This window comes from Theropithecus gelada, chromosome 1 (genome assembly GCF_003255815.1).
Source record: "Theropithecus gelada isolate Dixy chromosome 1, Tgel_1.0, whole genome shotgun sequence".
Taxonomy (NCBI): domain Eukaryota; kingdom Metazoa; phylum Chordata; class Mammalia; order Primates; family Cercopithecidae; genus Theropithecus; species Theropithecus gelada.
The window spans coordinates 119,089,277-119,161,365 of NC_037668.1; positions in this window are offsets into that span (position 1 = coordinate 119,089,277).

Here is a 72,089-nt window from a genome sequence, read left to right on the forward strand (position 1 = left end):
CATCAGGAGCCACTGACTACATAAGAACTTGGGAAATGGGAAAGCTTCCCTGGAAATGGGAAAGCTTCCCCTGTAAGACAGGAAAGCAGAGGTCTGCATCTGTAATGGAATAAACTAAGTGGGTAATTCTGGTGGACTGCTTCTAACTCTCTGGAACACGCTCGCATAGTACCCTGGCCTCTCTTTCATAACTTTTCACCATGGTTGTAGTCGATTATGTAATTATTGGGTTAATGTCTAAATTCCTGCTACATTTTAAGTTCCAAGAAGGCAGGCTTTTCCCCCTCTGAAAACTCAGCACCTACTACAGTGCCTTGCACATGGAAGATGTTTAGTAAAGATTAGATGAACATATGATATACCATCCAAGGGACTAGGTTTTTTATCTTGGAGCCACTAATGCCTAGCAGAATGCCTGGCAGGAACTCAGTCATCAGTTGTAAAAGCAAGGAAGGAAGGAAAGAAGAAGGAAAAAAGGGAGGGAGGGGTCGTCTCCATCCCATGGACTCAGTGTAGTTGGACTTGAGGTTTCCTGATTAATGTCATCAAAAGGCAAATCCCCTTCTGTTAGCAAAAGATATGAAAAATAAACAGAATGCCATCTAATTTAATTTGAGCACCAAAGAAAGTGACTAACGAGGCATTTTTGTATTTGGGTAGGAGGAGAATACTCTAAGTGCTATCTGGAAATGGCTTTAGTTACTTTGGTGACTGTTATAGTCTTGTGAGAATAATCTCCTCTTAATAAGGACAATTACTTAGATTTATTACTCCTCCGTGGTCTTGTTAAAGATCTAAGAAGAATCCTATTTAAATGAAAAGGACAATAGGAGCTTTTTAATAGAGAGCAAGGTTTAATTAAAACTCCAGCATAGGATTGGTACCTCTGTGGCTAAGCAGAAAAACTAGGTTAAAAAAGAAAAAGAGGAGTAAATAAACAATGGCACCTACTCTACCTGCTTTTCGGGGGAAAAAGTCCATTTTCAATGAAAAGTCTCAAAAGAGAATGTGTATTCAGGTTACACAAAACATCCCTTTTGTGAGGATGGCCTTTTGGAATCTAGTCCTCCTTCCTCATTCAATGAAAAATCCTTTAGACTTGAGATAATGAGCTTCCTGACCTGCTGGGAGCCCGATTCAAGAGGGAGAATTGGGATGACTGATGGGAATCGCTGGAACAGTATACAGTGGTACTTAAAAAGTACTTGATAATGTTCCTAGCAAGAAATAGGAACCCAGAATGCTCCCAAGGAAACGCATTACTCCGGAGAGTCCCAACCCACAAGTAGAAGTGCAGGATTCTTTCTGCTTAAGTAAAATAACAAGAGCTGTTTAGAAGTCCGAAAAGCTCTGGCCCTGGAGAACTGTCATTAAAAAGAATTAATATTACATAAACCCCCAAAACAACAATGCAGAATGAAAGCAAGCAAGTGGAATCACACGTCGGATGGATGGCTGCTAAGTGAAGGGTGTGCGCTGTGGCCAAGAGGCAGCGAGCGTCTTGGCTGCCTGATGGAGCTGGTGCTTCTAAGTTGGAGTGGTGCATATAAATACAGCTGTCTGTTTGTAGCATTTTTCTTTTCTAAATAAATAACCAACAACAGTCAGATGGATGCATTTTGGGTGACAGTGGCACATGGGAACTCATGTTATCTAAACTAAGCTAGAAATATTTCCACATTAAATTATATTATTGAAAACAATGCAGGAGCAACCATGGGGTGGGATAGGGCTAGAGGGGCTCTTGCTTGGCTTCTGGGGTATGTTCTGACTTTATGTCACCCTAGTGGTCAACAAATGTCATACCAAGAACAGATGAGCACTAAATGAATCTCTTCTTGTGATGATTATAACAAGGCTGTAAAATGGAAAATAGTAAATATAACTCATCCTTATTAAGACTCACTGGTATTTGTTTCCAGCTAGAGCTCCTAACAAGAGAGTAAACAATTCTTGGTCTCCCGTGATTGCTAATTAAAATGCAATAAATTATGGAATCAATTTAAATTCTGGATCAGCTCTACAGTGGGTTCAATAAACCTCCTAAATTTTATTTTCCCCATGGGGTTCCTTTTCCTTGAGGTAGGGAGGTGTGTGTGCATGGCCTCTCTTTTGTTTGATTTTTAATTGCTCCAGCAGCTTCTTTCAGGGCAAGATGGCTAATAGTGGGACAAATCCCAAAATCCTGGCATGCATTTTCCTGGCTCAGGTTACCTTGGACAAGACCAGGACAAGACTTGGAGTTGCTGCCCAAAGTTGTTCATGGTAGTGGCCTTGGCAACACACTTAGAACAACCAAATAGCATGGGGTCCCTACAGCCTTGTCAAGAACAATGGGGACCAGGTATTCCCTTTCATGCAGTCAGTGTATGAAGGAAGAGTGTTTGTCAGTGAGGCCTGTAGGAAGCCACTGACATACATGCATGTGTGTATTTGGAGGCTATTTTAGGTCTAGTAGGCTCTACAAGAAAAAAAAAAAAAAACACACATTCTAAGAAATATTCCCTGGGGAGGCCATTATATACACTAATTAAGGAAACTCAGAAAGCCAATACCCATTTAGTAAGATGGACACCTGAAGCAGAAGCAGCTTTCCAGGCCCTAAAGAAGGCCCTAACCCAAGCCCCAGTGTTAAGGTTGCCAACAGGGCAAGACTTTTCTTTATATGTCACAGAAAAAACAGGAATAACTCTAGGAGTCCTTACACAGGTCCAAGGGATGACGAGCTTGCAACCCATGGCATACCTAAGTCAGGAAATTGATGTGGTGGCAAAGGCTTAGCCTCATTGTTTACAGGTAGTGGTGGCAGTAGCAGTCTTAGTATCTGAAACAGTTAAAATGATACAGGGAAGAGATCTTACTGTGTGGACATCTAATGATATGAATGGCATACTCACTGCTAAAGAAGACTTGTGGCTGTCAGACAACCGTTTACTTAAATATCAGGCTCTATTACTTGAAGGGCCAGTGCTGCAACTGCATACTTGTGCAACTCTTAACACAGCCACATTTCTTCCAGACAATGAAGAAAAGATAGAACATAACTGTCAATAAGTAATTGCTCAAACCTACGCCGCTCGAGGGGACCTTCTAGAGGTTCCTTTGACTGATCCTGACCTCAACTTGTATACTGATAAAAGTTCCTTTGTAGAAAAAGGACTTCAGAAAGTAGGGTATGCAGTGGTCAGTGATAATGGAATACTTGGAAGTAATCCCCTCACTCCAGGAACTAGTGCTCAGCTGGCAGAACTAATAGCCCTCACTCGGGCACTAGAATTAGGATAAGGAAAAAGGGTAAATATATATACAGACTCTACGTATGCTTACCTAGTCCTCCATGCCCATGCAGCAATATGGAGGGAAAGGGAATTCCTAACTTCCGAGGGAACACCTATCACACATCAGGAAGCCATTAGGTGTTGCGGGAAGTCAGGGACCCCAAGCAGAGGGATCAGCTGAAGCCACGGCAGAAGAACATAAATTGTGAAGATTTCATGGACACTTATTTGTTCCCCAAATTAATACTTTCATAATTTCTTATGCCTGTCTTTACTGCAATCTCTGAACATAAATTGTGAAGATTTCATGGACACTTATCACTTCCCCAATCAATACCCTTGTGATTTCCTATGCCTATGTTTACTTTAATCTCTTAATCCCGTCATCTTCGTAAGCTGAGGAGGATGCATGTCCCCTCAGGACCCTTTGATGATTGTGTTAACTGCACAAATTGGTTTGTAGAGTATGTGTGATTGAACAATATGAAATCTGGGTGCCTTGAAAAAAGAACAGGATAACAGCAGTGTTCAGGGAACAAGGGAGATGGCCTTGGACTCTGATGCCGCTGAGGCAGATGGAACAGAGCCATATTTCTCTTCTTTCAAAAGCAAATAGGAGAAATATCACTGAATTCTTTTTCTCAGCAAGGAACATCGCTGAGAAAGAGAATGCGCCCCTGAGGGTAGGCCTATGAACGGCCCCCTTGGAGGCGGCTGTCTTTTACAGTAGAAGCTGAAGGAGTGAAATAAGCCCCAGTCTCCTGTAGCACTCCCAGGCTTATTAGGACAAGGAAATTCCTGCCTAATAAATTTTGGTCAGACAGGTTGTCTGCTCTCAAACCCTGTCTCCTGATAAGATGTTATCAATGACAATGCAAGCCCAAAACTTCATTAGCAATTTTAATTTCGCCCCATCCTGTGGTCCTGTGATCTTGCCCTGCCTCCATTTGCTTTGTGATACTTTAGTACCTTGTGAAGCATGTGATCTCTGTGACCCACACCCTATTCATACACTCCCTCCCCTTTTGAAAATCGCTAATAAAAACTTGCTGGTTTTACGGCTCAGGGAGCATCACGGAACCTGCCAACATGTGATGTCTCCCCCAGATACCCAGGTTTACAATTTATCTCTCTTGTACTCTTTCCCTTTATTTCTCAGACCAGCCAATGCTTAGGGAAATAAAAAAGAACCCACATTAAATATCGGGGGTGGGGTTTTCCCTGATAATTAGGAGATTATTATTGGCAGTACAGAAACTGAAAAAGGTGGCAGTCTTACGCTGCTGGGGTCATCAGAAAGGACACTTTGGGAGGCCGAGGTGGGCGGATCACGAAGTCAGGAGATCAAGACCATCCTGGCTAACATAGTGAAACCCCGTCTCTACTAAAAAACAAAAAACTAGCCAGACATGGTTGTGGGCATCTATAGTCCCAGCTACTTGGAAGGCTGAGGCAGGAGACTGGCGTGAACCCGGGAGGCAGAGCTTGCAGTGAGCCGAGATTGTGCAACTGCACTCCAGCCTGGGTGACAGAGCAAGACTCTGTCTCAAAAAAAAAAAAAAAAAAAAAAAGAAAGAAAGGAAAGGAAAGGGAAATAAAAGGGGACCGCCAAGTGGATATTAAAGCAAAAAGAACCACAAGACAGGACCCTCCATTAGAAATGCTTATAGAAAGACCCCTAGTGTGGGATAATCCCTTCTGAGAAACCAAGCCCCAATATTCAGCAGAAGAAATAAAATGGGGAACCTCATGAGGACATAGTTTCCTCCCCTCAGGATGGCTAGCCACCAAAGAAGGAAAAATACTTTCACCAGCAGTTACCCAATGAAAATTACTTAAAACCCTTCACCAAACCTTTCACTTAAGCATTGATAGCACCCATCAGATGGTCAAATCATTATTTACTGGACCAGGCCTTTTCAAAACTATCAAGCAGATAGTCAGGGCCTGTGAAGTTTCCCCCCCCCCCCCAAAAAAACTCCCCTGCACTTTAGGCCATACATTTCAATCCCTGTATCTTTAGCCTCCTTGTTAAGTTTGTCTCTTCCAGAATCAAAGCTGTAAAGCTACAAATCATTCTTCAAATGGAGCCCCAGATGCAGTACATGACTAAAATCTACCGCAGACCCCTGGATAGGCCTGCTAGCCCATGCTCCAATGTTGATGACATCAAAGGCACCCTCCCGAGGAAATTTCAACTACACAACCTCTACTACTCCTCAATTCAGCAGGAAGCAGTTAGAGTGGTCATCGGCTAACCTCCCCAACAGTGCTTGGGTTTTCCTGTTGGGAGGGGGTACTGAGAGATAGGACTAGCTGGATTTCCTAGGCCAACTAAGAATCCCTAAGCCTAGCTGGGAAGGCAAACACATCCACCTTTAAACACGGGGATTGCAACTTAGCTCACACCTGATCAATCAGGTAGTAAAGAGAGCTCACTAAAATGCTAATTAGGCAAAAACAGGAGGTAAAGAAATAGCCAATCGTCTATCGCCTGAGAGCACAGTGGGAGGGACAATGATTGGGATATAAACCCAGGCATTCAAGCCAGCAACAGCTACCCTCTTTGGGTCTCCACGCTTTGTATGGGAGCTCTGTTTTCACTCTATTAAATCTTGCAACCGCAAAAAAAAAAAAAAAAAAAGAAAGAAAGAAAAGAAAGAAAAGAAAAGAACTATTCCCTGAGGAGCTGGGTACAGTGGCTCACACCTGTAGTCCCAGCCCTTTGGGAGGCTGAGGTGGGTGGATCACCTGAGGTCAGGAATTTGAGACCAGGCTGACCAATGAGGTGAAACCCCATTTCTACTAAATACAAAAAATTAGCCAGGCGTGGTGCCTCATGCCTGTCATCGCAGCTACTTAGGAAGCTGAGGCGGGAGAATTGCTTGAACCTGGGAAGCGGAGGTTGTAGTGAGCTGAGATTGTGCCATTGCACTCCAGCCTGGGCAACAAAAGTGAAACTCCATCTTAAAAAAAAAAAATGGACTTGTATCAGCTGGGGGCAGGTAAAGTGTAGGCAGGAGTGTGTGTGTGTTCCAGCTGGAATATAGGCTGTTCTTGTCCTCTGAGCCAAGCCCGAGATGCAGTCCCAGGTAATACTATGACTTACGTCAGAGCTGAGGCACAACCGAAGACCATGTAGAATATGCCTAGTCCCTTGCTGCCTCCTTCAGACATCAATAGTTTCACTCTTTGCTACTTGGGAAGCAATGCTTAACATAGTAAAAATACATGCCACCCTCCCAGTTGTTAGCCAACTACAACTCACAAGAATTAGCTTCTGTCTCATCTGAATGTGGGAAGAGTTCTTAGCCCCGATCTCGGTGCTGCCCATCTAGTCAATATTTGATAAACACTTCTTGATTATTTGTGAGTATCTTAGTCCATTTGTGCTGCTATAAGAAAATATCATCAACTGGGTAACTTATAAATAATAGAAATTTGTTCTCATGGCTCTGGAGGCCAGGAGGTCTAAGCTCAAGGTGCCAGCAGGATTGGTGTCTGCTGAGGGCTCCTCTTTGCTTCCAAGATAGTCCCTAATTGCTGCATCTTCCAGAGGGGAGGAACACTGTGTTCTCACTTGGCAGAAGGGGCAGAAGGGCAAGAGAGAGCTTCCTTCAATTGTGAGCCCTCTTATAAGGTCACTAATCTCATTCATGAGAATGAAGCCCTTGTGACTTAATCACCTCCCAAAGGCCACACTTCCTAATACTGTTGCATTGAGGATTAAGTTTTAACATGAATTTTTGTGGGGACATCATCATTCAAACCATAATGGCCAGGCAAAAGACATTTTCACCTTATAGATGGGCCCTTTGGTTGCTTTTAAAGTCATCATGATGTAGTGGGCTAAGCATGGGTATTAGAGTAAGGCAGAGTTGCTTAAAAACCTCTGTTTTATCTCCTATTAATGGCATATTTTTTAAAAAGTTACTTTGCCTTATATATAAAGTAGAATTAATAATGCCTACTCAATTGGGGCTATTAGAGAGCTTAACCAAGTTCTTGTATATGAAATGCCTAGAATAGTAAACATACCCAATAAATATCTAGTAAAAACTATTTAAAATGCAGTTTTATCTATTCTATTAACTTTATTTTTATATTCATTTATCATTTTTTATTAAACAATCCATCAAGTATAATCTCCTCCATTGCCCACTGCCTCAGGCTGTTTCCTTAAAAGAATAGCATTACAAGATATATATACATATTTTTAAATTATACTTTAAGTTCTGGGATACATATCCAGAACATGCAGGTTTGTTTCATAGGTATACATGTGCCATGATGGTTTGTTGCACCCATCATCCCATCATCTACATTAGGTGTTTCTCCTAACACTATCCCTGCTCTAGCCCCCCACCCCCTGACAGGCCCCAGTGTGTGATGTTCCCCTCCCTGTTTCCATGTATTCTCATTGTTCAACTCCCACTTATGAGTGAGAACATGCAGTGCTTGGTTTTCTGTTCCTGTGTTAGTTTGCTGAGAATGATGGTTTCTAGCTTCATCCGTGTCCCTGCAAAAAACATGAACTCATCCGTTTTTAAGGCTGCATAGTATTCCATGGTGTACATGTGTCACATTTTCGTTATCCAGTCTGTCATTGATGGGCATTTGGGTTGGTTCCAAGTCATTGTTATTGTGAATAGTGCTGCAATAAACAAATGTGTGCATGTGTCTTTAAAGTAGAATGATTTATAATCCTTTGGGTATATACCCAGTAATGGGATTGATGGGCCAAATGGTATTTCTGGTTCTAGATCCTTGAGGAATTGCCACACTGTCTTCCACAATGGTTGAACTAATTTACACTCCCACCAACAGTGTAAAAGCATTCCTATTTCTCCACATCCTCTCCAGCATCTGTTGTTTCCTGGCTTTTTAAGGATCACCATTCTAACCAGCTTGAGATGGTATCTCATTGTGGTTTTGATTTGCAGTTCCCTAATGACCAGTGATGATGAGCTTTTTTCCATATGTCTGTTGGCCACATAAATGTCTTCTTTTGAGAAGTGTCTATTCATATCCTTTGCCCACTTTTTGATAGGGTTGTTTGTTTTTGTCTTGTAAATATGTTTAAGTTCCTTGTAGATTCTGGATATTAGCCTTTGTCAGATGGATAGATTGCAAAAATTTTCTCCCATTCTGTAGGTTGTCTGTTCACTCTGATGATAGGTTCTTTTGCTGTGCAGAAGCCCTTTAATTAGATCCCCTGTGTCAATTTTGGCTTTCATTATCATTGCATTTGGTGTTTTGGTCATGAAGTCTTTGCCCATGCCTATGTCCTGAATGGCATTGCCTGGTTTTCTTCTAGGGTTTTATGGTTTTTAGGTCTTATGTTTAAGTCTTTAATCCATCTTGAGTTAATTTTTGTATAAGGTGTAAGGAAGGGGTCCAGTTTCAGTTTTCTGCATATGGCTAGCCAGTTTTCCCAACACCGTTTATTAAATAGGGAATCCTTTCCCCATTGCTTGTTTTTGTCAGGTTTGTCAAAGATCAGATGGCTGTAGATGTGTGGTGTTATCTCCGAGGCCTCTGTTCTGTTTCATTGTTCTGTACATCTGTTTTGGTACCAGTACCATGCTATTTTGGTTACTGTAGCCTTGCAGTATAGTTTGAAGTCAGGTAGCATGATGCCTCCAATTTTGTTCTTTTTGCTTAGGATTTTCTCAGTTATACAGGCTCTTTTTTGGTGCTAAATGAAATTTAAAGTAGTTTTTTCTAATTCTGTGAAGAAAGTCAAGGGGGATAGCATTGAATCTGTAAATTACTTCAGGCAGTATGGCCATTTTCACAATATTGATTCTTCCTATTTATGAGCATGGAATGTTTCCCCATTGATTTGTGTCCTCTCTTATTTCATTGAGCAGTTGTTTATAGTTCTCCTTGAAGAGGTCCTTCACATCCCTTGTAAGTTGGATTCCTAGGTATTTTATTTTCTTTGTAGCAATTGTGAATGGGAGTTCACTCATGATTTGGCTCTCTGTTTGTCTATTATTGGTGTATAGGAATGCTTGTGATTTTTGCACATTGATTTTGTATCCTGACACTTTGCTGAAGTTGCTTATCAGCTTAAGGAGATTTTGGGCTGAGATGATGGGGTTTTCTAAATATACAATCATGTCATCTGCAAACAATTTGATATCCTCTCTTCCATTTGAATACTTTTCATTTCTTTCTCCTGCCTGATTGCCCTGATCAGAACTTCCAGTACTATGTTGAATAAGAGTGGTGAGAGAGGGCATCTTTGTCTTGTGCTGCTTTTCAAAGGCAATGCTTCCAGCTTTTGCCCATTTAGTATGATATTGGCTGTGGCTTTGTCATAAATAGCTCTTCTTGTTTTGAGATATGTTCTAGCAATATGTAGTTTATTGAGAATTATTAGCATGAAGTGGTGTTGGATTTGATCAAAGGCCTTTTCTGCATCTATTGAGATAATCATGCAGTTTTTGTCATTGGTTCTCTTTATGTGATGGATTATGTTTATTGATTTGTGTATGTTGAACCATCCTTGCATCCCAGGGATGAAGCAAACTTGATCATGGTGGATAAGTTTTTTGATATGCTGCTGGATTTGGTTTGCCAATATTTTATTGAGGATTTTCACATTGATGTTTATCAGGGATATTGGCCTGAAATTTTCTTTTTTTGTTGTATCTCTGCCAGGTTTTGGTAACAGAATGATGCTGGCCTCATAAAATGAGTTAGGGAGGAGTCGCTCTTTTTCTATTGTTTGGAATAGTTTCAGGAGGAATGTCACCAGGTCCTCTTTGTACCTCTGGTAAAATTCGACTGTGAATCTCTCTGGTCCTGGGCTTTTTTTTTGGTTTGTAGGCTATTAATTACTGCCATAACTTCAGAACTTGTTATTGGTCTATTCAAGGATTTGACTTCTTCCTGGTTTAGTCTTGGGAGGGTGTATGTGTCCAGGAATTATCCATTTCTTCTAGATTTTCTAGTCTATTTGCATAGAATTATTTATAGTATTCTCTGATGGTAGTTTGTATTTCTGTGGGATCAGTGGTGATATCCCCTTTATCAATTTTTATTGTCTCTATTTAATTCTTCTCTCTTTTCTTCTTTATGAGTCTGGCTAGCAGTCTGTCTATTTTATTGATCTTTTCAAAAAGCCAGCTCCTGTATTTATTGATTTTTTGAAGTGTTTTTTGTGTCTCTATCTCCTTCAGTTCTGCACTGATGTTAGTCATGTCTTGTCTTCTTTTGAATTCATTTGAATTTGTTTGCTCTTAGTTCTCTAGTTCTTTTAATTGCAATGTTAGGGTGTCGATTTTAGATCTTCCTGCTTTCTCCTTTAGGTATCTAGTGCTATAAATTTCCCTCTAAACACTGCTTTAGTTGTGTCCCAGAGATTCTGGTACATTGTGTCTTTGTTCTCATTGGTTTCAAAGAACTTATTTATTTCTGCCTTAATTTTGTTATTTACCCACTCGTCATTCAGGAGCAGGTTGTTCAGTTTCCATGTAATTGTGTGGTTTTGAGTGAGTTTCTTAATCCTGAGTTCTAATTTGATTGCACTGTGGTCTGAGAGACAGTTTGTTATGATTTCTGTTCTTTTACATTTGCTGACGAGTACTCTACTTCCAACTATGTGGTCAATTTTGGAATAAGTGTGATATGATGCTGACAAGAATGTATAATTCTGTTGACTTGGGGTGGAGAGTTCTGTAGATGTCTACTAGGTCTGCTTGGTGCAGAGCTGAGTTCAATTCCTGGGTATCCTTGTTAACCTTCTGTCTCATTGATCTGTCTAATATTGACAGTGGGGTGTTAAAGTCTCCCACTATTGTGGTGTGGGGGTGTAAGTCTCTCTTTAGGTCTCTAAAGGCTTGCTTTATGAATCTGGGTGCTCCTGTGTTGGGTGCATATATATTTAGGATAGTTAGCTCTTCTTGTTAAATTAATCCCTTTACCATTATGTAATGGCCTTCCTTGCCTCTTTTGATCTTTGTTGGTTTAAAGTCTGTTTTATCAGAGACTAGCATTGCAACCCCTGCTTTTTTTTGCTTTCCATTTGCTTGGTAGATCTTCCTCCATCCCTTTATTTTGAGCCTATGTGTGTCTCTGCACGTGAGATGAATCTCCTGAACACAGCACACTGATGGGTCTTGTCTCTTTATCCAGTTTGCCAGTCTGTGTCTTTTACTTGGGGCATTTAGCCCATTTACATTTAAGGCTAATATTGTTATGTTTGAATTTGATCCTGTCATTATGATGTGAGCTGGTTATTTTGCCTGTTAGTTGATGCAGTTTCTTCACAGTGTCAATGGTCTTTACAATTTGGTATGTGTTTTGCAGTGGCTGGGACTGTTTTTTCCTTTCCATATTTAGTGCTTCCTTTAGGAGTTCTTGTAAGGCAGGCCTGGTGGTACAAAATCTCTCAGCATTTGCTTGTCTGTGTAGGATTTTATTTCTCCTTCGCTTATGAAACTTAGTTTGGCTGGATGATATACTGGGTTGAAAATTCTTTTCTTTAAGAATGTTGAATATTGGCCCCCACTCTCTTCTGGCTTGTAGAGTTTCTGAAGAGAGATCTGCTATTAGTCTGATGGACTTCCCTTTGTGGGTAACCCAACCTTTCTCTCTGGCTGCCCTTAACATTTTTTCTTCATTTCAACCTTGGTGAATCTGACGATTATGTGTCTTGGGGTTGCTCTCCTCGAAGAGTATCTTTGTGGTGTTCTCTGTATTTCTTGAATTTAAATGTGGCCAGTCTTGCTAGGTTGAGGAAGTTCTCCTGGATAGTATCCTGAAGTGTGTTTTCCAACTTGGTTCCATTCTCCCCATCACTTTCAGATACACCAATCAAATGTAGGTTTGGTCTTTTCACATAGTCCCACATTTCTTGAAGGCTTTGTCATTCTTTTTTCTCTAATCTTGTCTTCACACGTTAATTCATTATTATTATTCAGAGATCTTCAATCTCTGATATCCTTTCTTCCACTTGATCAATTCGGTTATTGATACTTGTGTATGCTTCTCGAAGTTCTTGTGCTGTGTTTTTCATCTCCATCGGGTCATTTACATTCTTCTCTAAAGTGGTTATTCTAGTTAGCAATTCGTCCAACCTTTTTTCAAGGTTCTTAGCTTCCTTGCATTGGGTTAGAACATGCTCCTTTAGCTCGGAGGAGTTTGTTATTACCCACCTTCTGAAGCCTACTTCTGTCAATTCATTACACTCATTCTCCATCCAGTTTTGTTCCCTTGCTGGCGAGGAGTTGTGATCCTTTGGAGGAAGAGGCATTCTGGTTTTTGGAATTTTCAGGCTTTTTGCATTGATTTTTCCTCATCTTCATGGAGTTATCTACCTTTGGTCTTTGATGTTCATGATCTTTGGATGGGGTTTTGGCATGGACGTCCTTTTTGTTGATGTTGATGCTATTCATTTCTGTTTGTTAGTTTTCCTTCTAACAGTCAGGCCTGTCTGCTGCAGGTCCACTGAAGTTTGCTGGAGGTTCACTCCAGACCCTGTTTGCCTGGGTATCACCAGTGGAGGCTGCAGAACAGCAAAGATTGCTGCCTGTTCCTTCCTCTGGAAGCTTAATCCCAGAGGGGCACCTGCCTCATGCCAGCAAGAGTTCTCCTGTATGAGGTGGCTGTTGACCCCAGCTGGGAGGTGTCTCCCCATCAGGAGGCAGGGACCCACTTGAGGAGGCAGTCTGTCCCTTAGCAGAGCTCAAACGCTCTGCTGGGATATCCACTGCTTTCTTCAGAGGTGGCAGGCAGGAACATTTAAATCTGCTGAAGCAGTGCCCACAGCTGCCCCTTCTCCCAGGTGCTCTGTCTCAGGGAGATGGGAATTTTGTCTATAATCCCCTGACTGGGGTTGCTGCCTTTCTTTCAGAGATGCCCTGCCCAGTGAGGAAGAATCTAGAGAGGCAGTCTGGCTACACAGCTTTGTTGAGCTGCAGTGTGCTCCACACAGTTCAAACTTCCTGGCAGCTTTGCTTACACTGTGAGGGGAAAACTGCCTACTCAAACCTCAGTAAAGGTGGATGCCCCTCCCCCCACCAAGCTGAGTACCCAGGTTGACTTCACACTGCTGTGCTGGCAGGGAGAATTTCAAGCCAATAGATCTTAGCTTGCTGGTCTCTGTGGGTGTGGGATCCACTGAGCTAGACCACTTGGCTCCCTGGCTTCAGCCTCCTTTCCAGGGGAGCAAACTGTTCTGTCTTGCTGGTGCTCTAGGCACCACTGGGGTATGAAAAAAAACTCCTGCAGCTAGATTGTTGTCTGCCCAAATAGCTGCCCATTTTTGTGCTTGAAACCCAGGGCCCTGGTGGTGTAGGCACCCAAGGGAATCTCCTGGTCTGCAGGTTGCGAAGATCATGGGAAAAGTGTAGTATCTGGGCTGGAGTGCACCATTCCTCAGGGCACAGTCCCTCACAGCTTCACTTGGATAGGAGAGGGAGTTCCCTGACCCCTTGCATTCCCTGGGTGAAGTGATGCCCCACCCTGTCTAACCAGTGCCAATGAGATGAGCCGGGTACCTCAGTTGGAAATGCAGAAATCACCCAGCTTCTGCATTGATCTCACTGGGAGCTGCAGACTGGAGCTGTTCCTGTTTGGCCATCTTGCCAGCCACCTGTACCTTGACAAGGTATTTTAAACAGTGAAATATTTTTTTCTTGTCTAAGATGGCGCACATGCACACAGAGCACAAAGAACACACACATAGCACACACACATGCACACACACACACATGCACACACACACACACAGAGGCAGATGGATGACTTTCTAAAGCATCCAAGCTTGGGATTTTCATCATAATTAATAAGGGGACATGTTCAGGGTGAGAAAGCACATGGGAGCCGTTCATGCGCAGTGCGTCATGTGAGACAGATTCCTCCCTGACTTGTTTTTAAAAATCTGTTCCAACGAGCCCAGCAGGAGCAAGGGGCAGGCCCAGCTGCCCGCAAGTCAGGGCAACCAATGTCATGTGCTTGTGTTGGAAGAAAGAGGGGAAGCAGACCCAAGAACCCAGCCATCACTTGCTCTGATCCAACTCTGTGGTAGCTACTCATGAACATTTAATGGTGATTAGTTTGTTCTGCCCTGTAATCTCTGATAGGAAACCTGTTGGCAGAGCTGCAAACAATAGCTAAAAAAGACTACACCTCTAGAGAGAACAGCCTGGCCACTGAAGGGGTTTCTTCTCTCTGTCCTTCTGATTAGCCTTGTATTTTCCATCTGACAGTGTTGCGTACAATGTGCCTTTTCTGTTCCTGCTCATTCTTGGATGGTGTGTCAGTCTGTTTTCACACTGCTATAAAGAACTACCCGAGACTGGGTAACTTATAAAGAGGTTAAATTGACTCAAAATTCCACAGGCTATACAGGAAGTATGGTTGTGGAGACCTCAGGAAACTTACAATCATGGTGGAAGGGCAAAGGGGAATCACGCACCTTCTTCAAGCGTGACAGGTGAGAGAGAAGGGGGAACTGTCACACACTTTTAAGCCATCAGATCTCCTGAGAACTCACTCACTATCATGAGAACAGCAAGGGGGAAATCTACCTCCGTGATCCAATCACCTCCCACCAGGCCCCTCCGCCAGCACTGGGGATGATAATTCGACAAGAGATTTGGGTGGGGACACAAGAGCCAAACCATGTCAGATGAGTAGTCAGTCAAGCACCATCTTCCCGTTTGTTTCTTCTGCCAGGTGATGTTTCTGCTGTTAGTTTTGCTTGAAGACAGATGGGGTTCCTGGAGAGCCAGTGCCCAGTTGGTGGTCAGGAAGTGGGGCCCAGAGAATGTGGGCCAAAGGGTAGAAGCCCTGGGCTGGAGAAAGGCTATGGGTGACACTGTGCCCAGAGAGGAGAAGGCCCTCAGAAAAATTCTGTAGGAAATCCAATGCTTCAAAGGACTAGAGGAACACAAGGGAATCCTTTCATCACAGAAGGCTATCAATCTTATAGTTTTTTTTTGTTTGTTTGTTTGCTTGTTTTTTTAAAGGCCAGGTGTGGTGGCTCACATCTGTAATCCCAGCACTTTGGGAAGCCAGAGTGGGTGGATTGCTTGAGGGCAGGAATTTGAGAACCACCTGGGCAACACGGCAAAACCCCATTTCTACAAAAAATAAAAAAAATAGCTGGATGTGGTGGCGTGTGCCTGTAGTCTTGGCTACTCCAGAGGCTGAGGTGGAAGGATCTCTTGAGCCCAGGAGGTCAAGAATGCAGTGAGTTGTGATCACACCACTGCCCTCCAGCCTGGGCAACAGGAGACCCTGTCTCAAAATTAACTAATTAATTAATTAATCAATATATAAAAAAAAAAAAAGGTTGGAGGAGACCCCAGAAGGAGGGAGACAGTTGACTTTTATTTGTTTTAAATATTAAAAACAAAGAATACAAAATATTGGCTTTAAAAAGTCTAGTTTCATTTATGGCTGCTTCAGGAAGTGGCTGTGAGGAAAATGAAATAGACGTTAAGATGTTGGGAAAATGTGACAGCTTGTGAAGGATGAGCTCAGTTCGGGCACACATTGGGCAATCCCATGAGTCCCAAACACATCTTTACTTTCAGGACCTCGAAGAAGGCAAGTGCAGCACCTGCATGAAACAGAAGGAATCTTTGTAAGCTTTGGCGTTTTCAGAGCAGTGCAAAAGAACGAAGAGCCTGGCTCAGGACAGAGGCCTGGGAGCCTGCAGTCAACAGGTCAGAAGGAAAAGTGCCTGGGTAGAGGCTAAGATGGAATGGAGAAAAGCAGTGTAGCCCAGGGCCAAGGCTGGAAAGGTAACTATGTGAGGGTGGACTCTGAAGTCCAGTGGGAGTGCTCCCTGCCCCAGGCCCACACTTACCCCGTGCACCAGAACATTCACGCCCTCTTCACCTCCTTGGTCTTGGTCCCTAGAGGTCCAGCATCCTTATGCCTTTTTCTCTCTTTACCTCTGTCCCCATGACAGGCCCCAAACTCAGAGACCATTCCTCATCTTCTGTCCTCTTATGCACATTCTATTCAGAATGTCACATTTTCCAGCCCCACCTCCTCTTCTCCCCTGCTTCTCTTGAAACTTCTGTGCTCTCTGGAACTCACTGCCAGTCATCAGCAAAATCCCCAACTCTGCACTTCTTCCCTGAATGCTCCCTTTCCCTTGCTGAAACTTGCTCTGCTGAGGACAAGCAATGGCCTGTTCAGTTTCTCAGTATGGTAGTGACTCTCCCCACCCTCCACTCCCAAATCTAATAATTCTTTTCCCTTTTTACTGTCCCTTAAACCCCTCATCTTCTCCTTTCCCAGCCTAAAGTCCATGGTCAGTCATAATTACTCCCCAGTCTGCATCTCAAGCTTGGAATTCTCTCCTAAGCTAGAACCAAGTATCCAATTGCCTACTTGACATCTCCACTTGGACATCTGATAGGTTCTTCAGACATCAGCATGTCCAAAGTCAAGCTTATGCTCTTTCCCATCAGCTTTTCCTGCAGTCTCCCTGGTTTCAGTAATTGCTCAGGTCAAGACACTTGATGTCATCTAGGTCTTTTATATCTAACAATCTGTCAACAAATCCCATTGGCCCCACCTTAAAATATATCCTGGATTTGACCACATCTCTCACTCCACCGTCACACATTGGTCTAGGCTACCAATATCTCTTGCCTGGGTTCCATAGTAGCCTCCTGCTCTTTTATGCTATTCCCATAGCAGCCAGCCACCTGCTAAACTAAGACATGCCATGTTTCCCCACATCTCAAAACACACCCGTGGCTTCCTGCACCACTCAGAGGAAAAGCCAGGTTCTTCCTCTTCCTGCAAGGACCTACCTGGTCTGATTTCCAGCCCCACCCCACTCTGGGCTCACCTCCATCTCTTTCTCCCTGCACTCCACTGCAGCCACACTGCTCCCTCCTGCTCTTGCTCATGAGGTCAGGAGTGGACCTCCACCCCTGGCTTTTGCGCTTGCTTTTCCTGCTGCTGGGATCCTCTCTCCAGTTCTTCCTGTCTTAAACCTTCTGAAAGACTCCTGGCCTGGCTGGACCACCCCTCAGACTACCTCTCTTCTCCCCTGCTCTGTTGTTTCTCTTTGTCACTGCCCAACATGCTGTATCTGCTACACGCTGTATCTTGGCTGCATTTTATCCTAGTTACTGTTTTTCCATCTACTCTAAGAAGGCAGGGATTTTAATCGATTCTGTTTACTGCTGAGTCCCCATTGCCCTGAATAGTGCCTGGCACACAGTTGTTGAATAAATGAATGAATACCTGAGGCTCTGGGAGGGTCATTGGTGAAAGTGCAGAAGGAGGAAAGTGCAGAAGGTGGAGGGGTCATGTAAATGTGACAGGACTGGGCTTCAGAGGGAGTGGGGACACAGAGGAGAGCCGGGAATTCCGGCTGTTTGAGACCAGGACCAACTTTCTGGTTATCATTATATCCCCAGCACCTGGCACACAACTGGGCCCCCCCGCAGCTGCTCGGAAATATCTATTGAATAGAAGAATGTGTTTTGTTCAGATTGGAGATACCTGAACAAGGATGAAGGCAAAATTAATCACTGCTGTTGATTTCATAACCTTCCTATAACCTGAGGTTACACAGAAGTTTATCACCTGGGTGTCCCCTTGCTATGTCACCTTATTATTTACTATTTACTCCTGTATAAACTTCATTCATGTCTGCTGGGCACAGTGGCTCGTGCTTGTAATCCCCGCACTTTGGAAGATGGAGGCAGGAGGATCACTTGAGGCCAGGAGCTCGAGATCAGCCTGGGCAATGTAGTGAGACCCCCGTCTCCACAAAAAGTTAAAAAACGAGTTGCCCCTGGGGTGCATGACTGTAGTTCCAGCTACTCAGGAGGCTGAGGCTGAAGGGTTGCTTGAACCCAGGAGTTTGAGGCTGCAGGGAGTTCCAGCTCACCTACCCCCAAATCTCAGTAAATCCCTGAGGCCTAAGTTCTCTGAGTTACGTCTCTCACTAAGTTCTCAGGCCTGCTAACTCTGTGCCTGACATGCGTTGGAATGCTCTCGGTGCTGTTCTCATCCTGCGGAGACCACTGTACCCTATTGGTACAGAGTGGCATGCACAGCAGGCTCATCCTGAAGTTAGGGGTTTCATCACAGTTCAAGATGTTAACACATTTAAGTGGAAAATTCGGTATCCTTCTTCCTAAAAGTCCCTTGGTCACCCCTCCTCTACCCCTCAGGATTTCGCAGTGCCCACTTCTCTCCTCAGGCCACACATAGACACAGGCCTGGCCCACAGCTATAGCTCTCCTCTTTGGGTCTGGCGAGAAGTTCCCTGGGATGCCTTTATTTGCAGTGTCATTAAGGTAAAGGCATTGAATTAAAGGAGTTGAAATAAAAAAACAGCTTTCCGAGACCTGGACACTAAGACCAGGTCTCGGAAAGCTGTTTTTTTATTTCAGTTAACCAAGTGTGATTTGAATTGTGACAACATGGTTTGGGATTATCTCAATTAAATGTTTTATGAAAACAATTTCCAGTTAAAGTCATTAGAAAATTGCTTCCTTCTCAACCCAGATGTGTGATGGGAAACTGAGAAGAACAACAGAAATGGGCGTCACCTTACCCATCAGATAATAATCCAGACCACAAGCCCCACTCATCCCAGCTAATTCTGCCACTGCAGATTTAGGAGACAAAGTAAGAGCGGGCCGGGCACTGGACTGGGGGCTCAGCTATTTGCATTCACTAGGCAATGGGGAGTGGGAAGAAATTAAGGCTACAAGAAAATCTGCCTCACACCTCACCTCCATCGTACTCTTTTTAGGAATCAAGTTGCAAATAGCCATTGCCCCTAAGATCAGGCTTCGGTTAGTAGAACTAGCTAGAACTAGCAGGCCTCCCAGCCTGCCTCCAGGGAACCCCTAGCCTGGGGTGTAGCCGGTACATGAGGCTACTGCTTGCACATCAACAGCCGTTGTCCTCTAGAACACCTAAGGCAGTGGCTCTCACCAACAAGGTGGGCATCAGCAGCACCTGGGAACTTGTTAGATATGTAAATTCTCAAACCCCACCCCAGACCTACTAAATCAGAAACTCTAGGAATGGGGCTCGGGAATCTGCGCTTGAAGAAGCCCTACAGGGATGCTGATGCATGCTCAAATTTGAGAACCACGGAACTGAGGATCTGTTGGGTATTCTGTACAGCTTATATACAAAGTCAGGCCTGCATACACTGTATGGTGAAATCTGTTCAATCATTTTCACGTGATGGAAAAACAATTCAAAACCTTAATTGTGCTTATTTACAAAGACGAACAGAAAGGCACTGAGAAGATGCTGGATAGTACTGCTTTAAACCCCGTGGTGCTGGACCATTGTGGCAATGGTCTGTCCATGTCTTCAGGGGTGAGGTGCTGGCAAGGTTAGCCCTCTCATACCCAGAAAAGGACATGCAAGTAAATAAATAAGGGCCCTGAACGTGAAACGAGCCTTTGCAAAGCTCCAGGTTTTTTGCTTAGAACTATTTACTTTTAGTTGTACTTCACAGAAGTTGAGGAGTTGATGCCTCGGACCCCAGAAGTCTCCGTGCCTGATTCTCTGCTAACATCCCTGTGTCTCACAACCCTCCATTTTATAAACGAGAAAACTGACAACACTAACTTTTTCTATTTTTATTTATTTATTTTTTTGAGACAGAGTCTTGCTCTGTCATCCAGGCTGGAGTGCAGTGGTGCGATCTCAACTCACTGCAACCCTTGCCTCCCAAGTTCAAGCAATTCTCCTGCCTCAGCCTCTCGAGTAGCTGGGATTACAGGCACATGCCACCGCCCCTGGCTAATTTTTGTATTTTTGGTGGAGATGGGGTTTCACCATATTGGCCAGGCTGGTCTCAAACTCCTGACCTCTGGTGATCTGCCCACTTTGGCCTCCCAGAGTGCTGGGATTACAGGCATGAGCCACCATGCCCAGCTATTTTTTATTTTTTAGAGACAGGGTTTCACTCTGTCATCCAGGCTGGAGTGCAATAGCATGATCATAGTTCACTGTAACCTTGAACTCCTAGGTTCAAGCAATCCTCCTGCCTCAGCCTCCTGAGTAGCTGGAACTACAGGCATGCACCACCATGCCTGGCTCATTTTAACACTTTTTTTTTTTTTTTTGTAGAGACAGGGTCTCACCATGTTGCCCAGGCTGGTCTCAAACTCCTGGTCTCAAGTGATCCTCCTACCCCCACCTTCCGAAGCATTGGGATTACAGGCGTGAGCCACCGTGCCCAATAGATGTTAATTAAGTTCTTACAGGTAGTTAGTGGTGGAGCTGGAATTCACTCCAGATGTGTCAAAGTCCCAAACTCCTGCTCTCGCCTGTTATACTCCACCTCCCTCTGATGAGAAGAGGTAAGTAGGATTTACAGATAAGCACACGAGAAGCAGGGGAAGATGCTAAGGCAAAGAAGGGGCCCGAACGCCACCATCAAAGAATCTTAGGCACCTCAGTAGCCCTGCAAGCCTAGGCGGTAACTGGTGACAATAATTCATTTTCACAAAGAAGAAGTTATGTTTACTTAGCATCAAGAGATCCAGAAGTATGTAATTATTTTAGAAAGGCTAAAATGTAACATGGTCACCCTGAATGCTTTAAAAGAAAAATACAGTTATTTGGAAGATTCACTTTTATAGAAAACAACTCATTAACTGATGGTGTTAGATAAATGAGGTATTATTGCAGTACACTTTTATTGAAGTGCATGGTGAGTTTTTTAAAGATTGGGTTTAGTGTTAAATTCTGGACAGTTGAATAGTATAGCCATTCTTGTATTTCACCCCATGAACCTAAGAGAGGATGGGACAGCTCAAAGCATTTCTTCTGCAATTTGAGCAGTCAGTATCCTCCCAGGAATGCACTTTAAACTAGAAAGTTTATCCAGGGCCAAGCAAATGTAAGCACCGTGTTATTTACTATTACTGCGTTAAGAAGCATCTTCAGCAAACTTACCAATCTTATCTTCCTGAAAAAAGGATCTAATTTTTTCCCTGGTAATAAAGGAACAACTTATGGAAAATATTGCTCTATAATACACAGAATGATGTAGTGATAGGCAACATTCAAACTGGTGATTAATTAACATTTGGTCTCTTGCTATTTGGAACATGTTTATTAGTTTTGCCCCTGCAAAGTGGGCTGCAGTGTTCCATATGAAACACTAGAGAAGTCAGCAGCATTCCTATTCTGAGGCAGGAGGAAACATTAATTATTCCTTTAAATTCTATTGTGTAATGTGTTTTTTTTCCTTCCTTTCCCCAAACACAACAGAATTATTTCCTTATAAAACTTCTACTAGGCCAGGCAGTGTTAATGGAACATAATTTTTAATATGCAGTATCCTGGAATCTGACAGATATTGGCAGAGTGGGTGCCCGTTTTAAAAAGCTGAACGTGGCTGACAGTAGTATCACTGCTTCCTTATGTCTATTGTAGTTGGTGCAAGGTTAGACAAATACATTCCCACCAGCACAAAACAGCAACCTTCCAAAATGTATGTCAGTGGTGTATTTACAGCCAAATCCAGAAGGAGCTTGTACTTCTTATGCTGCTCCCATTAATGAGACAAATGTCAGCATCCATAAGCTATTTTTTTGTTCCTGCTTATCAAATCTTTCAAAAAATTGATAACTAGTCTTTATAGATTGTGAAAGTCAGATATAACTCTGAATGTATTACTTTACTGGACCCCTTGGGGTAAACTTATCACCTGGAAACCATTTTACACGGATGATTTGACTTTCATGTGGAGTGTCATAATGCACCCTAGATGGAAATCTAAAATAAAATATCTGGACTACAACCTTCCTCTTGGTGGAATTTATGGTTCCCTCAGTACAATAATTTTGAAAATTGTATCCCTTAAGCTACAAGACTTGATATATTATTAACTGCTTGAATTGAAGAAGCTTTCCAATAGGCTTACGTGCTGTCTAGAGGCACGGATTAATTTCTATGGAACCACAAGCTTATGTCAAACTGTTTTTCAGCAATCTAAACTGCCAGCTTCATCTTCTCTCTAGGACAGAAGGGAGTGTCCATTTCATCTCTGGCAGCTCTGGGATGCACGGCTTTTAGCCACGCTCTTCCCAGGGATGATGGGTACTGATCCACTAGAGAATTGGTTGTGTGCAGTCAGTCACACCCCAGAGAGACTGGCATCCACTTGAGGCACTTATCTTTCTATTTATTGTGGCTTTTCTGGTTTTAATTCTACTCTGGCCAAACTGAACTGTTGTACAGAGAATGCTGGTAGGAGGCAGTCTGGAGGGCACTGTTTTCATGAAGTTAGAGAAGAGTTTAAAACAAAAAAAATATTTAAGAAGCTTGTTTGCTGCCAGAGGGGAACTGTGTTCAACTACCTTTTACTGCTTTTCACAACCTCTCTTCCCTCATCACAGATCTGGTGCCTTGAAAGCCAGCAATGATCAGGCATAAAGAACCATCAGACTATCCAAAGGCAGAAAGGGCTGGAAATTTTTCAGCAGGGCTCACTCTTAGAGTCTTTCCCCCTGCCCTCATGGCAAAGTTGAGTTGGGAATACATTAATTGGGGAATACATTTAATTTTGTGTTTCACAGTCCCATCTGTGTATAGTAAAGGGAGCCATCCTGATACAGGGACAGCTTCCAGAAACACACTACCTCCTGCATCCAGGGACACAAAAGTCACGAGAGCATGTTGTAATGGAAAACAATGTGCCCAAGGCCCCAGGAACTAGGAAAATGTGGCACTATTTAGGATTAGGCGTAAAGTAAGAAAATCTAAAATTCCCACAAACTTTACATCTCACATATGAAAGAAATAAAGGTTTTACCAAATCTTACATTTCTAAAATTTACATGAAATTATATATAGCAAGTTGTGGAGGTGAAATAAGTTTTTCTAAATTACTTATACTAAAAATCAAATTTTTATCATTTGTATTAGAAGACAGACTGAAGAGACAATCAGTTGTAAGGGGAAAAGTATTATAGAGACATGTCAGCCAGTTAATGATTTCTGTTAATGATTATAAATCAGTTAATGATTATAAATCTATAATATATATATAGATTTGAGATGGAGTCTCACTCTGTCACCCAGGCTGGAGTGCAGTGGCACAATCTCAGCTCACTGCAACCTCTGCCCCCAGGTTTAAACAATTCTCTGCCTCAGCCTCCCGAGTACCTAGGATTACAGGTGCCTGCCACCATGCCCGATTAATTTTTGTATTTTTAGTAGAGATGGGGTTTCGCCATCTTGGCCAGGCTGGTCTTGAACTCTTGACCTCATGATCAACCTGCCTCAGCCTCCTAAAGTGTTGGGATTACAGGTATGAGCCACCGCACCCGGCCGAGATTTATAATTTGTTGGAATTTATTTTTTGAAATTTATAATTTGTTGTTTTTCTCATTCTAAATCAATGTTGAATTTAGTACCCAATATTGTGTCAGTAATTTTGTTTTCTTTTTCTTAAAGAGAGCTCTCCAAATTTTATAAGCTTCAGGTCTTACAATACCTGGATCCACTCCTGGGTAGTCTAAATTACCCTTCTCTTATCCTGGGATGTTAAATGTTGGATAATGTAATCATTTTCTATGTATATAATTTGATCAATAACTAAGACTAATCTTTTTAGAATTGATAGTTTCGAAATCTTTGCTCAACCTAAATCACCATAGGTATCTCTATAAGTCATTTTAAGAGAATATGTTGAACACATCAGTGAATTGACATTCAGGTCTTTTTCCAAGTTGGCATCATAGAGTTCTCAAATGCCTCTAAAGCTTTCTATGAAACACATATTTATGGTGACTTTCTAAATTTTCCTTTTTCCCTGCTAGCTATGTAATGATTTATCAGCCATCTTTAATTATCTTTTATAAAGAGTGTGTGTATACTAAGGATTTTATTCATCCAGTAAATGTTAATACATAGGGTTTAAAAATATGTTGAAAATTAATGACCTCTGACTTAGTTAATAAATAATTCAATGATAAATGTCGAATTGATATGAATAGAATCCATTACTTCAAGGAACACAAGATGCTGATTTTGAAAGTGAAAATCTAAAGTTATCATGTAAATAATCATCATTGATGGGGAAACTTTCTGCCTGAGGGAGTTGTGGACTGACTGGCAAGGTTAAGGTAGTGTTCCATAATACATTACCATGCCTTCCTAGCAGCTATTAGACAACAAGCAGTTTGGAAAAAGAAAACAAAGAGAGAAAGAAAGGAAAGAAAGAGAAGGAAAGAAAAGAAAGAAAGAAAGAAGAAAGAAAGAAAGAAAGAAAGAAAGAAAGAAAGAAAGAAAGAAAGAAAGAAAGAAAGAAAGAAAGAAAGAAAGAAAGAAAAGGAGAGAGGGAAAGAAAGAAAGAAAGAAAAAGAAAGAAAGAAAAGGAGAGAGAGAAAGAAAAGGAAGGAAAGAAGGAAAAGAGAGAAAGAGAGAAAGAAAGAAAGAAAGAAGAAAGAAAGAAAAGAAAGAAAGAAAGAGAGAAATACATCCTCTGGCTGGACATGGCGGTTCATGTCTATAATCCCAGCACTTTGGGACCCCAAACAAGGCAGGTCACTTGAACCCAGGGGTTCAAGACCAGCCTGGGCAGCATGGCAAAACCCTGTCTCTACAAAAAAAAAAAAAAAGCAAAAATTTGCTGGGCATGTTGGTGCATGCCAGTGGTCCCAGCTACTTGGGAGGCTGAGATGGGAGGATCACTTGAGCCCAGCAGGAGGCTGAGGCTGCAGTGAGCCACGATCATGTCACTCCACTCCAGCCTGGGTGACAGAGTGAGATCCTGCCTCAAAAAAAAAAAAAAAAAAATTATATTGCAGGTGGGGAAGGCGCCAATAAACACCCTGTCTGCTGCAAGGCCAGAATCCCAGGCAGATTTCAGGTAAGCCCACTTACTTCCTCCAATCAGCACAGAGGACTTGTGCTTGAAATCAGTGTGGAGATTCCAGAAGCTGTCTTTTGCCAGCTGTGAACCTCAAAGCACAGGCCCCGGGGCAAGGAAACAATGGTGAGTTGGTGACAAACTTGTGGAAATTTCTGGGCTACAATAATTTTCCCACTAATCTTCGAGCAAAGGTTATGGAAAACTTCTTAGAATATGGAAACTGAAACTTCCTTGGCTCTTCAAAAAAAAGGTTGACCCTGCCATAGAGAGAGAGAAATGAGAGAAAGCTCTGTAGTCTCTTCCCCAGGAGACACCTGAGCACACAACCTTCCTTATTAACTGTGAAGGAAACCAAGTTTGTGGTTGGTAACTTTGGTTGTCACAGAGCCTATATATTTGTAGATCATTTAGCTTATTGACCCAAATGTTCTCATCTTTAGGGGAAAAAAAGTAGTTTAATTAATTCACAATAAAAATCCTCCATTTCATAGAAGATAATATGATATAATCCAAACAGAATCGAATGTATGATATGATGCCGTCATCAGCATGCAGCAGCCTTAAAAATTACAGTATCTGACCTTAATATGTGCGAATCTATCAGGATTCCATTGTCGACATGTATATTTTTCAATATTCTTCTCTGAGCTGAAATCATGTCATTTATATGCAAATGACCACATCTTCAGCAGCTGCTCCTTCTCCGTTGAAGCCCAGGGACTTATTTGCACTTAATAAAGCCTCATAAATAGGTTTTTCCTCTAAGTGGGTGGGGTAGCAGGAAACCCATTGCAGCCTTTTACAGTTACAAGCTTCTTTTTGTTTTGAAAGCGAGAGCGGCCCCTTCTAACAGGATGGTTTTCAGTTGTTAGAGAAACACAGTTTGTCATTCAGCTGCTCTCCCCTTTCCCTCCTTAGAAAAAAATGCCCTTTTCCTCAGTGGTGCCTTCTTTCCCATTGCAGCTGTAGGTATGGTATGGTACAATCTCTAGTCTGAGTTGGAATTTAATCCAGACTTCATTACAAGGAGAGGTGTCCTCTGAGCACAGTCTGTGGCCAGGTGGTAAGGGCAGGTGTTCAACTGGGAAAGACTCCCAAGCTCCCATCAGGCTGTCCTGTCTGGGGAGGAGAAGGGGTAACTCCTGGCAGGTGGGGAAGAATTTTTCCTTTCACAAGTTATAAGATTATATTTGAAAACCCTCTATATAGGAAAGGGACAGTGTATGGAGACTATTTGTGCACTCTGATTGCCCAATCAAACAGCAATAAGAGAGCATTGAGAACTCGCCTTCAGTCATGTGATAATCATGTAGTACTTCTTCTGCCCCCATCCCCACCCTCACCCCACCCCTATTTTCCTAGCTGGTCATTCTTTTTCAAGAGAACTGGATGGAAAAGGAAAAGATTATATGTACTTGGTGTGCACATATCATGAATTCTACCCATTTTCTATTAATGCGCCTATAAAAATCACCCATGCGTCTACTGTGGGGTCAATAGAAATATTCCATTTACCATTTAAGACATGTTTTTTAAAAGCAGAAAAATATTATAGCATAATTGTCTCCTGCTGTCAGATGCAAGACAAACCTGGGCACCTATGAAAAATAAGTAATGGTGGGAAGCAGGATCGTTTATTTTTAAAACACGGGCTCACTGGCTGCTGATTTGGTAATAATGACCTATTATCCTTGTCAGAGCAATAGACTGTTTCTGGAGCTTCATTTCTGGTGTGTGAGCAACTGGCATAGTAGAGATGATTATATTGTTTGATAAATGTGCATAATCATTGAAGACACTGGTTGACAATACTATCATTAAATTGTCACCAGCTTGGTAAAGAGACAAACATCTCTGCCATGCCAACCTATCAGAGATGTTAATAACTGCAAAAAACCTCCAAGCACAATATTAATGTAGAAAACTGAACACACACACACGTATGCACATCCACCTCAAAATTCAGACACTAGAAGCAAAGTGCTGCCAGGGATGATGTGGAGGGGAATGAAATTTGGCCCTATAGGTCAGGAATCTTGGGCTGTAATCTCATTTCTCTGAGCCTCAGTTTCCTTAAGTTTAAAAATCATTTCTGTCCCCTAAGTTACTTATATGCCTAAATAAATATATATATATATTTATATATATACACACACACTTCATACATACATGTACAGTGATATCTAAGAAGTTTTATAATTTATAGATGTATATATAAATTACAAACTTCTTAGTTTTATATACATACTTACAAAACATCTTAGATACATCAATCAGTCCCTTTCTTTCTTTCTTTCTTTTTTTTTTAGAGACAGGGTCTTACTCTGTCACCCACACTGGATTGCAATGGTGTGATCATAGCTCACTGCAGCCTTCAACTCCTGGGATCAAGGGAGCCTCACATTTCAACATGAAATTTGGAGAGCATGAACATCCAAGCTATATAGCACCCTGTAGTTTAATAATATATAGCCAGTAACTACCAATGTTATTTCTGTAAACTAAGGAGAATTCCTGATGAACAACTTTCATAATTACCCCCTTTCCTAATTTGTCCTTTTTTCCTTTAAAATCTTGAGCCTCTCTTTTGTTCTCTGGAACACTCCCCAAGGCAACTTGGAAGTGTGTCCTGGGCTGGAGTCCTCAATCTTTGTGCTTGAATAAACTGTCTTTAAACAACATTCTAATTATCTAATTATCTGTACACTCAGCTGAAAAGAGCCAGCTGGAGAATAAAACAAAATAACTGGGAGATCTATTTTTTTTTTTTTTTTTTTTTGAGATAGGGTCTTATTCTGTCATCTGGGTGGGAGTGCAGTGGTGCAATCTCAGCTCACTGCAACCTTGACCTCCCAGGCTCAAGTCATCCTCCCATCTCAGCCTCCTGAGTAGCTGAGACTACAGTCATGCACCACCATGCCCAGCTAATTTTTGTTGTTGTTTTTTGTTTATTGTTTGTTTTTGAGATGGAGTCTCGCTCTGTTGCCCAGGCTGGAGTGTAGTGGCATGATCTCAGCCCACTGCAACCTCTGCCTCCCCAATTCAAGCGATTCTCCTGCCTCAGCCTCCCGAGTAGCTGGGATTACAGGCATCCACCACCACACCCGACTAATTTTTTGTATGTTTAGTAAAGACAGGGTTTCACCATGTTGGCCAGACTGGTTTTGAACTTCTAACCTCAGGTGATCCACCCACCTTGGCCTCCCAAAGTGCTAGGATTACAGGCATGAGCCACTGTACTCAGCCAATTTTTGTATTTTTTGTAGAGATGGGATTTCACCATGTTGCCCAAGCTGATCTTGATCCCCTGAGTTTAAGCACACTACCTGCTTTGGCCTCCGGAAGTGCTAGCATTTCAGGTGAGCCACCACACCTGGCCAGGGAGATCTATTTTCAACATACTTAGAAGCTTCCAAAAAAGGTTTTGATAAAATCACATATTTATAAGAGGAAATCAAGATTGTCTAAAACAATTTCTAAATTGAAAAATACTGCCAACATTGATTTTCAGTTAGGTTTCCTACTCCTGCATCCATCTGATAGGCAGATACTTTTTAGAATTATACAATACCCACATTCTTTCTTTTAAAAGAGGGGTAGACACTCTGTGGTTCACCCTCCATGTGCACAATGAAAAATGTGCATGCCATTTCTCCTATTAATCTCCTTTTGTGAGTTGATTTTTCAGTGAAAGTTCAGAGGGTGAAGGGGAAACTTTCCCTTGGCCCATACAGTTTTGGTACTGTGAGCAGGATACCAAAGCTTCTCTGCTAGAAGCCACAGCGAAGGGAACCCAGGACCTGACAAGCCAGCAAAGAGGTAAGAATTTTTAACCAGACAGGCTCACAGTCTCTCTTTCTGTGAAATCTGATTTGAGGCAAGACAATGGGTCTGGAGGCAGGGAACATAAGACTGATTCACACTTCAGCTATGACAGGAAATATCCTCTTCATAGGGTGTAGGCCAAGTAAATGACCTTGTAACTTTACTTCATACTCTCCATTTACATAGTGTTATATATAAAGAATCAGTGCCACAAAAGAAATAGCACTAGAATATAAAATTTTCTTTTTAATTCTCAGCAAGGCAAGGTACTTCTATAGAAGGGTGCACCCTTACAGATGGGGCAATGGTAAGGGCACATTTGGACAAGGGATGGGAAGGGGTTCTTATCCCAGACGCATGTGGCTCCGGCTGCTGTGTTGTTCCCCTACTGGCTAGGGGTAGACTGCACAGGCTAAACTAATTCTGATTGGCTAATTTAAAGAGACTGACGGGGTGAGTGCTTTGGCGGGAGTTAGGGCAGAGCAGATAGCAGGTAATCGGAATGAGTCAGGGTGGAGCAGGTAATTGGAATGAGTCAGAGTGGAGTAGGTAATCGAAAAAGGTTGCTTTAAGAGAAGTTTAAAAGTAAAAGGCAAAGAATTGAAGACACTGGCATATTAATTCTTTGAAAAGAAACTTAGAACTCAGGTTGTTAGTAACCTCTTCCCTTGTATTTCCTTACAGCTTTCTTTTCAAACCTTTTTTTTTTTTTTTTTTTTTAACATGTCTTGGCTTAGTTGTTTTTTCTGATTTTCCAAAATAAGAAGCTTCCCTGGATAAGGTGGAGAACAGTTAAGGGAGGTTTTAGTAAGTGCCGTTTTTATGAGCCTCTGCATCAACTTACGGATGCATGGTATGACACAGCACCCGACAAGAATAAGTACACCTATTACAGCTGCGAGGGAAGTAAGAATTGATGCTATTATTCTTCTCCGTTTACTGAACTACTTTTCTAGCCATCCTGTAAAGGGGTCATTTACCCCTGAGTTGCTGGCTAACTCATTGGATAGAGCAGTCAGACCTTGCAATGCCTTTGTTATACTTCCATTAGGGGCGGTGTTATTTAGGATGAAGGTACAACATTGAGTTTTAATCATGATGCAAACTCCTCCTCTTTCTGCTAATATCATGTCTAAGGCTATCCTATCTTCCCAAGCCACCTGGCTAGTAGCCCTTAATTGTTCAGCTATTCCTTTAACAGCATCTCTAGAGTAGTTAATAAATAGCTGTTGATTATAATAGATGTAGTTTATCTAATCTACATTTTTTAAATTGTCACCCACAAACATATTGACTCAAATCCTGCAGCTATTTGATTTTGGGCTTTAAATTGATCTGGTTTCCCTGTGGGACTCTAATTGTGTCTAAATAGACGTGAGAGTCAAAAGACCCATAAGGCGCTTCTCTTGCTTTACGATGTGTTATTTTTCCTTCATCTGGTTGATGAAATGCCAGGGTGAAGGGGATAGCCAATTGGACTAAAGCACAAGTGCCACTCTAGTTATTTGGTAGAATGTCCAGTAAAGGTCCACCACAATACCACCACACATCTGCTCAGAGATGAACAAAGGCTACCTGATTGATAAGCTCTTGAAAATAATTAAGCTCACTGCATCCCATCAGGTCTCCAAGGAACACTGTTTCCTTCCTGTCGTGAGAGACACCAAGTGAACTTAATGTTGGGAGATGGAAGCTGGGTGACCCTTGGGGGCTGACCCGCAGGGTGCTGGACTTCGGGCTATAGCAGAGAGAGTGAGCTTGGCACGATTTATTACCCCGGGCTGTAGAATCCTGGAAAAGAGCTACCATGCAGCCAACACCTGGTCGACTGGAGGACCACCTTAGTGGAAAGGGGACAATCTGGGCCTCTGGCCTGCCATGTGCACAAGCATAACAATTGCTTTTGTTTAATGTGCGGATGGAATATTTGATCCATTCCAACCAGGCAATTGCATCTTGGTAACCTGTCTTAATTGCCAAAGTTGTTTTAAGTCTTTAACTTCTACCATCCTCTAGTAAAATGAATGTATGGTTTTAGGAAATTACAAAAACCGGTTGGGGCAGTCCATCCTTGCTCTTTAGTGGTCCACAGAATGTTGGACCAACTATGGCATAAAGGCTCTCTATCAGAGGGCAAGACTCCTGGTTGACACGGGTCTTTATCAAAATCTCCCTGGATTAAATGGTCCTAGTTTACTAAGGCCCAGTCTGAGGAGAGTCAGGAGGGACAGAGGTACTTTTCTGAAGTAGAGAGTAGTCTTTGACTTGGCAATCCCCTACAGGGTTTAACAAGGCAAGCATCAAATGCAATAGTTTGAGGTGAAATTGACTTGGTTATGTTATAACTAGATGGTCAGCAGTAGAGCAAGGAAAGAAGAAAGAGTAATAGAATAGATGAAACAGAGTTAAATTTTTCTTATCTTTAGTTTGGTAGGGTTTTCCCCTGGGACTATGGCCCATGACCCTGGACGGGGCGGCACTTTCTTGACTTGGGTGTGATGAGTCCATCCCCTTTCCGCTGTATGAACAGCAGTCTCAGTGGTTAACAGCACAAGCTAGGGTCCTTCCCAGGCTGGCTTGAGTTTTCCTTTTTTCCACCTTTTGATGAGAACGTGATCCTCGGGCTGGTGTTGGTTTACTGGAAATTCTAAGGGTGGTACCTGTGCTAAAAGACTTTTAGTTTTGAGGGAAAGGAAAGTGGAAGATAAACCAAGTATATAATTTCTAAGAAATTGATCTTTTGTTTTAAAGTGGGGACATCAGCAGTGGACTTTATAGTCCTTGGTGCCCTTTTACTGAGAAATTTTTTTAGACATATTTTTATTAGTTTTTAGATCAAAGAAAGCCAAACACCATTTTATATTTGACAATGCTTCCTGTATGATTTTTATACCAGATAAGCTAAATTTCACTTTTATATTAGTGTGCTATTAATGTTAAACTTAATTTTAATAAAACCTTGTAGACATATTTGTCCAATTTTTAATGTCTGACCATAAGGTAAGATTTTCATAGACTCTTTTTAACCTTTTATAATTTTTGTTAAAGAGCAGGTTAGTGCTTTAAGAAAAACCCATTGTGCTTTTAATGTCCAGTTCACAGAAAAACTGGATGATACCTTTTTAACTTTAGCCAATGTTTACACACAGAATTTCCTTTACAATTAACATTTTAAAACTTGCTTAAACCTTCAAATCAAAAATTTTTTAAACTTTTTTATGTAGGTAAAAATCCACATTCTTATGCCTCCTTATAATCCTCTTATCAAAAGTATATTTTACTTTCCTTATACACCTTGCACATAAACTGTTTCTTCAATAGTTTTACATTCAGGAGGCCTAATTACTTCTAAATTATACAACATTTCTTGCACAAATTCCCTTTTATAACTTTTTTTTCCCCCCACAACTTTCACAATCTTTGACATGCTTCAACCTTCTGACTTGTTGCAAACATCCCTTTCTTTAAACAACCAGTTAAGTTATTTTAGGACAATAATTTACCATGTAACATTCTTTTTATATAAATTCTTCCCCCCCACCCTTTTTTTTTTTCTAAAGATGATAACCATTCTTTTCCAAAACGGACTTTCTTGATGTCTGTGGACTAGACTGCCTAAGGCCACAAGATTAGAAGTTAGGATAATACATGTTACACTGTTAACTTTTAGCAAACTTTACTTTTGTTGAAACCCTTGTAAGTTTGGGATTTCAATTATTCTTTGCTATTAGTAAGACTTGTTTAGTCCAAATTAACTTAGAATTGGTATAGATGGTTCCTTCCTGTAAGTACTTTAAGGCTTGGCTGAGTGCAAACAGCTCACCCATTTGAACAGACCAATTATTAGGCTATTTTCCTAACTCTGCTTCTACAAGAGTTTCCTTATCACTTACTGAATAACCATTGTGTTTTTTCCCTCAATCACCCGGGAGGAACCATCTATCGTCCTGTCCTGAAGGGAGTTCCTCCTAGGTCTGGTCTGACCTTTGTATAGTAATTAAGGTTTAGATCCCGTGTTAGGAAACCTGCTGGGTTAAGGGAATTTTCAGTGGTTAATGTTGAATCACTTAAAAAAAAAAAAAAAAAAAAAAAACCAGAATAGCCTCATACTTTCTTCTGTTAGTAAAGCAGTTGTTGCTACAGATTGAATGTATTTGGGACAGTGGAGTTACTCTTTCTTCCCCTGAGAAGAAAGGAAAGAAAGGGCTGTATGAGGTTCAACCCTTTAAATTAGCAGAAGGCTCAACCTCTCACCAGGGATGTCTCACCTTGCCTGCCCGGGAAGACTCAACCCCTCATACCAGGGAGTGTCTTGCCTGTCTTGGAAGGCTCAACCCCTCAAACCAGGGGGTGTCTTGCCTTGCCTGCCCTGGAAGACTCAACCCCTCAAACCAGGAGGTGTCTTGCCTGTCCTGTAAGGCTCAACCCCTTAAACTAGGAGGTGTCTTGCCTTACTTGTCCTGGGAGGTTGATCTGTTTCCCTCCTTTCCCCCGCTGAAGGTCCTTTGCACACTTCCCACTTGTGCTGTCCTCTCTGGCTGCTTCCTCAAGGGAGAATTAGGCACTTCTTAGTGTCGGTGTGCTGGTATAAATCCCACAGCAGGACCTGCCCTAAGCCATATGAGGTAGCTATGGAACCGTGGAGAAGGCCCACTCACTCGGTCCAGCAGTAGGACTTGTCACCATTCACATGAACAACACACCGCTGCAAGCAGGGTTGTTTGTGATCATTCACACACTTAGCCCTCCAGAATCTGGCCACCAAGGAGGTACTTTATTGGCTCCTGCAGCTTCTCCTTGTTTGGTCTGTGAACAGAGTTGTCACTGCAGTGTGTGATGATCCTTCAAACTAGGTCACTGGTCAGTTCCCCCCCACCCACCCCGCCCATTGCTGAGAGCTGGGGTTATTCTTCACACTGGGTGGGTCTTGATTTCTCACTCCTGAGGCCACCACAAGGGGGTGGGGCGTGCCTCCTCAGGAGATAGAACCAGAGACCCTCCAGGAGGGAAATGTAATCCCAGATGAGCACCCAAATTGTTATATATAGAGTTTTGGTGCCACAAAAGAAATAGTACTCGAATAAAAAATTGTCTTTTTAATTCTCAGCAAGGCAAGTTACTTCTATAGAAGGGTGCACCCTTACAGATGGAGAAATGGTGAGTGCACACTTGGACAAGGGAGGGGACGGGGTTCTTATCCCTGACGCACATGGTCCCTGCTGCTGTGTCATTCCCCTATTGGCTAGGGTTAGACTGCACAGGCTAAATTAATTCCGATTGGCTAATTTAAAGAGAATGAGGGGGTGAATGCTTTGGCGGTAGTCAGGGCAGAGCAGGTAGCAGGTAATTGGAATGAGTCAGAGTGGAGCAGGTAATCGGAATGAGTTAGGGTGGAGCAGGTGATGGAAATGAGTTAGGGTGGAGCAGGTGATCAGAATGAGTCAGGGTGGATTAGGTAATCAAAAAGGGTTGCTTTATGAGGAAGTTAAGCTTAAAAGTAGAAGGCAAAGAATTGAACATACTGACATGTTAATTCTTTGAAAAGAAATTTAGAACTCATATCTAACAATAGGGTTACCCCAAGTAACCAATGGAATCCTCTAGAGGGTATTTAAACTCCCTAACATTCTGTAACGGGGCCTTTGAGCCCCTATGCTCAGGCCCGCTCCCACACTGTGGAGTGTACTTTCATTTTCAATAAATCCCTTCATTCCTTCCTTGCTTTGTTTGTGTGTTTTGTCCAATTCTTTGTTCAAGATGGCAAGAACCTGGACACCCTCCACCGTTAACATATTTTGGTGAGCTACCCCAGAGGACGAGGTAAGCCCAAAGCATCGATTTATTCTTCTCCTTTCTCCTTCTCCTTTCAGCTCCATACAGAGAAATCTCTTTTCCTTTTCAAACCAGGACGCTTGGTGGGCAGCACCTAAACCTAGAAGCAACTGCAGGCCTCTGACCATGGCCAGTGAAACTAAGGGGTTTCCATGTGGATAACCTGACCGCCACTGCCAATTTGTTCAAGAAACCTGGGTCTTTTTCAGTCTTTGAGTGGCTGTTTCCTAGTAGCTCTTTGGAAATTTTGGGCAATTGGCTGAGGTCACTTGTTGGTATTGCCCAAAGGCCTAGGAACAAATGGGAACAATCACGCTCCCTGAAGGGGAAAGGACCATTTAAAAAAAAAATCATTTCTGTGCATGGTCCTTGATTCCTATGAGGCACAGCTTGGAGCAAACTCATACATGTTTCAGGTGACTTAAACCTTCTTTTCTTATGCTAAATTCTTCCTTTCCCTTATTCAACTGACTAAGGGCAAAGGAAACACACCCAACTTCCAGTTCCTATCATTAAAGTTCATGGAATGGAAAGCATGGGAAAGTATGGCCTTATCAAATTATAAGGATGCAAAAAGTCAGAGATTACACCCAGGTACCAAAGGAAAGCTCATAGTAGGCTCTGGGGGAACTGCATGGAAAATGGCACTGGTGTCCACCTAAGTAAGGCCAGAGATGTCTGGAACTCTAAGATTGGACCCCATAGGAGGATGCTCTGGGGGATCCTCAGGACCTCAAACTCTCCAAAGAGGACACTGTTGGTAGAGGTTCTGAGATCTAGTATTAAACCCTTCTTAGAATTTTGTCTCACAGTTGCAATGCTGCTTGGTCTCAAAATTGCTTAGAATCTGAAGTTTACTGTCTAATGGGAAAGTGGGATGGCATTGCATGTATCCAGGTTTTTGTGCTGCTGTTCTAAGCAGGGGGCCTGGTTAACATGTGACACCCTACTTTGATACTCTTTGGCCCCCATGCTCCTTGGAGTCTGGGGAGGTTTAGCCTTTAAAAAACAAACTGCCATGGAGACTGCTTTACCCAAAACTTTGGTTCACAGCCTTTCTTGGATTATCTATTGAGGCAAAGTAAAACTGGCAAGCTTGTGTTGCTATCTCATGGCTAAGATTCCAAGCTATTGGATCTTCTTTTATGTGTGTGTATACATGTCTAGATATGTTTATTTGTATGTACACTTATTATATGTTGTGTCTACCAAATTGGCTTATAAGTAAAAGAACACTCGTAAATTAAGTAAATAAGCCTAAGCAATTTTTAAGTTCATGTGACTTAAGCATAATTTTATTAAACAAGCTTGCTTTAAAATTATTGGTGGAATAAAAATAGAAAGGCCTGCAGAGTTGTCAGCATACAGTTTGTCTGAATTTTATGTTTGCCTTTGCTAGATTTTTTTTTTTTTTTTGAGATGGAGTCTTGCTCTGTTGCCCAGGCTGGACTGCAGTGATGCGATCTTGGCTCACTGCAACTTCTGCCTCCCAGGATTAAGGAATTCCACTGCCTCAGCCTCCCAAGTAGCTGGAATTATAGGCACCCACCACCACACCCAGCTATTTTTTTGAATTTTTAATAGAGACAGTGTTTCACCATGTTGGCCTTGCTGGTTTCAAACTCCTGACCTCAAGTGATCCATTGGCCTCAGCCTCCCAGAGTGCTAGGATTACAGGCATGAGCCACCATGCCTGGCCTGTTGGGTTTTTTGTTTGTTTGTTTTAGACGTAATCTCACTCTGTTGCCCAGGTTGGAGTGCAGTGGTGTGATCTCAGTTCACTGCAATGTCCACTTCCTGGGTTCAAGCAATTCTTCTGCCTTAGCCTCCCAAGTAACTGAGACTACAGATGTGTGCCACCATGCCTGTCTAATTTTTACATTTTTAGTAGAGTTGGGGTTTCACCATATTGGGCAGGCTGGTCTCAAACTCCTGACCTCGTGATCCACCTGCCTCAGCCTCCCAAAGTGGACAGGTGTGAGCTACAGTGGCTGGCTGATATTTTTAAACATCAGTGTTAATTCAAGCTGGAAGTTGCTTGGTGTGAGCCTGCCTCCCATTCTATTCAAAGTCTCACGGAGATAAATGCATATCTGATTGCTTCCTTTGGAAAGGCTAATCAGAAACTCAAAAGAATGCAACCGTTTGTTTCCCGCCTGTGATCTGAAAGCCTCTGAGCCCCCTCCTGGCCTGGAGTTGTCCTGCCTTTCGGGACCAAACCAATGTTTGTTTTACATATGTTGATTGATGTCTCCTGTCTCCCTTGTTAAAAATAAACAATTAAGTACAGTGAATAGGATAATTGTTTTAGGTAAACTTTGTGTAAATTAAAATCTTAAAGTTATTTTTAATGCTCATTTGATAGCTGGGTCTTTTCCAATTTAAAACAGGTTGTAATATGAAGGAATATTTCTAAAATTGTGGAGTTGTTCTTATGTATAAATGCCCGTGTCTAATAGTTCAGGATTTCTTGAGTTTTAGGGTTTCACTAAAGTTGTAGGTTACTAAGGATAAAATTCTAGTTAACACGTAATTCTGCATACAAAATGTGCCATAAAGCATTCTGTTATTAGTGGAAAAATAGTACTTTTGTCTAATTCAGAAGTTATCTAAAAGTTAATTCAAATTACAGATTTGTAAAGGTTATTTATGAGACAGTATAGTAAGGAATCATTAAATAGGGGAGAAAGGAGTGGAAAAAGTTTAAATAATAAAATATTCTTCAAAACATGATAAAGAATTGGAAACATTTGGCTAATTAACGTTTTCATAGTTAAAACTCTTAGTGTTGATTAAAGTAAGAAATATTGTAAAAATGCATTGGCAGTTTGGCAATTCTTTTTTAGTATAGTTAAGCATGAAGCTGGATTTAGCATGGAGCCAAATTTCACATACATGCTTGCATTGCTTCACACTACGTTTACTGTTTTGTGTGGATAGTGCTAGAGTACTTATTGGTCATGTGCCTACAGTGAATTTCTTGATTGCACAGAATGTATAATGATATTGATGAACTTAAGGATATTGAATTGCATATTAAAGTATTCAATATGTGGGGTTTTGAGGGCCCTATGTAACACTGTAGCCTTCAGGGCAAATTGAGTATGAAAATTTAGGTTTGGTTTTTTTGTGTTTATTTTTGCTTCTAGTGTTCATTTGTTGGCTGTCTATTCTCCTCTGGCTTTGCTTGTGTATCCATATATAAAAAATCATGCTAGTGGAAGGCTTTTATTTGGTTCTGTGAATAGTTTATTTTGTTTCCTATGCATTCCTAGCAAGTTGTCATTCATTCCTTTTGTCTGGAATTCCTGAGCTACCTTTGTAAGGCTGCAGGAATTAATGGAGCACACCAGCTTTTAATCCTTAAACTAACTTTTCAGATTTTTGGCTTCTTTAGGCTACTTTCAGATTTAGGCTTCAGATTTTAGGCTACTTTATGTATGTTGAGTATACCCTTACAAATAGAATTTGAGTCATATTTCTCTCTCTTCCTAGTTTCTCCAAAATTTGTAAAATATCTATGAATATTCTTAATTCATGGCATTGTGTTTGTTTGCATATAGTCAAACAGGGTTGCCAGGGCCACTCAGGGAGAAAAAACCCAGAAACCTGGCATGCTGGCAAAAGGGTAACATAGGAGATCAGTCAGAGTGGTGGAAAAACTGTAGAGAAAAGACACAAATATTCTGAAAGGTTGGACGGTTCTGCATGGCTTTGGGGGAGAATAGCTGAAGGCAGCTGTTCTATGACCCTGAAGCAGACGGCAAGGAGTAAGTACAAGGGAATGTGGGGGAATTTATCTTAAACAGCTTGTTTACATATGTTGACCAGGAGCTGATCTTTCATCATCCATGTGCATGATGTTCCCTGAAAGGGGAACAATAAATGTTAATTACCTGCAGGTTGTGTTGGCTCCAGGTTTTTGGCATTGTGCCTGCACTGAATAAAAGCAAGCAGCTCCAGCTTCTCGGGGCTCCTCTCTGGCCACTAGAGCCAGGCAGCCACCTAGCTGCTCTTACACTGCATACCTGTGTCTGAGTACTCATTTCATCCATCAGCCAGGGTCTGCAGCACAGGCCTGGCAGGTGGTACCCCATGTGAGGAATGCTGCAATGGATCACAATGGAACCCTCGAAAATGAAAGTGAAGTGACTGCGCAGTGAGTAATTGGTGCCTGTTGGGGATTTCCAAGTTTGAGGGGATTTGCAAGCTAGGGTTTCATGATGGTGAGAAGTGACAGCATGCTGGCAGCCCTCACTTGCTCTGGGCACCTCCTTGGCCTTGGCACCCACTCTGGCCATGCTTGAGGAGCCCTTCAGCCCACCACTGCACTGTGGGAGTCCCTCTCTGGGCTGGCCGAGGCCAGAACCGGCTCCTTCTGCTTGGGGAAAGTGTGGAGGGAGAGACATAGGCGGAAACTGAGGCTGCGCAAGGTGCTCGCAGGCCAGCGTGAGTTCTGGGTGGGTGCGGGCTCTGCAGGCCCCACACTCAGAGCAGCCGGCCGGCACTACTGGCCCCAGGCAGTGAGGGGCTTAGCACCCAGGCCAGCAGCTGCAGAGGGTGTGCTGGGTCCTCCAGCAATGCCAGCCTACCTGCATCATGCTTGAATTCTCGCTGAGCCTTTGCTACCTCCCTGCGGGGCAGGGCTTGGGACCTGTAGCCTGCCATGCCCAAGCCCCCTGCGGTGGGCTCCCATGTGGCCAGAGCCTCTCTGACAGGTACCACCTCCTGCTCCACGGCACTGGGTCCCATCGACCACCCAAGGGCTGAGGAGTGCAGGCACGTGGCATGGGACTGGTGGGCAGCTTTGCCCACAGCCCTGGCACGGGATCCACTAGACAAAGCCAGCTGGGCTTCTGAGTCGGGTGGGGTCTTGGAGAACTTTTATGTCTAGCTAGAGGATTGTAAATGCACCAGTCAGCACTCAGCGTCTAGCTTAAGGTTTGTAAACGCACCAATCAGTGCTCTGTGTCTAGCTAATCTGGTGGGGACTTCCAGAACTTTTATGTCTAGCTAGAGGATTGTAAATGCACCAATCAGCACTCTGTGTCTAGCTCAGGGATTGTAAATGCACCAATCAGCACCCTGTCAAAATGGACCAATCAGCTCTCTGTAAAACAGACCAATCAGCTCTTTGTAAAATGGACCAATTAGCAGGATGTGGGTGGGGCCAGATAAGGGAATAAAAGCAGGCTGCCCAAGCCTGCAGAGGCTACCCACTCTGGTCCCCTTCCACGCTGTGGAAGCTTTGCTCTTTTGCTCTTTGCAATAAATCTTACTGCTGCTCACTCTTTGGGTCCACCCCACCTTTAAGAGCTGTAACACTCACTGTGAAGGTCTGCAGCTTCACTCCTGAAGCCAGCGAGACCACAAACCCACCAGGAGGGACAAACAACTCCGGATGGAAGGAATGAACAACTCCAGATGCACCGCCTTTAAGAGCTGTAACAATCATCCTGAAGGTCCGTAGCTTCACTCCTGAAGCCAGCGAGACCACGAACCCACCAGAAGGAATGAACAACTTCAGACGTGTTGCTTTTAAGAGCTGTAACGCCATGAAGGTCTGCAGCTTCACTCTTGAAGTCAGTGAAACCACAAACCCACCAGAAGGAAGAAACTCTAGACATGTCTGAACATCTAAAGGAACAAACTCCAGACACGTCTGAACATCTGAAGGAAAAAACTCCGGACACACCATCTTTAAGAACTGTAACACTCACCACAAGGGTCCGCGGCTTCATTCTTGAAGTCAGTGAGACCAAAAACCCACCAATTCTGGACACAATGGGACAACAGTTATCAGCTCAACAGCAGCAGTATATAAAAGTATTGAAACAGTTGCTTAAAGCTAGTGGAGCCTCAGTCTCAGAGGCCCAATTAAGGGACCTAATGCTGACTGTTGTTTCCCATAACCCATGGTTCCCAGAAGGCATGCTAGACCTGGAGCTCTGGGAACAAGTGGGAAGAAATCTTAAATGACATCATGTACAAGGACAATGGGTCCCCGTAACATCTTTAACGTTATGGGCCTTAATTAGGGCTGCTTTGGCCCTGTTCTACACAGAAGAGCCTAAAAAGGGAAGGGAAGAGGGACCATCATATACCTTACCACCTCCTCCTTCTCCCTCAGCCCCACTGTTACTGGGTAAAGGTGCCACAGAGGAGACGGAGATTTTCCCTGAACCCCCTTCCCCAATAAATTGGAAAGAAGGCAAGGGATACGTTACAGTTATGGGATCCTGTCTTAAGCAAGCGGTATTAGAAGGGGAGCTCTTGGCCTGCCTGGTGATGCAAGATCAACAAGGCAATCGAGTACATGAATCCATTACTTTCAACACTTACAAAGAAAAAAGAAAAAGCTTTAGAGAAACCAGAGCTGCTCGCCCATTCATGAAAGGATTAATTGACGCCATAGCAGATAATTTTCAATCAATTGCAAGGTTATGACCCTGATGTCATAAGAATACCCTTAAGTAAAAAACAATTTGAAGCAGTCCTGCCCCTATCTCTAGACCTTCAGATCGCACTCTCTGATTATGTGGGCCATTTAGAACATGCTCTTTCTGCTGATAAACGACTCCAGTTCTTATTTCATACTCCTGTAGTTACACCTACAAAATAGTTCACTCCCCCATACCTAACACTTTAATGCTTTTTACTGATGGCTCTGGTAAAAATGGAAAAGCAGCTATCTGGTGGGAACTGCATAACTCCCTTACTCAATCTGGATTTACTAGCACTCAGAGAACTGAGGTTGAAGCCCTAATATTGGCCCTGGAAACCTTTTCCGCTCAGCCCATCAATATTGTTAGTGACTCTGCTTACTCTGTTTATTTATTGCAAAACCTTGAAACAGCCCTCATTAAGTCTACTCTTGAGCCCACCCTGAGTCCCCTTTTCCTTTGACTTCAGCAATTGCTAATTCAATGAACACATCTTGTCTTTATCACGCACATTCAGGCTCACAGCTCACTGCCTGGCCCCCTGGCTCATGGCAATGATCAAGCAGATTTGCAGGTCATGATGTCACTACTTGACCAAGCCACACAATCACATCTGTTTCTTCATCAGAATTGGAGAAATTTATCTAAACAATTTCAACTTAGCCAAAGACTAGCAAAACAAATTATTTTACAGTGCCCAGATTGCCATCTCACAGGCACGTTCCCCCCCTTCAACAGGTGTTAACCCTAGAGGACTAGAAGCTAGTCAGTTATGGTAAATCATGTTATGCATATCCCTGAATTTGGAAAACTAAGATATGTACATGTATCCATTGATACCAATTCCCACCTAATTAGTGCTCATGCTCTTCCTAGAGAGTCAGCCTGATATGTCATTAAACATCTCTTAACCTTTGTGTTTATAGGGTGGCCCACAAAGATTAAAACTGATAGTGGTCTGGCTTACACCAGCTCACAATTTCAACAATTGTGTCAACAATGGAAGGTCCAACATTCCACAGGTATCCCATATAACCCCAAGGACAGGCCGTAGTGGAATGTGCCCATTTTACCCTTAAAAACATGCTCAGAAAACAAAAAAGGGGGAATATGAGTAAGGATCCTGCAATACGATTGGCACAAGCCTTATTTACCCTTAATTTCTTAAATTTAGATGATAAATTTCAATCAACTATAGAAAAGCACTTTGCAAAAAACATTCAAGATATAAAACCTTCAGTTTTATGGAAATGTAAATAGTAGTATATGGTGTGGGCCAAATGATTTGCTAATGTGGGGAAGAGGATATGCTTGTGTTCACATCCCCTGAGGTCCTCTTTGGATTTCAGCACAGTGCATCAAACCTTACCATGGCATGACTGGCACCCAACCTGGTACCAGAAATGAAGAAAATGACCCACCCTGCAGGACCCACGAGCCTGGACGATGCAGCTTCCTTGGATGACACAGGCCCCATATATTACCTGGGGGATGCTGAAGAAGACAACTCAGGAGGCCAAGCAAATCCTGTGCCAGACACAGACACCATTCACTCCAGATAATTTGTTCCTTGCTATGTTTTCTGTTGTACATTGCAACTCTCATAGGGTATTAACCTTTTTTATTATCTCACTTTTCCTGCCAGCTGTACCTGCTACAGCCTATTGGGTCCATCTTCTAGATCCACCTTTTTTCAACCCTGCTACTTGGGCAAACACCCCCTTCCCAGCCTCTAACAATGTGACTGATAGGCTGGGAAGGACTGACATGCCCCCAGTGGGGTCTGTCAGTAATGGCATACATTGGACTGAGGTGCCAAGTAACACTACATATCACTCCTTGACTGGAAAAGAACAAAACTGATTATACTGATGTTGGTCTATGTTATTTACTGGTTCTAGGATGCAAAGCTGGAACATGAGCTGTAACTGCTGCACCTGTCAAGGTTATCACTGTGCACATCTATACGCCTCAATCAACAAAACCTGATGTAAAAAACAGAAAAGGGAGAGACGTAGGAGATCAGTCACAGTGGTAGAAAAACTATAGGGAAAGGACGCAAACCTCTGAAAGGTTGGAAAGTTCTGTAGAACCCTGGGGGAGAATAGCTGAAGGCAGCTGTTCTATAACCCTGAGGCAGAGGGCAAGGAGTAGGTACAAGGGAGTGTGGGGAAATTTGTCTTAAACAGGCTTGTTTACTTATGTTGACCAGGAACTGATCTTTGATCATCCATGCATTCCCTGACAGGGGAACAACAAATGTCAATTACCTGCAGGTTGTGTTGGCTCCAGGTTTTTGGCATTGTATCTACACTGAATAAAAGCAAGGAGCTCCTGAGCTCCTCTCTGGCCACTAGAGTGAGATAATCACCTAGCTGCTCTTACACTGCATGCCTGTGTCTGACTACTCATTTCATCTGTTGGCCAGGGTCTACAGTTTAGGCCCAGCAGGGTAAGAATATCTTACCAGTCAGTCTCTTACCTCTTTTGCTCTGTGTAAACTGGTTAATCTCCTCTGTGAAGTTTTAAATTAATTGGTTTAGTAATAAGAACTTAAATATTTTGTCAGAAAAATAGAAAGTGTAATGCTTTTTAGTTCACTTGACTTTAGCAATCTTTGGGAAATAAAGATGGTTTTAAAGATTATTGGTAAAATACAATTGCCTTCAAAATGTAAACGTGTTCTAAATTATGTTCAAACATTGGTTTGCTAAATGCTTTAAGGTCATAAACTGCTTCTTTGGCTTTTGAAAATAGTTTAACTTGACTGCTTTCCAGCTAGGTAAGACCTGGGGACACGCACATGGAGTTGGCCATGCCCTAGCTATGCTGGCAAGAGTCAAACCTTATCAGAACATAACTTACCAGGTTTTACTACATTAAAGTTAAAATTTCTAAGAGTTGCCATTGTAACATGCAATTAAGACTATTAGAAACAGTTTTACATGCAAGGTGTGCAAGAACAGTAGAATGTGCGCGCGTGTGTGTGTGTATGTCTTTTAAGGTTATAAAAGGTTCTTGCTTCTTTAAAATTTCTGTCATTATTTTGGCAAAATAAATAACCATAATCTGGAATTCCAAAATCAAACTTCCATTTCAAAATTGTCTTTCCTAATGCCTGGCTTTCTGGATGGATCAAAAGGCCCCTGAAAACATCCAGAAAAGAGGTAAAAAGGATTATTTGATGTGTTTAGGTACATGGGATTGCCAAAATAATGTTCAATATTCTTTAGGTTATATTTTTGTGAATAATACTAATATATATTCCAAAATTAGATAGAATTTCTAAAATTCTAATGTCTGAGTATATACTACTAATCACAATTACAGTTATTATGTACCACAGAAATAACCAAATTTCCTTGTACAAAGCTACTAACCCAAGTAAAACAAAAAATTAAATATCAAGAAAATACTTTCATGTTAAACCAGCTAATACTGAAATTGTTTGAAATAGTTTATAACTAATGCTTGATCCCATATTCCTGGGAAAACAATTAAAGCTTCAGGTACATTTGGTCACCTGGTGGGCCATTTAAACATTTTATAAAGGGATTTCATTCAATTGTTATTTTTAATGCAATTTTTCTGGTTGTATAAAAGCTTTCTCATGCAAGAGGGTTGATGTTATAACAGTAGATTATTATGCTACAGTGTATTTTTCACCAGGTAAAAACTAGCTTTTTACAGTTTGAATCATCTGGAAACATCAGAGACATACTTTCCTTGCCATCCACACTACAACAAAACTTTGAGATTTTGGGCTTTAGGTTCATGGTCTTGCAACCGAGAAGGGTCCCTCCACACTTTTGGAACTATGCACTCATTGGAACCCTTGAGGTAAAGCTAACGAGGGAAATTTTTTCTAAGAAGAAGATGGCATCCTTGATGTGAACAGCTTTTCCCAAATTCACAGATTAAGACTTCTATTGTCATGAAACTCTTACCTTTGAATGTTTTTTCTTGCTTATGCCTCTATGAAGAGTGGAAGTGAAAAAGGGGTCTGTTTTGTGCACTAATGGGGTGTACTTTTATTTGTGAAGGAGTTTGCAGCCAGCCTTATACATGGATTACCTTATACTTTGATAGATAAAGAATAAAGGCCCAATGTAGGTAAGAAACGTTAATGGTACATATGTTTCTTCATAATCAGTCAAAAACAAAACACTGGTTCACTCCTGTTAACCCACATCATGGGTTAAAGAAAACAATGCCAGGAGGCTTTCACTCTTCTAAAAGGGCATCGTTTATTAGGTCCTTTTTCCATGGTTTACAGTAAAAGAAGCAATGATTAGAAATGTATCCTGCTGATATGCTGTACAGCAAATTCTACTGTAAAGCATACAGTTACACAACAGACTTTAAATTGTCTTGTGAAAGTTACGCTAAGCAATAGAATTAGCTAAACAGAAAAGTACCTGTGTAGCTGCTAGCACTTGTGTCCTATTCAGAAATACATCAAATGAAGATTACAGAAATTCAGTGGTAAGGGATTGACAAAGAATTTGCTTAGTTAAGCAAGTAAACTCTTTAGTTCATTCTTTGATCGATTTTATTTTAGGAGTTTCAGTTTATGGGGACCTTGGGTAAGGCACATACCCCAAACTCTTGGTATTATCCTCCCAATAGTCATAATAACAGTCTCCCTGGTGTGCTGTATTCTCTCAAAGGTTTTAAATGGTTGCATGCACCATCTCTAGAATGTCATATAGTCTCTCTTCAAGTGGAATAACAGGAGCTTAAAAAAATGTGCAACCGTGAAGACACCTATAAATGATGTGCTGAGACCAGAAACTCAAAATGTTGGTAACTGAGAGTGGCACTAAGGCCCTAAGTTTTGGTTACACTCTCACCTAAGTGAGAGCATGACTAAAAAGGGGAAATTTTTTTAAACAAAATTATGGGAATCCATTGTTTTGGACTAAACTCGTGCAGTAGGCCCCAACAAACCAAGCCAAACGAAAATGGAGTTGCTCATGCTAAGAATTTAAAGAAACACATAGATTCTAAAATAGACCAGGGTGTGTTTTTTCTCCTGCAAATCTCTATTAAAAACATTTCTGACAGCATAGGTATCCACTCCCTGAAGTTCCCATTAAAATTTTTTACCAAATTCATTTCTTCTCACCTAGAGATCATCAAGCTTCAGATGATCATGTAACAAAGGTTCCAGCCAGTTCCAGGTGAAGACACCACCCCTGACCATCAGGGAGCTACCAACCCTGCCTCCACCAGACCGAGAAGGGCAAGAGATATGTGATCCCCAATAGTTAGGGACTATGTCCAAAGCCAGCATGAAGCGGTTATATAAAAAAAGACCATTGGTCCCTCTGCCTCCCATAAATATTTATGGGGATCACATCTCTCAGGGGGAAGATGAGGCAGGAAAGTAGGGTCTGGAGGCAGGGAACATAAGGCTGATTCATACTTTAGCTATGACAGGAAATATCCTCTCCATAGGACATAGGCCAAGTAAATGACTTTATAACTTTACTTCATCCTCTCCATTTACATAAGCCATACCCCAAGTAACCAATGGAATCCTCAACATCCACAAAAACTCTGTAATGGGATCTTTGAGCCCCTATGCTCAGGCCTGCTCCCACACTGTGGACTATACTTTGATTTTCAATAAGTCCCTTCATTCCCTCCTTGCTTTGTTTGTGCATTTTGTCCAATTCTTTGTTCAAGACCCCAAGAACCTGGACACTCTCCACTGTTAACAGATTGAGTAGATATTACCATCCAAAATCACTGTTTGCTTTTGTTTCCTCTGCAAAATGTTGATTAATGGGAGAAAATATTTGTGTGACTAGTCTTGGGTGTAGGGACTCTGGTATAATTTTTGCTATAATAACTGGATTGAGTTGCTACTGGAATAAGTACACCACTGGAAAGTCTAATCATTGGTGGCCAAAAGATGGATCCTTTAAATTAGAATGACTCCTAAATTTTAAAAAGATATCTCTCATTCTAAGCAATTGCCTTATTTGTATTTGTGGGAGATCAAAAAATATTTTTTTAAAAAGACAAATAATAGTGTCATGGCTAGCCTTAGAAATTTGGCAAAATTGAAGAGCCAGAATCTAAAACAAAGCTAAAGTCCTTCATAAGTTCAAATGGCCTGCTTTGGAGCTGCTCCACCGTGTAGTCTGGTAGTTAAAATTCTGTGCTTTCACTGCCATGGCTTGGTTCAATTCCCAGTCAGGGAACCAGTTCATTTGTTTTGATATTTGTGTGACTTTTGATCTTTTGGAGCACCAATTTGTTATCGATCCCTTCCCCTTCTATGAACAGCTTTTGGTTTCCTGTCTTCTTCCATCTGTAGGGGCAAACAGAGCTTTTGGGCCTTGTATATAAATGGTCAACTGAGAAGGTGAGACCCTGAAAAATATGACCAGATCAATGTGGGTTATCCTCCTTTCGTGGCTAAAAAGGAGCAAAACCTTCCTTTCTTTGAACCATTTTTGGGGTGGTTCTAGATTTTATAAGGACTGCTTTGCACCTCTTTGGAGATGCTTCCTGTGTCCTTGGTGAATGTATAACCTTATTTAAGGCTTATTGGTTTAGTGAGTCACTTGGGAGGGTACCTTCAGTTAAAGAAAAAAAAAAGTTCAAAATCCAGGAATTTCAGCTGTTTGTCCTGGCTAAAATCTGACAATAAGATATTTAAAAGGATTTTAAAAAGGTGTTCTATGGACAGAGGTCAGCTTAGTTAAAAGCGGATATTCAAGATCCTCACTCTTTGCTGTCTTCAGTGCTATGTGAAGAAATCTAGGCCTGGTGTGGTGGCTCATGCTTGTAATTCCAGCACTTTGGGAGGCTGAGGCGGGTGGATCACTGGAGGTCAGAAGTTCAAGACCAGCCTGACCAACATGATGAAACCCCATCTCTACTAAAAATACAAAAATTAGCTGGGCATGGTGACATGTGCCTGTAATCCCAGCTACTTGAAAGGCTGAGGCAGGAGAATTGCTTGAACTCGGGAGGCAGAGGTTGCAGTGAGCCAAGACTGAGCCATTGCACTCCAGCCTGAGCAACAAGAGCAAAACTCCATCTCAAAAAAAAAAAAGAAGAAGAAAAGAAATCTGAGAGAAACTCTAATGACTCAGACCTCTTAAGGGACATAGAAAGAGTCACCACTCATCCCTTTTTAAGGTCTTCTGCCTTCCTGTGGAGTCTGAAGAGTCATGGACACGTTCCTCTCAAGTCTAAACTCTACTGTCTTTTACATCAATTACCCGATCTCTTTGGCTTTTAGGGGTACCAGGGATTACTGGTGAGACTGTGAGACAATACGCTTTTCTATGTGTGATGACTGGTGGATCACTGGTGAGGGCTGCAGTCTGGGAGGTGGCTGACAGTGGTTATGAAATCGCCTTTGCAAAGATCATAATTGAGGAAATTATGTCATGAAAGAGATCAGACCTAACCGACCCCATCTTCCTTCTAACCTCTAAACTACCTTTGTTCATTCCTGAGTGTAGGCCGAACTAGCCTTGGGAAGGAATTTCGTTTATAGTTTAAACTCCGAAACGAAATGGATAATAGCTCTTTCCCCAAAAAACCCTTCTTGCCTGGGGACCAGTCTGCCTTTGTAGGACTAACAAATTAGCTTCAAAATTAGATAGGGGTCATGCAGCCTCTGGCTGCAAGAGTCCGAACCTCCCCAAATTTCTCCTGGGAATAACATCACTGTTGTAAAACCTAAGATTAGTGCTTGAGATATTTTGCAGGCCCTACATTCCGATGCAGCAGATGACATCATCCAGACTGATTATCTGGCACAACCAATTTTACCATCCCACCCAGGAAGGGAAGTCAGCAAGAACTCACTTCCACCCCCTGTGATTTTATCTTCAACCCGACCAATCAGCACTCCCCACTTTCCGAGCCCATACCCCAAATTATCCTTAAAAACTCTGATCTCCGAATGTTCCAGGGGACTGATTTGAGTAACAATAAAACTCTGCACACCCAGTTCTGTGTCAATTACTCTTTCACCATTGCAATTCCCCTGTCTTGATAAACTGATTCTTTCTAGGCACCCGGTAAGGTGAACCCACTGGGTGGTTACAGTTGCAATGAACGGTAGTCACCACAAGGGAATACCCCTTTCCTTGTGCATTTATTATTTAGTCTTTTTTTTACATTTTAATTTTATTTTAAGTTCCAGGATATAGGTGCAGGATGTGCAGATTTGTTACAAAGGTAAATGTGTGCCATAGTGCCATAACCGCTCAAGGGGTTCACTTTGCCCGCTGCCTAGACAGAACCAATTTATCAAGACAGGGGAATTGCAATGGAGAAAGAGTAATTCATGCAGGGCTCGCTGTGCGGGAGAGTGGAGGTTTTTTTTGTTGTTGTTTCATTTGATTTTTGTTTTTGTTTTTGTTTTGAGATGGAGTTTCGCTCTTGTAGCCCAGGCTGGAGTGCAATGGCGCGATCTCAGCTCACGGCAACCTCCGCCTCCGGGATTCAAGTAATTCTCCTGCCTCAGCCTCCTGAGTAGCTGGGATTACAGGCGTGCACCACCACGCCTGCCTAACTTTTAAAAATATTTTTAGTAGAGATGAGGTTTCACCATGTTGGCCAGGCTGGTCTCGAACTCCTGATCTCAGGTGATCCACCCTCCTTGGCCCCCCAAAGTGCTGGGATTACAGGCATGAGCCACCGCGTCTGGCCCCAGAGTTGTATTATTAATCAAATCAGTCTACCTGAGCATTCAGGGATCAGAGATTTGGCGGGTAGGGGCTTGGGAAGTGGGGAGTGCTGATTGGTCAGGTTGGAAATGGAATCATAAGGGTTCCAAGTGAGTTTTTCTTGCTATCTTCTGTTCCTGGGTGGGATGGCAGAACTGGTTGAGCCAGATTACCAGTCTGTGTGGTATCAGCTGATCCATCAAGTATGGGGTCTGCAAAATATCTCAAGCACTGACTTTAGGTTTTATAATAGTGATATTATCCCAGGAGCAATTTGGGGAGGTTCAGACTCTTGGAGCCAGAGGCTGCACAACCCCTAAACTGGAATTTCTAATCTTGTAGCTAATTTGCTAGTTCTGCAAAGGCAGACTGGTTTCTAGGCAAGAAGGGGTGTTTTTCAGGAAAGAGCTGTTATCAATTTTGTTTCAGAGTCAAACCATAAACTGAATTCCTTCCCAAAGTTAGTTTGACCTAGGCCCCAAGATGAACAAGGACAGGTTAAAGGTTAGAAGCAAGATGGAATCAGTTAGGTCTGATTTCTTTCACTTTTATAATCTCCTCAGTTATAGTTTTGCAAAGGCGGGTTTACTTTGCTGCACCTATCAACCAGTCACCTAGGTATTAAGCCCCACATGCATTAGGTATTTATCTTGATGCTCTCCCTCCCTTCACTCACTCCCAGCAGACCACAGTGTGTCCGTGTGCTCTCATTGTTCAGCTCCTACTTATCAGTGAGAATATGCGGTGTTTGGTTTTCTGTTCCTGTGTTAGTTTGCTGAGGATAATGGCTTCCAGCTCCATCCATGTCCCTGCGAAGGACATTACCCCAGTCCCTTTTATGGCTGCATAGTATTTTGTGGTGTATATGTGCCACATTACCACATTTTCTTTATCCAGTCTACCACCAATAGGCCTCTGGGTTGATTCCATGTCTTTGCTATTGTGAATAGTGATGCAATGAACATACGTGTGCATGTATCTTTATAATAGAATGATTTATATTCTTTTGGGTATATACCCAGGAATGGGATTGCTGAGTCAAATGGTATTTCTGCCTCCAGGTCTTTGAGGAATCACCACACTGTCTTCCACAATGGTTGAACTAATTTACATTCCCACCAACAGTGTAAAAGCATTCGTATTTCTCCACAACCTCACCAGCATCTGTTGTTTCTTGACTTTTTAATAACCACCATTCTGACTGGCATGAGATGGTATCTCATTGTGGTTTTGATTTGTATTTCTCTAATGATCAGTGATTTTGAGCTTTTTTTATGTTTGTTGGCCACATGTATGTCTTCTTTTGAGAAGTGTCTCTTCATGTCCTTTGCCCACTTTTTAATGGGGTTGTTTTTTTCTTGTAAATTTGTTTCAGTTCCTCATAGATTCTGGATATGAGATCTTTGTCAGATGGATAGATTGCAAAAATTTTCTCCCATTCTCTAGGTTGTCTGTTCACTCTGATGATAGTATCTTTTGCTGTGCAGAGTTCTTTAGTTTAATTCAATTCCATTTGTCAATTTTTGCTTTTGCTACAATTGCTTTTGATGTTTTCATCATGAAATCTTTGTCAGTGCCTATGTCCTAAATGGTATTGCCTAGATGGCCATACTGCCCAAAATAATATATAGAATCAATGCTTTTTTGTTTTGTTTTTTGAGATGGAGTTTCACTGTTGTTGCCCAGGCTAGAGTGTAATGGCACAATCTCAGCTCACTGCAGTCTCTGCCTCCTGGATTCAAGCAATTCTCCTGCCTCAGCCTCCCGAGTAGCTGGGATTACAGGCATGCGCCACCATGCCCAGCTAATTTTGTATTTTTAGTAGAGACAGGGTTTCACCATGTTGGTCAGGCTGGTTTTGAATTCCCGACCTCAGGTGATCTGCCCACCTTGGCCTCCCAAAGTGCTGGGATTACAGGTGTGAGTCATGTCCACCCTTATAGATTCAATAGATTCAATACTATTTCCATTAAACAACTATTGACATTCTTCACATATTTAGAAAAAGCTACTTTAAAATTCATATGGAACCAAAAAAGAGCCCATATAGCCAAGACAATTCTAAGCAAAAAGAACAAAGTTGGAGGTATAATGCTGCCTGATTTCAAACTATGCTACAAGGCTATAGTAACCAAAACAGCATGGTACTGGTACAACAACAGACACACAGACCAATGGAACAGAATAGAGATCTCAGAAATAAGACCACACCTCTACAACCATCTGATCCTTATAAAACATGACAAAAACAAGAAATGGGGAAAAGATTCCCTATTTAATATATGGTGATGGGAAAACTGGTTAGCCATATGCAGAAAATGGAAACCAGACCCCTTCCTTACACCTTACACAAAAATTAACTCAAGATGGATTAAAGACTTAAATGTAAAACTCAAAATTATAAAAATCCTTGGATCCCAGGTGGAATGGCTGGATAATTTGAGTCAGGTAGATAATTTGAGGTCAGGAGTTCAAGACCAGTCTGACCAACATGATGAAACCCTGTCTCTACTAAAAATGCAAAATAATTAGCCAGGCATGTTGGGGCATGCCTGTAGTCCCAGCTACTCAGTAGGCTGAGGCAGGAGAATCAGTTGAACCTGGGAGGCAGAGGTTGTAGTGAGCCGAGATCATGCCACTGCACTCCAGCCTGGGTGACAGAGCAATACTCCATCTCAAAACAAACAAACAAACAAACAAACAACAAAAAAAAAACCAGTCCTTGTGCATTTAAATAAAAGTGCAGGTATGAACTCACCACCAAGGGATGAAACTCTTATGGGAGATGGGCTGTTCACAGAGGGGACTGATTGACATTGGGTTACCTACCAGCCAGGAGAATGTCTTTGTAGTGAGGTATACTGTGGAAGCCTGTGTCATGGCCTGGTGTCATGGTGTTTCCTTCTTTTCTGGGGAGCCAGGATTCAATATAAAAGTGGCATCCTTGATTTTTAAAGATTTAGATGTGTTGCCCTCCAATTGTGCCTGCTTTTTACATATTTAAATATTTGGCCCCAGAAACTGCAAATACTTTCTTTGTCCTATTCATTAAAGGGCTCCACCTGAAGCAGTAATACGTTTTGTTTTCCAGAGTCAAACTTTTTTTTTCTTTTGAGCTATTTATAGCTTATAGCAATTTGGGCAAAGTATATATATATATATATATATATATATATATATTTTAGACAGGGTCTCACTCTGTCACTCAGGCTAGAGTGCAGTGATGCAATCTCAGCTCACTGCAACCTCCACCTCCTGGCTCCTGGGTTCAAGTGATTCTCATGCCTCATCCTCCAATGTAGTTGGGATTACATGTGTGTGCCACCACACCCAGCTAATTTTATATTTTTAGTAGAGACAGGGTTTTGCCCTGTTGGCCAGGCTAATCTCAAACTCCTGGCTTCAAGGGATCCATCTGCCTCAGCCTACCAAAGTGTTGGGTTTATGGGCATGAGCCACAATACCCAGCAAAGTATACTTTTGTGAACAAAAATGGAAATATTTGCCTTTCTCTCTACCTGATTCCTCCAGAATTCAGAAACTGTTTGCAAGTATTCTTATTTTATAACAATATAGGAATTTACATAAGTTCAATAAAAATCTGTTTTCTTTTGTAACAGGACATAGTGGAGACACTGGTAATTTCCCCAAGGCTTTGACTGGAATGACATCTTTTCAGATACGACGAGACTGGTTTGAGGAATTAAAGTTGACTTTATAGACTGTACCCTGTCTACATGGTTCTCTTACAAGGTTCCTGACCTTGTTGTAAGTGAAAAATGTTGTTTTTTGATAGGGCCAGGAACCTCAAGATATTTGGGGATCTCAAAAAGAAAGGAATTCACCCAGTTCATACAGGTATTAAAGGCACAGTCTGATGGTGAATCCTTGGCTTGGCTTTATAACTTCAGGAGGCTTTTAAAAGTCTAATCTGAAATTCCTTATGAAATAGTTCCAGCAAAGCCAACTTAAAAAGAAGACTTGTGAACAGACTAAGTACAGAAAAAAAAATAAATAAAAATAAAAAATGAAAAAAGAAGCCTATATGGTCAATCACTATTCTTGTTATACTTTATGCACATAATCAGGCCAAACATAATACTAAAACTTATTTTACAAGTAGATTGGTCCTACTAAGATTTATCTTTGGTAGAAATGGGAAACAGGAGAGAGAAATTAAGTTTCAGATAAAAACTATAGCACACCTGTTATTAGATTCTAGCCCTTATCATTGTTTCTGAGTTTTAAAATTTTCCTACCATTTGGACTAAATCCTGAATTATTTCATGGCTACAACAAGTTTCTAAAGAACAACCTGGGTTCAATTATCTTCACAATATTTGTAATGGCTCCCTAAAGGAAGAGATTTGGGGGTTTTTGTTTTTCCATTCTGGCATACCAATGTTCTTTTTGGTTATAATCCATATGTGTTACTTCTGAGAAAATTAAATCATGGTGTTTATGTTTCAACAGGCAACAGCAGCTACAGAAATCAATGGCTTGACCAAGTTCTCACTTTTGCCACTCTGTGATGCCATCCCAAATGAGCTTTGGGGTACTCTTAAAAAAAAATCCTTACTGAGACTGCCTCCCTTTCCCCCTTTGACATGGGACAGGACTCTCTGGAAATGAGCCTTCCCAGTGACAAGGGACACTTGGACAGTTAGATTTTGATCACAGGTGCTTTCAAGAAGAAAGATTTTCATCAAAAGGGGGTAAATAAAAAAGAAAAAAAAAACGTTTTACATGAGGAATATGAGCCCCTTTAAATTATCAGGCCCAGAAAGGCATTTAAAATGTAACATCAGTCCTGTCTCACTCCCTCTTGAGCTAAATAATTACCTCTTGAAGACACTTGTTATGTGGGCCCTAGACCATCTTGATGCCAAATAGCTATAAAATATCATACACCTATAATTTAGCAATGTAAAATCAATCACCATCCAATGTTATTTTTGTAAACCAATGAGAATTACTGACAAATAACTTTTGTAATCACCTCTCCTCCTGATTTGTTCTTTTTTTTCTTTAAAAACTTGAACTGCTCTTTTGTTCTCCAGGGCATGTCCCAAGGCAACTTGGAAGTGTGTCCCAGGATGTATCCCTCAACATTTGTGTTTGAATAAATTCTCTTTAAACTATATTCTGACCTTTTTTTTTTTATTACTTTAGGTTGACCTGGCCTTGCTCTTGAATAAAACTTTTAAATAATACAAGCTTCTGAAACATGTAACCCATCTTCTGCTTATACAGTTTGATACTGGACCAAAGTAAAACACTAGACTTTTTGTGTACAAACTTCATAGTGTTGGACTTGATCTGTTGTTTCAGCCATTTCAGAATATTTTGAATTTGAATTTTGTCTCAATCATTTCATCGATCAGCATGCTACAGAAGTCAGCATAACAGTCATTGGTGAAACTCTTGAAAAATTTAGGGCTGAGGGACCACCTTCTAAGTTATTCTTCCTAATAAATTTTTTCTTGATTTGGAATATTTCTTAACTAGCACCATTTGTGTTATTCAGCAAGTTAAAAAACCCTCTGTCTGTGACAAGCAGCCCACAGTTCTTTCACAAGACTCTTTCATGAGATTTTTGGTCATGCTGAAATCTGAATACTCTCTGTACATAAAATTCTTTTGATTTCCAGTAAGTAGCACTTTAGGAAAAGGAAAATGCACTTATATTGGTATGGCCTCTTCTTACTGAACTCATACTGTTACTAAGATCATTACTTACTTTTGGAAACTAAAAAAACTATCTTTAAAATTATTAGTTCTAGTCTTATTGAGTATTCATGATATTTACCCTTTTTGCAGAATTTCTTAAAGATTACTGACGTCATTTCAGCTAGTCAATGAAAATACCAAATGATAAAATGAATAGTTGCATGTATTTATTATGTCCCAGATACTATGTTAAAGTGCTTTAGCTGAATTATCACCCTAACCCTATGAGGTATTTACAACTGAAATTTATTGCCGTTAAACTATTTGCCAGGAGAACACAGTAGATGCTAGATATATCTGACTCCGAAACCTGTTTTCTCAATCAATATGATATTACCATCCCTTGGGATACAGTGATTTAGATGTGGAATCTTAAACAAGTTGGGCCTGCAATTCCTTATTATTTCTACCTTTTCCACTCAACTCTGATGGGCCATTTCTTTGCCCAGGGGGGAAAAAAGGTAGTAAAATAGGAGTAGAGAAGTTCTACTTCATCGTTGCTATATGTTAACCTACAATCATTATTTTCAAGGTGGGGCCTTCCTCTCCCCAGAACTCTTTCTGATCTGAATTTAATGCTTTCCTTAGCATTTTTTTTTTAATTATACTTTACGTTCTAGGGTACATGTGCACAATGTGCAGGTTTGTTACATATGTATACTTGTGCCATGTTGGTGTGCTGCATCCATCAAAACGTCAGGACCCATCAACTCATCGTTTACATCAGGTATAACTCCCAATGCCATCCCTCCCCCCACCCGCCTCCCCATAATAGGCCCCGGTGTGTGATGTTCCCCTTCCCATGTCCAATTGATCTCATTGTTCAATTTCCACTTATGAGTGAGAACATGCGGTGTTTGGTTTTCTGTTCTTGTGATAGTTTGCTGAGAATGATGGTTTCCAGCGGCATCCATGTCCCTACAAAGGACACGAACTCATCCTTTTTTCTGGCTGCATAGTATTCCATGGTGTATATGTGCCACATTTTCTTAATCCAGTCTGTTACTGATGGCCATTTGGGTTGATTCCAAGTCTTTGCTATTGTGAATAGTGCCGCAATAAACATATGTGTGCATGTGTCTTTATAGCAGCGTGATTTATAATCCTTTGGGTATATACCCAGTAATGGGATGGCTGGGTCAAATGGTATTTCTAGTTCTAGATCCTTGAGGAATTGCCACACTGTCTTCCACAATGGTTGAACTAGATTACAGTCCCACCAACAGTGTAAAAGTGTTCCTATTTCTCCACATCCTCTCCAGCACCTGCTGTTTCCTGACTTTTTAATGATTGCCATTCTAACTGGTGTGAGATGGTATCTCATTGTGGTTTTGATTTGCATTTCTCTGATGGTGAGTAATGATGAGCATTTTTTCATGTGCCTGTTGGCTGTATGCATGTCTTCTTTTGAGAAATGTCTGTTCATATCCTTTGCCCACTTTTTGATGGAGTTGTTTTTTTCTTGTAAATTTGATTGAGTTCTTTGTAGGTTCTGGATATTAGCCCTTTGTCAGATGAGTAGATTGCAAAGATTTTCTCCCATTCTGTAGGTTGCCTGTTCACTCTGATGGTAGTTTCTTTTGCTGTGCAAAAGCTCTTTAGTTTAATTAGATCCCATTTGTCAATTTTGGCTTTTGTTGCCATTGCTTTTAGTGTTTTAGACATGAAGTCCTTGCCCATGCCTATGTCCTGAATGGTATTACCTAGGTTTTCTTCTAGGGTTTTTATGGTTTTAGGTCTAACATTTAAGTCTCTAATCCATCTTGAATTAATTTTTGTATAAGGAGTAAGGAAAGGATCCAGTTTCAGCTTTCTACTTATGGCTAGCCAATTTTCCCAGCACCATTAATTAAATAGGGAATCCTTTCCTCATTTCTTGTTTTTGTCAGGTTTGTCAAAGATCAGATGGCTGTAGATGTGTGGTATTATTTCTGAGGGCTCTGTTCTGTTCCATTGGTCTATATCTCTGTTTTGGTAGAAGTACCATGCTGTTTTGGTTACTGTAGCCTTGTAGTACAGTTTGAAGTCAGCTGACATGATGGCTCCAGCTTTATTCTTTTGACGTAGGATTGTCTTGGCAATGCGGGCTCCTTTTTGGTTCCATATGAACTTTAAAGCATTTTTTTCCAATTCTGTGAAGAAAGTCATTGGTAGGTTGATGGAGATGGCATTGAATCTATAAATTACCTTGGGCAGTATGGCTATTTTCACGATATTGATTCTTCCTATCCATGAGCATGGTATGTTCTTCCATTTGTTTATGTCCTCTTTTATTTCACTGAGCAGTGGTTTGTAGTTCTCCTCGAAGAGGTCCTTTACATCCCTTGTAAGTTGGATTCCTAGGCATTTTATTCTCTTTGAAGCAATTGTGAATGGAAGTTCATTCATGATTTGGCTCTCTGTTTGTCTGTTACTGGTGTATAAGAATGCTTGTGATTTTTGCACATTAATTTTGTATCCTGAGACTTTGCTGAAGTTGCTTCTCAGTTTAAGGAGATTTTGGAGTGAGATGATGGGGTTTTCTAAGTATACAATCATGTCATCTTCAAACAGGGACAATTTGACTTCTTCTTTTCCTAACTGAATACCCTTGATTTCTTTCTCTTTTCCTGATTGCCCTAGCCAGAACTTCCAACACTATGTTGAGTAGCAGTGGTGAGAGAGGGCATCCCTGTCTTGTGCCAGTTTTCAAAGGGAATGCTTCCAGTTTTTGCCCATTCAGTATGATATTGGCTGTGGGTTTGTCATAAATAGCTCTTATTATTTTGAGATACATTCCATCAATACCAAATTTATTGAGAGTTTTTAGCATGAAGGGCTATTGAATTTTGTCAAAGGCCTTTTCTGCATCTATTGAGATAATCATGTGGTTTTTGTCTTTGATTCTGTTTATATGCTGGATTACGTTTATTGATTTGCATATGTTGAACCAGTCTTGCATCCCAGGGATGAAGCCCACTTGATCATGATGGATAAGCTTTTTGATGTGCTGCTGGATGCGGTTTGCCAGTATTTTATTGAGGATTTTTACATCAATGTTCATCAGGGATATTGGTCTAAAATTCTCTTTTTTTGTTGTGTCTCTGCCAAGCTTTGGTATCAGGATGATGTTGGCCTCATAAAATGCGTTAGGGAGGATTCCCTCTTTTCTATTGATTGGAATAGTTTCAGAAGGAATGGTACCAGCTCTTCCTTGTACCTCCAGTAGAATTTGGCTGTAAATCCATCTGGTCCTGGACTTTTTTTGGTTGGTAGGCTATTAATTATCCTCAATTTCAGAGCCTACTATTGGTCTATTCAGGGATTCAACTTCTTCCTGGTTTAGTCTTGGGAGAGTGTAAGTGTCCAGGAAATTACCCATTTCTTCTAGGTTTTCTAGTTTATTTGCATAGAGGTGTTTATAGTATTCTCTGATGGTAGTGTGTATTTCTCTGAGGTCGGTGGTGGTATCCCCTTTATCATTTTTTATTGTGTCTCTTTGATTCTTCTCTCTCTTTTTCTTTATTAGTCTTGCTAGCGGTCTATCAATTTTGTTGATCTTTTCAAAAAACCAGCTCCTGGATTCATTGATTTTTTGTAGGATTTTTTGTATCTCTATCTCCTTCAGTTCTGCTCTGATCTTAGTTATTTCTTGCCTTCTGCTAGCTTTTGAATATGTTTGCTCTTGCTTCTCTAGTTCTTTTAATTGTGATGTTAGGGTGTCAATTTTAGATCTTTCCTGCTTTCTCTTGTGGGCATTTAGTGCTATAAAATTCCCTCTACACACTGCTTTAAATGTGTCCCAGAGATTCTGGTATGTTGTATCTTTGTTCTTATTTGTTTCAAAGAACATTCTCTGTATTTCCTGAATTTGAATGTTGGCCTGCCTTACTAGGTTGGGGAAGTTCTCCTGGATGATATCCTGAAGAGTGTTTTCCAACTTGGTTCCATTTTCCCCCTCACTTTCAGGCACACCAATCAGATGTAGATTTGGTCTTTTCACATAATCCCATACTTCTTGGAGGCTTTGTTCATTCCTTTTTTCTTTTTTTTCTCTAGACTTCTCTTCTTGCTTCATTTCATTCATTTGATCTTCAATTATTGATACTCTTTCTTCCAGTTGATCTAGTCAGTTACTGAAGCTTGTGCATTTGTTACGTATTTCTCGTGTCATGGTTTTTATCTCTGTCAGTTTGTTTATGGCCTTCTCTGCATTGATTATTCTAGTTATCCATTCTTCCATTCTTTTTTCAAGATTTTTAGTTTCTTCGCGCTGGGTACGTAGTTCCTCCTTTAGCTCTGAGAAGTTTGATTGACTGAAGCCTTCTTCTCTCAACTCGTCAGTCATTCTCCGTCCAGCTTTGATCTGTTGCTGGCGATGAGCTGAGTTCCTTTGGAGGGGGAGATGTGCTCTGATTTTTTGAATTTCCAGCTTTTCTGCCCTGCTTTTTCCCCATCTTTGTGGTTTTATCTGCCTTTGGTCTTTGATGCCGGTGACGTACTGATGGGGTTTTGGTGTGGGTATCCTTTCTGTTTGTTAGTTTTCCTTCTAACAGTCAGGACCCTCAGCTGTAGGTCTGTTGGAGATTGCTTGAGGTCCACTCCAGACCCTGTTTGTCTGGGTATCAGCAGCGGAGGCTGCAGGAGATAGAATATTGCTGAACAGCAAGTGCTGCTGATTCTTGCTCTGGAAGCTTCGTCTCAGGGGTGTACCCCGCTGTGTGAGGTGTGAGGTGTCGTTGGTCTGCACCTAGTGCAGGATGTCCCCCAATTAGGCTACTCAGGGGTGAGGGACCCACTTGAGCAGGCAGTCTGTCCATTCTCAGATCTCAACCTCCATGCTGGGAGATCCACTGCTCTCTTCAAAGCTGTCAGACAGGGTCATTAACATCTGCAGAGGTTTCTGCTGCTTTTTTGTTTAGCTGTGCCCTGTCCCCAGAGGTGGAGTCTACAGAGACAGGCAGGCCTCCTTGAGCCGCAGTGGGCTCCACCCAGTTCGAGCTTCCAGGAGGTTTTGTTTACCTACTTAAGTCTCAGCAATGGTGGGCGCCCCTCTCCCAGTCTCACTGCTGCCTTGCAGTTAGATCTCAGACTGCTGTGCTAGCAATGAGGGAGGTTCCCTGGGCGTGGGACCCTCCCGGCCAGGTGTGGTATATAATCTCCTGGTGTGCTGTTTACTAAGACTCTTGGTAAAGGGCAGTATTAGGGTGGGAGTTACCTGATTTTCCAGGTGTTGTGTGTCTCAGTTTCTAAAGGGATTCCCTTCCCCCTTGTGCTTCCCAGGTGAGATGATGCCTCACCCTGCTTCAGCTCTCGCTGGTCGGGCTGCACCAGCTGACCAGCACTGATTGTCCGGCACTCCCCAGTTAGACGAACCCGGTACCTCAGTTGAAAATGCAGAAATGACCTGTCTTCTGTGTCGCCTGTGCTGGGAGCTGGAGGCTGGAGCTGTTCCTATTCGGCCATCTTGCTCCGGATCTCTTTAGCATTTTTAAAGGAGATATTCTCATTCTGTTGCCTAAGCTGGAGTGCAGTGGCTCAATTGTAGCTCACTGCAGCTTTCATCTCCTAGGTTTAGGTAATCCTTCCACCCAAGCCTCCCAAGCAGCTAGGACTATAGGTATACACCACCATGCCTAAGTTTTAATTTTTTTGTGTGTGGAGATATGGTCTTATTATGTTGCCCAGATTGGTCTCAAACTCCTGCCTCAAACAGTCTTTCCACCTTGGCTTCCCAAAGCTCCTGGGATTACAGGCATAAATCACCATGCCCAGCCATTCTTTAGCATGTTTATCTTGTTCTGAGCATTAGTCTTCATTCCCAGTGTGTTTTGCTGAGTTACTCCAATACCTTAGGTATGATGTTATCCTGTCTACTTTTTATCCATGCTCATCAGAAAGCTTGTTATTTATCCTAATTTGTCTCAATGAATTCCTTCAGCTTTTCTTTCTCAGTGGGACGATTGCAATGATTGGAATCAGAATGTGCAAAATATTCATTTTCATTGTCTGCCATACTTCTAATGAAGTCACCATCATGGCATCAGTTAGCAAGCTTTTCCATTGGGCCAATAAGAACTAGTACACTTCAGAGAAAGCCAAGCTTGTCCTGCATTGTCTAGCCATTCTCTGCTACCTGCATTTGGCAACAGGACTTTGCTTGGTGATAATGTGTTTCCTCTAGTAAACTCTTCCTGCATTCTCAGGAATTTTCCTGGGTAGGCAGCACCCTTAGAAAATCAAGAAAGTGAACTTGCCATAACTGCGTCACATAGAAAACTTTCCAAGTTGTTAGGTTCTGATGTGGAGAAGGAAAAGGACATAGAATAGTGGTAAACAACGCAAGTATAGAGTGAGTCAGATGTACAGTGAGTCCACCATAGGTAACAGTGCAAATAGTACCATTTCTTAAGTTTTAATTTCCTCAAATGAAAACAGGGATAAGTATGGGGCAATGGGATAACGCATATGTTCCTTACTGTGATTCAAGTGCTCCTTAGCACAGTAGACGTTAATATTACTCAAATCCTTGGCCCCATGTGAAATTTTGATCAGCTGCCCAATTGCATATCCGCAGCTTGTGACTCTTGGTGAAGACACTTACCCACCTTCTAAAGTCTTTGTGAACTTTCTCCTCATCCTCCAAGTGGTTCACTCTTGTTTACTTTTGAGCACAAAATAGAAGCCAAGTGATTAAAAGATATTGTTTATAGTTATAAATATCATTTCAGACAGTGTCTTTGGGTTTTAAAACCTGGGAGAGAGGAATTAACTCATGAAAGCACTGGTTTCTTCCCACACTTACAAACTTCCACTCCTTTCTCAAAAAGCCTGAAAATATATAGGAACAAAGAAGTGAAGTGAGCTTGTGCTGCAAATAAAAAGGCAAAGCTGGATCTTCTGCTGTAGGGTCTCCCTGGTTTGTGGTCATAGTTCTGTTTTGGATTATCGCACAGTTTGGGAAAGTCAGTTCAATCCAACGAAAATGATATGAATGTAGCTCTGTGCCATGAACCCAAAAACGTTGTATTAGTTTCTGTCACTGCCATAACAAATTAATTACCACAAATTAGCAGCTTTAAACAGCACATTGATTACCTTACAACACAAATTTATGTTCTGGTGGCCAGAAGTCCAAAAGTCAGTGTGCCTGAGTGAAAAATGAAGGCTGTTGCTTGATTTCAAAATCCAGGATTGCATTCTTTCTGTAATTTGTGGCCCTTCTTCCATTTTCAAGGCCAGCAATGTAGCATCTTCAAATCTAGCTCCCTCTCTCATTCTCTGACCTATGCTCCATGGTCACGTCTCCTTCTTCTCTGACTCTGACTCTCCTGCCTCCCTCCTTCACTTATAAGTACCCTTGTGATTACATTGAACCTGTCCAGATAATCCAGGATAATCTCATCTCAAGATACTTAATTTCACATGTGCATTTCACATGTGTAAGGTACCATATTTATGAAATTTCTGGGATTAGAATGTGGACATATCCAGGAGTCATTATTTTGTCTACCACAGGTGTGGATTATATGTTCTTTCCTTAGTCATAGGGCACAGATATTATCAGACCCAGTTTATATTTTATAGTCAAGACTTCTAATGGGACAAGTTGGCATTCAGAGAAGCTGAAGTTAATAAAATAAAAAGCAGGTATCAGCATGCACTTTATCACATCACGAAGAGAATCAAAACAGTATGATGGTAAATTTGACTTCTTGTCGTGCTGAATTCTTCTTTCAGTGCTATGTTATCAGAAAGAGGCAGTATTGTTATAATGTAATTTATATAGTGCCTTCCCCTGAGTGATGAACAGAATATTCCTTAGTATCCTCAGAGAATTAGTCTCACTATCTCTTTTTATCCCCGCTCAGGCACTCCAGCAATATAATATCCAGCAATATAATATCTGTGTGCAAGAAATAAATCAGAGTCACTAAATTTAAGGATGTTCACTTAAAGAAATTCCTTTTGGAGTTTCTTTTTTTCAAATGCCATTTGAAAATGTTCTTCTCTGGGTAACAATAAAGCCACTGACCCACATTAGATTAATTAGGTCAATTAGCCTTTACATAGTAATTACCACTCAGATAGCTTTGAATAATATCTTTTTAATGCACATATTATTTGAAAAGAGATTTTCAATTTAAATTCCTGCCGCATAGTAGCATTGAGAAAATATGCACCTAGCAATTCTTTCTGCAATGTGGCTTTGAGTATAGCAATGATATTGGGTAGATAAAGCTTAAGGACTTCGTGTTGATTTGTTGATTATTCACATTTACATGTTGTTAAAAGCTACATGGGTGTTTTGAATTTGGAGAGGCTGTTGGTAACCCAGAATGCCAGGCCTAATTGAAAATAACTACCTTTCTTCCTCTAACCTGTCAATATCAATTCCCACATTTTAGATTCATAGTGGTCCCAGTACCTAACCATGGACTTCTACCAGCCATCAGGACTATTTGAAGTTTTTTGCCATCTGCTTCTCTGCAACAATATCCCTATATTTTATCTTAATCATGACAATAGCTACCACTTAATATTTGCTAGGTTCTAGGCATTTCTCATTCATTACTCTTATTGTTACCTTATTATTCCTAATAGTTAACTTACTAACAAATATTTGTTGAGATATTTTCTCCAAATACTAGAGAGAGAGCCAAGTGAATGTCCTTATCTTCATGTAACAGTTGAAGAAAGTGACACTTAGAGGAGTTAAGTGACTAGCCCAAGGCCCTGTAGTGCATGGGTACAGGCAAAGCTCAGAGTCTGCCAGGCTCAACAGTGTGGCTCAGCCCACCCCACCAGGCTGCTCCAGCTGGAACACTGGAACTGCTGTCTGATTTGGTTGCTATGTTTGAAAATCCATTCACCTATTTAGGGCATAGGATTATCACTGATGTCAGAACCATCAAGAAAAATCAGGAATTTTTCTTCAGAAATGAGACCAGAAATAGAAAACTCACAATTTCTCAGAACACAGGTTCTACTATTAGTAATTAAAGGCTTTAATTTTTATTTTATTTTATTTATTTATTATTTTGAGATGGAGTCTCTCTCTGTTGCCCGGGTTAGAGTGCAGTGGCACGATCTTGGCTCACTGCAACCTGCACCTCCCAGATTCAAGCGATTCTCCTGCCTCAGCCTCCCAAGTAGCTGGGATTACAGGCGTGCCCCAAGCACAGCTAATTTTTGTATTTTTAGTAGTGATGGGGTTTCACCATGTTGGCCAGGCTGGTCTCAAACTCCTGGCCTCAGGTGATCTGCCTGCCTTGGACTCTCAAAGTGCTGGGATTATAGGTGTGAGCCACCACACCTGGCAGAAGGCTTTAATTTTTTTTTTTTTAACTTCAGGATTCTGATGCACGTAGAAAACATAGCACAAGAAAGTTGATGTACTACTGAAGTGAATACAATAAATGAAATAAGAAGCAGTTCTAGGTGCATCCCTTCTGTTTTCTCTCAGTCCCTGATGCTTAGATCAGACAAAGGCAATGCTAAATTGTCAGTTGTGCACTGACATTAACGTGTTTCATAGTCTTTCACATAACTGAACAGAAAAGACTGTGAGTAAATTTAGGCTATGGGTGAGAGCCGGACATTTGAATGGTCTAGAATGTGGAGATCATTTTGTTTTTGTTTTTGTTTTTCAAGGTTTAAAGTTTCAGAGTGCAGGGATCAGAAAGCTTCATATTGGAAATATAAAAATGATACATTTGTGAGGAGCAATTTGATCATTTGTTTCAATAATTTTTTTTGTGACAGTGTCTCACTGTGTCACCCAGGCTGGAGTGCAGTGGAGTGATCATGGCTCACCACAGCCGCAATCTCCCGGACTGAGGTGATCGTCCCACCTCAACCCCCCAAGCAACTAGGAATACAGGCAAGCACCACCACGCCCTGCCAATTTTGGTATTTTTTGTAGAGATGGGGTTGCACCATGTTGCCTAGGCTGGTCTTGAACTCCTAGGCTCAATTGATCTGCCTGCCTTAGCCTCCCAAAGTACGGGATTACAGATGTGAGCCACCTTGCCCAGCTTGTTTCAATAACTTAAATGTGAATTTCTAATAAAAAGCAAATAAAGCTGTAGGTATAAGAATGCTTATTACAACACTGGTCATAACTACAAACTGCAAACAATCTAAATATATATCAATAAGGTAGTCAAATAAGTTGGGCACATCCATGAATGTACTACATGAAAAATGATTATGTATATCAATACGTTTATATTGTATTGTTACAAATTAGCCAGGTGCAGTGGCTCATGCCTATAATCCCAACACTTTGGGAGGCCAAGGTAGGCAGATCACAAGGTCAGGAATTCGAGACCAGCCTGATCAAACCCCATCTCTACTAAAAATACAAAAATTAGCTGGGCGTGGTGATGTGTGCCTGTAATCCCAGCTATTCAGGAGGCTGAAGCAGGAGAATCACTTTCAATAATTGAAACCCGGGAGGCAGAGGTTGCAGTCACCCGAGATCGTGCCACTGCACTCCAGCCTGGGTGACAGAGTGAGCCTGTCTCAAAAAAAAAAAGGAAAAAGAAGAAAGAATTTAAGATTAGTAAACAAATTATAATTCTACTTTAAAGCGTGTTTGTGTTATCTGGATGGCCGTATGCCACAGTATGTTAACTGTGATCATCACCAAGTAGTGGGATTGACGATGATTTTAACTTCTTTGTACATTTCTTTATTATCTGAAGTTTCTTCTTTTTTTTTTTTTTTTTTTTTTTTGAGGCGGAGTCTCGCTCTGTCGCCCAGGCTGGAGTGCAGTGGCGCCATCTCGGCTCACTGCAAGCTCCGCCTCCCGGGTTTATGCCATTCTCCTGCCTCAGCCTCCCGAGTAGCTGGGACTACAGGCGCCGCCACCACGCCCGGCTAATTTTTTGTATTTTTAGTAGAGACGGGGTTTCACTGTGTTAGCCAGGATGGTCTCGATCTCCTGACCTCGTGATCCGCCCGTCTCGGCCTCCCAAAGTGCTGGGATTACAGGCTTCTGAAGTTTCTTCTTTTATTCTCTTTTATCTCTGTTTCCCAAGCAGATCGCTCAATACCTCCTCCCCCAAAACGTACACACATTATTCTAACGCATTTTGTGTAAATCTTTCAGTTTTTATGTATTTCTACAAAACTTATTTTTTTATTTTAGGTATTTGTATGTAGGTATTTAGATTTACTTAGTATGACATCCTGTCCCTTACACTTTTATATAGTAGAATTATTTTTAGATCTGTGTTGCTATGTGTATACCTAGTCTACTGCATAGAACTTCTGAATTGTTTTGTAATATAGGTGTTACGAACTCTAAGCATGTGCTAACTTCATAATTAGATAAATATGTAATAAAGCTTTTTTTTCTTTGAGATGGAGTTTTGCTCTTGTTGCCCATGCTGGAGTGCAATGGTGTGATCTTGGCTCACCAAAACCTCTGCCTCCTGGGTTCAAGTGATTCGTCTGCCTCAGCCTCCCAAGTAGCTGGAACTACAGGCTTGCGCCACCACACCCAGCTAATTTTGTATTTTTAGTAGAGAAGGGGTTTCTCCATGTTGTTCAGGCTGGTCTCAAACCCGACCTCAGGTGATCTGCCCGCCTTGGCCTCCCAAAGTGCTGGGATTATGGATGTTAGCCACCATGCCTGGCCAATAAAGCTATTTTTATTATGGAAAAAATAAAGAAAACTACCGTTCTTCAAACCTAAAAACATACATAAAGTTGCAAATTATTGCACATAATTTTGTCAATGGAATTATCCAAATGAAGAAATATTTATTACACTGATGATTCTGTTTTACCAAGCATCTCTACATTTAAAAAGTATTTAGATACATGGAACTCTTTTCTATACATACAGAAAATTGAGAGAAAAGAGAATATTTATTTCTATGTAGACTCTAAAATGCTTGACTTGTTTTATAAGGCAAAAATTTCAAAAGACAAAGTTATTTTGAAAGTTAAAAGAAGTGAAAGAAATTATTTCAGTGTGTTCTCACGATATATTAAAAATGAAATTAAAATCATTTAAAATAAAAGAAATATGATATTGTAATGCAAACAGAAATTAAGGAAAATCCCAAAAGGATAGGAAACAGTTGATGGACAGCACAGGAATATGAAAAGACAGAGGAAGCAATAAAGCCTATTGGGAAAAACTGAAATTTATATATTGAAAGTTCATAATTTTTAACATAAAAATCTAATAATAACTGCTAATCCCTTCCCTTTCTTTAAACTTTAATTTAAGGATAAAAATAGAACTTCAAGAGTAACTTTATTCGGTCATATTTTTATAACATAGATATCAAATACTCTCAGTAAAGATTTGTGTTTAACTTTCAAACTTTTCTTCAAAACAATATCATATTCCTAGGTGAGAGATATGAAAGAAAATCACATTTGAGTATATCCTATGAGGGAAAATGGCAAGATGAGAGTCATATTTCAAAGCAGATGTTACTGAAGTATTGTAAGTCAAGTAAAGGTCACAAAAAGCTTTCTTCTCTTTCTTATTTAGGCTAGTTTTTACTGATAACAGTGGAGAAGGTTTATAACACAGCATTGAAAGATAACACCAAGTTGCCCTAACTAAGAGTGTTTTGTTGAAACAGGGCCTCCTTTTTCTACCCCTCTCCTGAATACTGGGTTTCAGAATGAAGTCATTGACCTAGGAAAAATAAACAAATAGTCTCAGGAACCCAGAGCCAGGTCAGAAAAACAAATTAAAGTCCAGAAGCTTAAGTGTGAAAACAAACAAAAAACCCACAAAATAGTGATTTGGGAGTCCAGGGCCAAATGGGAAGAAGGACTGAGGGGAAAGGCCCTGCACAATGACCCGATTATCTAGGGAGAAGGTCATAGCAGTCTTGCTTTCTCTGGAAACTCAACTTAAACCAGAAACCAAGACTGTAGAATGTGCCTTGAGTAAGAGGTCTCTCGAATTTACTTCAGATTTTCTAACACAAAAGCACTAAAGATTAGGAAAAACATGGATTTTTATGAGTTGCTGTAACTTTAAAGATACAGCCAGCATTTCATTCATTTTTAGGCAGAGTAGCATAATGGTTGTGCTAAACATTCTTGAATCTCACAAAGTTCAAATTTTGTAACCTTTGGCAATTTATTTAGCTTCCTCATCTATAGAATGTATACATAATAAGAGAATTCACCTCATTGGATTGTTAAAAGGATTAAACAAAATAGGCCTTCTAAACAGCTTAGGACAAGTTCTGTCACATAGCGTGTATTCAGTAAATGTTAGCTAGTGCTGGTAGAATTACCATTTGAACATCTATCTGCCTGAGACTGATACCTGAATTTATATACCAATTAAAATTGTTATGTTGTAATGTTTTGATATATCAATTAAATCTAAAGACTTTATTTACTAATATTAAGATACGAAACTTGCACAGATCTATTACTATTGATAATAGAGGGTACAAATCTTAGTCCACAAACTCAAGTATACAAGAAATGTTTTAATTTCTATTTCAAGCCCCCATTACACTAGATGCTAGAAAAATAATCTCAGTCAACTTGAGGTCCCACTCCCAAACCCAGTTACATTGGGATTACATATATGTTCTTGGGGCTATCATCTGTTGTTAGTTGTCAACATCTGACCATGTTACTATCTGCTGAGACTTATGTTCTAGTTGCCAGTCCACAAAGCTGACAGTTGTGTCCTCCTTGTATTGGACACCAGTTTCTGTTGTAGCAGGACAAGTTGCAGACAAAATCCCTGAGACACCAAGTTAAAGAAGGAAAGGCTTTATTCAGCTGGGAGCTTTGGCAAGACTCACATCTCCAATAACCGAGCTACCCGAGTGAGCAATTCCTGTCCCTTTTAAGGGCTCACAACTCTAAGGGTGGTCCATGTGAGAGGGTCATGATCGATTGAGCAAGCAGGGGGTACATGACTGGGGGGCTGCATGCACTGGTAATTAGAATGGATTGGAACAGAACAGGACAAGGATTTTCACAGTGCTTTTCTATACAATGTAATCTATAGATAACATAACTGATTAGGTCAGGGGTCGATCTTTAACTGCCAGGCCCAGGGTGTGGCACCAGACTGTTTGTGGATTTCATTTCTGCCTTTTAGTTTTTATTTCTTCTTTCTTTGGAGGCAGAAATTGGGTATAAGACAATATGAGGGGTGGTCTCCTCTCTTATTCCTTCATTTTGAGAATCTCACTCAGTAGTGGGAGTTGTCACTTTCATTCTTACTACCTATGTCTTCTTGCAAGACAGATCGATAGTGATTCATATAGTACACTTGTGCTGAAGCATTTTGGTGAACTAAGGTAGCAATGAAGCTTTTCATCATTTGAAGAAGTACAGATAGCAAACAAGGGAGTAGTAAGCAGATTTCTATTACTATGATAACTCCTATTATAAGAGTTTTACATCTTTTTAGCGCTGGGAACCATTTTCCAAACATGGCCCCAGGATCAAATCCATGCCACACTTGCACAGGCACATGTGCCAGTTTTGTCATATTTCTAACTATGTCTTCAACTACTTGCCCTTGATCATCTATGTGTAGACAGCAATTAGTAAGGTTAAATTTTCTACAGACCCCTCCTTCAGCTGCTAGCAAGTAGTTGAGAGCCAATCTATTTTGATAGATATCATTTCCATCTTGTGCCCAAGTACCAGACCTATAACATTGTATGATTCTCTCAGGGGACCATTCATCATCTTTTAAATTTTTTATAGCTATGCTTATCTTTTTGCGGGAAGCACAGACAGGGAAGCCCAGGAGTTTGCTTGTCTTTATGGGCAGTAGGAAGAAAGATGGTTTAACTGTGCCAATAACACAACTACCTGCCCACTGGTCGGGTAATTTAGTGTAAGCTCTATGCCCACATATCCAGTATAATCCGGTGGGGGCTGTCTAGTCCTCGTGGGACTCCAGGTAGGTTCATGCAGTTTGCAACTTAGGGAATTTACTAAATGGATTTTTCTTAGTGTGGTTTGAACTCCACTAGGTGGTTGTTTTTGTAGTATTATTATACAGCTTTTGTCTAAAGCAGCTGAGTCTTCCTACAGGAATGGTGAAGTCCTTCCCTACTCTTGCTATACAGTGTTGTCTAATGATTGAGGTTTTTAGGACCTAGAAGTTATCAGGGTGATTCTTTTGAGCCAGGAATTCATCAGGAACTGGGTCTGTAGGTACTAATTCTTGGGCTTCCCACGGCCATTGATCTCCTATTACAGTTCTTCTACATACATAACATGAAGTGACATTGAGAGACTGGGCTACATGCTCAGCTAATTGAAAAAAAAATTTCTTGTTTTTCCTGGAATTTGTGGTACTGGCACATTCAGTTTATCATAGAAGGTTTGAAATACTGGCTCAGGAGAGCATTTATAAACTTCTCTTCAAACGATGATATTTACTCAAGGATCTAGTCCAGCCCTAACGATTCCTAGGGTTACATGCTCCTCTTTTTTCCAGTGAGGATCAAGGGGGTTGGTTATTACTAGTTCTAAGGGGTTACACTGACCACTAGTACAGGAAGGGCCACTTTTCCCTTTCTGAAGGTGGACAGGATCCTTTTTATTTTTCATCCAAGTAGCCTAAATGACACAAGACCAGTATCCACATTCATTTCCAGATAGTCCTAATTCATGACAAATGTACTTATTTTCTGCCAGATAGTCTCTTTCCTAATTAAGAGAACCACATTCTATTCCTAACTTATTACTATCAATGACAGCACAGGCATCAAACTTCAAGGTGACTTGTTTGGGCACCCCTTTTTCTTTTGCTTTGGCTAACACTTTACTTGTATCATTTATGAGCCTCCACCAGTCCTCAGTCCTTAATCTTACTTCAAAAACTGTGGTCATGGGAGGCTCCGATGGGTCATAACACACATCAGGTTGGTCATTTCCTGGGCTACATACCTTGCATAGAATAGCATTATACTAACAATTTTTTTTTAGCTTCCCAGTATACTTATAATAATCATAAAATAATAGGATTGTAGCAACTTTTTGTCTTACCTCTGTGACTTGATGTATACACTGGGAACAGTCCTCAGTCTGAGGAAGGTCAGTTAAAGTCCTTCCTGTACAAGTCCAGATTTTAAGGAAAATGAATCCCACAATGAGTTTTCTCATGCTTCGGCCGTGTGTGGACCAGTCAGCTTCTGGGTGTGACTGGAGTAGGGCTTGTTATCTTCTTCAGCATCACTTTGCAGGGGTTGGCGAAGCTGCTCCCGTCCACATACTGCTCACAGTCTACTGATGTTCAAGGATGGTTTTGGAGGTTGGGCCTGCTAGAATAAACTGAGTCCAACACTTCTACACAGTTATGTTCAACTGGGCTCTCTGATACCGGGAGCAAAGTGGTGGGGTTTAGGATGTTGCAAACTTCAATGGTTATGTGGGGATTTTCACATAGCAAGCTTTGGTACTTGGTTAATCTGGCATT